The sequence below is a fragment of the Chiloscyllium punctatum genome, chromosome 39 (assembly GCF_047496795.1).
Source record: "Chiloscyllium punctatum isolate Juve2018m chromosome 39, sChiPun1.3, whole genome shotgun sequence".
NCBI classification, from domain to species: Eukaryota; Metazoa; Chordata; class Chondrichthyes; order Orectolobiformes; family Hemiscylliidae; genus Chiloscyllium; species Chiloscyllium punctatum.
Window position 1 is genome coordinate 48,040,230 of NC_092777.1, and position 71,828 is coordinate 48,112,057.

General features: G+C 41.0%; 3 protein-coding genes across 8 annotated transcripts in view; 1 reads left to right on the top strand and 2 right to left on the bottom strand.

Annotated features, from left to right (window-relative positions):
* Nucleotides 1-10,168, top strand: part of LOC140464036 (uncharacterized) — an 11,634-nt gene extending 1,466 nt beyond the window's left edge. Inside the window, exons 1-4 of one of the 3 annotated variants that reach the window (XR_011954844.1) lie at nt 1-1,167; nt 4,075-4,235; nt 4,808-4,978; nt 8,663-10,168. The exon at nt 1-1,167 is cut by the window's left edge and continues 725 nt beyond it. Coding sequence is in view for 2 of the 3 variants with exons in the window: in XM_072558663.1 (XP_072414764.1) it covers nt 4,075-4,235; nt 4,808-4,978; nt 8,663-9,328 (998 nt within the window). In the remaining variant the exon portion in view is untranslated. The remainder of the gene's footprint in view (nt 1,168-4,074; nt 4,236-4,807; nt 4,979-8,662) is intronic. The other 2 variants (XM_072558663.1, XM_072558664.1) reach the window with 2 other exon arrangements.
* A 4,350-nt stretch (nt 10,169-14,518) lies between these two features.
* Nucleotides 14,519-43,614, bottom strand: LOC140464035 (uncharacterized). Of its 2 annotated transcripts, XM_072558661.1 has the most exons (10): nt 43,527-43,614; nt 43,218-43,285; nt 40,773-40,846; nt 36,541-36,597; nt 35,012-35,131; nt 31,797-31,923; nt 31,343-31,367; nt 24,313-24,469; nt 21,018-21,188; nt 14,519-17,882 (listed from the first exon to the last, which is right to left on the bottom strand). In XM_072558661.1, exons 3-10 carry the CDS (start codon nt 40,776-40,778, stop codon nt 17,028-17,030), a joined length of 1,518 nt encoding a protein of 505 aa, XP_072414762.1. In that variant the 5' UTR covers nt 40,779-40,846; nt 43,218-43,285; nt 43,527-43,614; the 3' UTR covers nt 14,519-17,027. The 2 variants fall into 2 exon arrangements, with proteins under 2 accessions (XP_072414762.1, XP_072414763.1); XM_072558662.1 differs by lacking the exons at nt 36,541-36,597; nt 40,773-40,846; nt 43,218-43,285; nt 43,527-43,614 and adding an exon at nt 35,871-36,374.
* Nucleotides 43,615-48,707: 5,093 nt separating this feature from the next.
* On the bottom strand, nt 48,708-70,196 carry LOC140464037 (uncharacterized). Of its 3 annotated transcripts, none has more exons than XM_072558666.1 (9): nt 70,098-70,196; nt 69,265-69,423; nt 68,428-68,493; nt 67,229-67,348; nt 59,519-59,642; nt 58,085-58,109; nt 55,465-55,645; nt 54,853-55,020; nt 48,708-49,947 (listed from the first exon to the last, which is right to left on the bottom strand). In XM_072558666.1, the coding sequence occupies exons 2-9, from the start codon at nt 69,271-69,273 to the stop codon at nt 49,201-49,203; spliced, it is 1,440 nt and encodes a 479-aa protein (XP_072414767.1). In that variant the 5' UTR covers nt 69,274-69,423; nt 70,098-70,196; the 3' UTR covers nt 48,708-49,200. The 3 variants fall into 3 exon arrangements, with proteins under 3 accessions (XP_072414767.1, XP_072414766.1, XP_072414768.1); XM_072558665.1 differs by lacking the exon at nt 70,098-70,196 and adding an exon at nt 69,747-69,831; XM_072558667.1 differs by lacking the exon at nt 70,098-70,196 and adding an exon at nt 69,747-69,829 and having other exon boundaries at nt 55,489-55,645.
* Nucleotides 70,197-71,828: the final 1,632 nt, after the last annotated feature.

Consider the following 71,828-nt stretch of genomic DNA (forward strand, 5'->3'; position numbering starts at 1 on the left):
CCTATTGATCTCAGCATTGACTATACCCGGTGTGCCAGTTCCAGATTGTCTCAAATCAAGTGACAAGATCATAAAATCAAAAGATAAATCATGAATTGATTTTATTTCAAAATGTAAACCAAATTTAGGTTGACAGTTGGTTGATAAAGCTCAATAAAGGCTTATTGAGGGAGATCTAAGATGGCGGTCTGAAAAGTCTGCTGTGTTGGACTCTGTGCCACACCCCAGGCAAGGTGGATTTCTGCGCCCCCCACCCCCTCCCTAATTAGCCACCTCTAAGAAAAGTCATTTACACAAAGCAGGTAGAAGACCAAGAATCTTTTAAAATTCGACCTGAAAGCTCTGGAGTCAAAATGAAGACAAATTAGGGAAATGGAGCGAAGGAATCATAGCAGGCAGGGCACTCCCCTGTGTCGGGCACACCCACAGCTGCTGCGTCAACTCCTGTGGTGGCGCCTTTGAGTTCGGTGGAGCAGCAGCACCTACTCAGAGTTTGCAGAACTCCGTGAAAAAAATTGATACAGAGCTGGAGCCAATTTCTGCCATTCTGAAAAAGCCTGAGCAGCAGATTCAGTTATTGGAGCCACGCTTGGAAGTAGTTGAGCAAAGGACTACAACATTGGAGACTGCGATGGAGAACTTCTGCTTTATCCACCGAGTCAAAAGTATAGACAAATCCCCCAGTACTGCCGGGTACCTTAGAGAATATTGAATATTTAAGTCGATTAATTTTTTCTTATCATCAAAAGACTTCGTCTTCTTGATTATAGCCCCAGAAAAGTCTTGAAGAAACTTTATTATCCAGCCTTTATATACCAGAGCCTGCGGCTCTCCTCCCAATCTTCTGGATGTTTCTATTATTAACTGCTTTTCTTTATAGTACTGGAGTTACACTAGGACTGGGTGGGGGTGTTGGTCTCACCTGGACATGCGCATTGTGATCCGATGGGCCCATGCCACATTCATCTAGCCTGACGCTAGCAACTCCGGGAGCCACTTTTCCATGAACTTGACCAGATTCTCACCACTTTCACACTCTGGAAGACTCACTTTACGTAAATATTTTCTCCAACCTCAATTTTCGAGGTCGTCATCCTGTTCGAGCAGGGCTTGGACCTGGCCTTCCAAGGTTTGGATCTACCCCTCGGATGTCCTGTATACTCTAAGGTACACGGCAGCACTGCGTTTTAATTATGGGGGAATCTGTCTCTAACTTTGACTCGGCGGAAAAAGCAAACAAATTTGTGAATTCTCTGAAATAATTGACTTGGACCCAGGGGCAAGAGGAAAAGATGTTTGAAGACAATGGCATAGTTTTTTTTTCCTCTTTATTTGTTCTTTTCCCCCTCGTGGTTTCTGGTCTTATAGGCTTGGTATTGCTTTGGTGTAAATTTTTTTTGTTTAATATTATATCCATTTGGTAATTATCTGTTACCTCACTGTTCTTTTTTTCTAGTGAGGAGTGGTTACTTTGGTGTGTTGAGGTATGGAGGGGGAGAGGAGGGCGTCCATTGTTAACTTGCAGGAGTGTAAATAAAATGTTTTTCCCCATTGCCTGTGTTTGGGGCGTGACCTTAACTGAAAGTTGTCAGTCTGGTTGTAAAGTTGGGAAGTGAATACCCCCTATGGGCGAGGAGGAAGATCTCTCGTGATTTTTGGTTTGTATTTATTTGTTTAAGTTAGGAGTAGTGGATAGTTTTTTTTTGAGTTTTAGTAGTTTTTAGGGCTAGCTTTTAGATTTCATTTAAGTCTGTGTTTTTTCCACTCACCACACATTGATTGGGCTACTTCCTCTCGGGGGACTGCGGGCTGCAGTGGGTGGTCATGGCTAGTGATCTGTCCAGATGGTGCACCTGGAATATAAAGGGGAAGCATTCCCCCATTAAAAGGAAAAAAAGTGCTCTCAAACCTTAAGAAGGAAAGAGTTGACTCTGCTGCAAGAGACACATTTAACTGATAGGGAACATCTGATGTTAGAGCAGGATAGGGTATTTATCTCCTCCTTTAACTCCAAAAGCAGAGGAGTGGCCATACTGGTATGAAGGAATCTCCCATTTCAGGTGACAGATCAAATCAAGGGTGAGCATGGATGATTCATTATTCTTTAGGCTCTGGTACACTGAGAAGAGCATCCTGAATGTTTACCGTCCCCCAGTGCATGCTCTCAAATTTTTAGTTGATGCTGTTTCTAAATTAATGGCTGTTGAGGCATGCTGTATGATTATAGGAGGAGACTTTAATCGTTTCATGGACCCTGGGATAGACAGGATGCCAAGGGGTCTGTCAGGTACACTTCTGCAATCAAGACAACTAGTGGACTTGTGTAAGGATTTGTGGTTAGTGGAGGTGTCTCCACCCTAATGGGAGGGATTTTACCTTCTACTCCAACCCGCACAAGAGACTCCATGGGATCTGGAATCAGGAGCTAGGGGAAGAAATTTCGTCGGAAACATAGGAGGATAAATGGGAGAATGTAAAGAAAATCTCAATATGCAATAAAGCACAAGCAATGCAGTTGAAAATCATTCACAGGGCCCATATGACACCAGAGAGGTTAGCAAGGTTTAAGAAAGGAAGGTCTCCAAGATGTCCCAAATGTAAAATCAGCACAGGCCCCCTTACACATTGCTATAGGGCCTGCTACAAGATTTGTCGATACTGGGGTGCCATAGTGAATGAGCTGGATAAGATCCTGGGTATTGAAGTTAAGGCGGATCCTGTATTTCTTCTTTTGGGACTGCCGAATCTGCCCTGTCTGGGTAAGCATGGGAAGAGGTTAATTTACACACTCTGCAAGGAAGAACATTCTAATGAACTAGATATCAGAAAAACCTCCAGGTCTTGCAGAATGGTGCAGACTTGTGATGGAATATGTCCCTCAAGATTATCTGACAAGTATGGTGCACCATGGAACAGAGTCATTTTATAAGATGTGGCAGTCCTTTCTAAATTACATAAACACTGACCTATCGGCAATCCTGATTAGGGCCTTTATATCGTCATGAGCGCTGTATATGGTGGTCTGGGTGGGCCGGGGAAGGGGGAGGCCTAGTAAATAATAACTGTTGTTCTGCAGATGGGAGCTTCAGTGGAGGTACAGCAAGTAATGTAATGTAATTTAACTTAATTTGGTAATTTAATTTGATTTTATTTTAACTTGAGCTAAGTAAATGTAAGACAATTGTATTTCTCAGAGCAGTAGGTAGTTTATTGTTAACATTACTGTAATAAAATAATGTGGTATTATTTCTATTCTTTCTGTTTTTGTATTATTATAATTTCTTTTTGTAAAAGAGTAAAATATGTTTCAATAAATGTATATTTTTTTAAAAGGCTCATTAAATCTCTAACAGGTCTGAAAATGCTGTACAAAAAAATTTAAATTTTTACGTGTTAGACCTACACCAAAATCTCAGCTTTAAAGGGATTATTGATTAAGGCAGGTTTTATGGGTGATATTACATTTTCACAGGTCTATAGTGAAAAACCGAGATGTGATATATTTTAGAGCAGGGAGCAAAACCACTCATTATAGGCTAAAGGTAGGACAGCTTTCTGAGCTATTACCAAGCAGAGGAATGGAAACAAAATACCTCTTCTGCTACTAACCCTTGTGACACTATCATCTACAGAACATAAACAAACACCATTTGTATTACCTCCCTTTCATTGCATCCAATCTAACTTGTTTCAATTTCTTCCTCACTCTTCATAACACAGGAGGAGAAGGCTTCACTCCTCAGGGACGATGCTGTACCTATGTATGTCGTGACCGTGTTTCCAGGTCAGGTTTGAGGTGGTAATTAGGGTAAATTGACTGGAGTACTAGGTTTTATCTCCCTAGTTTCATTTTACATGTAGTCAGGCAGGTGTGAGAGAATCGTACTGTGGACTGGTAGTGTCTAAAGAGAATAGATTTTTCACCGCAATTCGCTGTAATTCTGTTGGCTTCAGTTTCCCAACAATAACCACATGCTGACAGTAAAATGAAGGAAAAAGGTAGGCAATAATGTTCAACAAAATGAGTTTGTCCTGATTAATCTTTTAAATGATCTGTTTAATTTACTTCTGGAGCTCGGAAAAAAGTGGTGGACTTGGTACGCCATGAAGTAGCGGAGGTACAAAACTTTGTAAAAAGTGGAAATCAGTTTTTGAAGATTACCCGATCATTCATTGCAAACTCTGTGCGAGAGGGAAAGCTGACTCAAATAAAAGGAAGAACCTACTTTAAAGAGGTATTGTTTTCACTTGTTCATGAAAGATACATAAAATGTAGATTGTGAACTTGCCTCTTCTCAAACATTTTGTATTGGTGGACAGGTTGGCTTTCTGCAACCAGCTGCCTGATAGCGTGGCAGTATTTGAGCCAGCAGATAGGGCTAGGGACCCATTACACCAGAGCCCCTCTCACTTTCACACCATAATGTTTCTCAAACTATCAATTATGGCACACCTCCCTTTTCTTAAAACATGAACATGACAAAAGCTGAATCCCCAGACTCTTTAGCCACAGTGAGCATCTCTTCACCCTCCAGTCAGCAGTACCCTGTTCTTCATATTCCACCCAAGTTGCACCTGTCCCCTAATACCCTCGATTTCACTTACATCTGATTAAAGACAGTATTCAAATATTCTAACTTGTCTACTTTGTTCAGATATTGCGATATCAGCTGCAGATTTCTCATACTTTCTGCTTTTACTGCACTTCAATTCAATTTGATTTTAATATCTTTGTGTCATAAGCACTGTATATCATTCTTGACGCCTAAATGTTGTATACTAAAATGTCTATTTTTATATTTTGCAGGCAATGCATGCAATATTATTTTGTGGGCGCATTAATATTCCCCTAATTAATCCAGAAGAAATGATGGAACATCATGAATTTCAGTTATTGTCTGAAACGTATCCAGATGCCTTTCAGAAATACAGCTCCCATCTCCCAAAACGTCCTCCTTATGCAGTGCTACTTGGTGCAGTAAGTTCAAGTACTTCATTCAAGAAAGCAGTTAGAGAATAGAAACTAGCTATAGTCAATTAAGTTGGAGGTACTTATTTAACCCTTGCCTACCTCACACCCTGAATATTCTTATAAAGAACAAGAAACTTTACAGCCCATGAACAGGCCCTTCCGCCCTCCAAGCTGAAGCCAATCCAAATCCAATGTCTAAACCTATTGCCCAATTCCTGAGCATCTGTATCCCTCTGCTCCTCACCTACTCATGCATCTGTCCAGATGCACCTTAAATGAATCTACCGTACCTGCCTCTACTACTTCTGCTGGCAATGCGTTCTAGGCACCTACCACCCTCTGTGTAAAGTACTTGCCATGTATGTTCCCTCTTAAACTTTTCACCTCTCACCTTGAATGAATGACCTCTCATTATTTAATCCCTCACCCTGGGAAAAAGCTTATCTCTATCTACCCTGTCTATACCCTTCATGATTTTGTACACCTCAATCACGTCCCCCCTCAATCTCCTTTTTTCTAATGAAAACAATCCTAACCTACTCAACCTTTCTTCATAATTAGCACCTCTATTAAGTTGGTAAGGAATGATCTACCTCGCATAAAACCATGTTGCCCATTCTTTTCCAAATATAAATAGATTTTATCCTGAAGTACCTTCTCCAGCAACTTTCCCACCACTGACGTCAGGCTCACTGGTCTGTAGTTACCTGGAATATCCCTACAACCCTTCTTGTACAGGGGGACAACATGAGCAACCCTCCGGTCATCGGGCACCTCACCTGTGTTTAAGGATGCTACAAAGATATCTGTCAGGGCCCCAGGTATTTCCTCTCTTGCCTCCCTCAGCAACCCGGGATAGATCCCATTCGGTCCTGGGGATTTGTCCATCTTAATATTCTTTAGATTACCTAACACATCTTCCCTCCTTATGTCAACGTGATCCAGAGTAAACAAATTTATATCTCTAATCTCAACATTCATCACCTCCAGTTCCTCAGTGAACACTGATATAAAGTAATCACTGAGAATCTCACCTATTTTCTCAGGTTCGACACACAGCCTTCCTTCCTTATCCTTTAGTGGACCAACCCTTTCTCTGGTTACCCTCTTGCTTCTTATATAAGAACAAAAGGCCTTGGATGTTCCGTAATTTTGCTTGCCAAAGCTATTTCATGACCCCTTTTTAGCCTGCTTAATTCCTCATTTAAGAATGGTCCTACTCTCCCAATATTCCTCGAAGATCCATTCTGTTCTTAGCTGCCTGGACCTTATGCATGCTTCCCTTTTCCTCTGGGCTAGACACACAATTTCTCCTGTTATCCACGGTTCACGAATTTTGCCTTTCCTATCCCTTGTATGCAACCTTACAGCAGGCCAGACCTGCCTCATTTGGTGGGTTTACAGCTGGAAGTGCACCAGAATTTTATTTCAGCAGCCAATGATATAGTACAGAGAACAAGTCCTAGTTTTACTTGGTTAGGGGGTCAGTTAGCTCAGTTGTCTGGGTGGCTGGTTGGCCGGTTTATGATGCAGAGTGATGCCAACAAAGCATGGGTTCAATTCCTGCACTATCTGAGTTGCCACGAAGGATTCTCCTTTCCGGCCACTCCCCTCACCTGAGGTTTGAGAGCCCTGAGGTTAAACCACCACCAGTCATCTCTCCCTAATGAGAAAGCAGCCCTATGGTCTGGGAGGTCTATGGGAACTGGGGCTACAATCTGATGCTAGATCATCAGTACTTCTTGTCCTGAGCTATTTAAATGGCCAAGATGGTGTTGGGAGGGATAGGTTGTGCTATGGGACAGGCTGTGCACCCATCAGCTTGGGCAAAATCCAGTAGCCAGTTGTTAAATTTAAATGACTACTACAATCTGAGGAATGCAGCCTTATTATAACATCATCAGCTTGAAGCTACCTCACCCCTAAAGTGTGTTACTCAGTCACTGACCAACCCTTTGCAGACAAACCAGAAAGAGGAAAAGAACACAGACAATGCTGGAGAAACTCAGCAGGTCTGACTGCATCTGCAGAGAGAGAAACTGAGTTAATGTTTCAAGGCCGGTAGAGATCTGACTGTTTGTCATAACTCAGAAACCAGAAATACTGTTGGGCTGCAGTAACTTAACCATTGCCCCCCTCCTACATGACAATCTCCTGCCAATTGTGGCTGGGAGGAGTCGTTAAAATTCCAACATTTCTGTACCTTGCTTATGTGAAGGTCTATGGCATACATTACTAATATTAGGAAACTTGGGTGGAATTGTTGCCAGTTTTGAAATACAAAGGTGAGAATGGAACAAACAGATTCTTGCAGTTGAGAAGAATATGCTGCATTTGCATACACTAATACAATTTTTAACAAAAGAACATCAAAGCTCTTTACGCACAAAACGAGAAACAAAACAAACTATTTAACACAATATAAGAATGATTTGAATTACTGCCGAATCTCAACCTCCGTTCTGTGCAGGTTAGTATTTTCCCAGGCAGCAGAGAGAAAATAGATGGTGCTATTTCCTGCATAAATGCCAGAGTCTGGTAGCTGCCTCTATCTTCTGTGGGAATCTAGGCCAGCAATTCACAATATCTCAGTACCTGCTCATGGGCAACAACCAACTGCACACTTCATCTGCAGCGATTGGGAGCAGCAAAGCACCAGCCCCACCACATCATTATGCATAGATCAGATTCATTTAGAATACAGTTCAGAACTTCAGTACTGCCCTTTGGAGCTCATCAATACCTTAATTGCAATAGTGCTGTGTGCAGGGCCAGGCATCCATCTCATGTATTAGGAAGAGGGTGAATCTCAGACCACTTAGCTTCCTAATAGACATTACAAGTTAATCGTAGTCATCTCTGCAGAGCAGAATTAACCATAGGGGACCAATTAGAATGTCACTTTAGCCTACACTTTAGAAGTTTTCAGAACAGGTCCGGGCCAAAGAAAATAATCCCTGAGTTATTAGAAGTTAATGATAATTGCAGAAACAGAAGAGACTAATGTGTCAGAGAGGATCCTACAAGGCAGATGATTATACAAGCTTAAGGAATATGTCAGAAATAAGTGAACTGTTACTTATTGGTTCCTTTTCAGCAATCGTTTGTATTTACTTGATGCTCATTCTTTAGCTGATATCTCTTCACAAAACTGTTTAACGGTTTCGTGAAGAGGTATCTGCTCAAGAATTAGCATCAAGTAAATGCAAAAGATTGCTGAAAAGAAACCAATTACAGCCTTGCAAACAGAACAAGGAACTTTTAAAAGTAGAAACAGAGTGACCCTAACTGAGTTTTGTGTGTCCGCGAGGCTGTTGTTGATGTTTATATCTGTAATAAGACCATTTCAAATCATTCTTATATTGTGTTAAATAGTTTGTTTTGTGCATAAAGAGCTTTGATGTTCTTTTGTTAAAAATTGTATTAGCAGCTTTGCGTGAATATGACTGACCACCACAATAACCAATCAAGAAAACATAAAATTCATGGTCCATCAAACCAGATTTCACACTGGTAAAGACTTGTCCAGTATTATCATAACATATTCCTGCTCTGTACAACCTATTGTGTTTGTCTACAGGTGACTGTATTTCAGAAGTAATCTGTTGATCTTGAAGGGCTTTAGATTGTCCTAATGACATGAATGATACTATACACTTCTTTAATGATTGGTATACATTTGTTTTTCAGGTTGTTGAAATCATAGGAACTGACATTAATGAAGTTTTGAAATGTCTAACAGATCTAAATCGTGACATGCTTGTGGAATTTACTGGCAACAATTGCAACAAATTGGGAAACATCTTTATACCAGAAGTTATCAGCTGCTGCTATCTTTGGGATGTTACTACCAGAGAAAAAACAGACAATTATTTTGGTGCTGTAGTGTCAGTTAGAGGAAGGCAACAGAAAGAAATTATGTTTGATATATTGTGCTGTCAAACATGGCACCTGTACATCAGCTCAGCAGTATGTATCTCCAAAAAGTTTAATAAAATATCATTAAGGTTTTCACCTGAACTTCAAATTGAAGTTGTAGATACAATACATAGCAGTCAGTATGATCTCCCATCTGGGGTTCAGGTATGCAACTCATTTGAAAGTTCACCTTATAAGTTATGCTTTGATATATATATCAATAATCCATACTTTGAATTTGACATCAGTGCTAAGTGTGAATCTCTCAGCCAGCTTCTATATGCGAACCGGCAAATTGCTGAGAAATTAGAATTCTTAGACACAAGCATTTTAATGAATTCCACAAAGCTGACTAATTACAAACGACTTAAAAACAATCTCAAATTATTAGAATTTAATGTTGGACAGCATTTGCAATTTTATGATCCAAATGAATAGCGATTGCTAGAGAGATTCCAATACTGAAAGCAAATTATACCAATTAGTTTGTCATTAATAGGTTTATGAGTAATAAAGCTGATCTATATCTGTGGAGTTTTACACTTTCATCTGTAAGATACAGTGTATTGGATAGAAAATTAATGAGGGACTTTAAAGAGGAGTCTGAGTCCCCTGTTTGGCAGCACAAATTGTTTGCTTCTCTATTGCCAAATGTATCAAAGGATGTCTGCCCAGATATGCACTGCACATCCAGCAGGCAGGCAATTTAGTAATTAGTCATAGAGATGTACAGCATGGAAACAGACCCTTCAGTCCAGCCCGTCCACACCGACCGGATATCCCAACCCAATCTAGTCCCACCTGCCAGCACCTGGCCCATATCCCTCCAAACCCTTCCTATTCATATACCCATCCAAATGCCTCTTAAATGTTGCAATTGTACCAGCCTCCACCACTTCCTCTGGCAGCCCATTCCATACACGTACCACACTCTGTGTGAAAACGTTGCCTTGTAGGTCTACTTTATATCTTTCCCTGCTTACCCTAAACCTATGCCCTCTAGTTCTGGACTCCCTGACCCCAAGAAACGGACTTTGCCTATTTACCCTATCCATGCCCCTCATAATTTTGTTGAGCACAGATTTAATTTTGTTTTTAAAACTGTCAATACACTTCTAGCCTGAGATTGTGATGTGGCATACAAAACATCTATTTTTATCTTTTAAGTGAAATGTATAAATTTTGAATGTTGGCTCCTTTAAAAATGCATGGAACAATAACTGGTATAAAACAATTTGTTCAGATTTCAGGATGTAACACAGCTTTAAGATCTATTTTATGTTTTTCTTTCACACTGATTTGTGAAACTTTGTGAAATTAAATCATTTCAGCTTTATATTCTGATGTTTCTCTGGCATTATTCAATTCATTTCCACTCAGCAAAGAGTTTAACCCACACTATTTGCATTTTACAACTATCGAAACATTTCCAGTTTGCAGAAGTATTTGTTGGATGAGAAGTTTCAAGATAATTTTTTCCCCTCAGTATTGAGTGTTTGGTTACAACAAGAATCTGGTTTCTCAAATGATCAGAACCATAAAATGTTTGAAGATATTGATTACACTGGCTGGTGGAAACAATGGATATTTGTAAATAAAAATGTTCAAGACCCATCAGAAACCATCTTCCAAAATTTAATGTTCTTTTAGCTATAGATGTGGAGGTGCTGGTGTTGGAGTGGGGTGGAAAAAGTCAAAAATCATACAACACCATGTTATGGTCCAATAGGTCATTCCTGATGAAGGGCTTTTGCCCGAAACATTGATTCTCCTGCTCCTGGGATGCTGCCTGACCTGCTGTGCTTCCACACTCTCGACCCTGATCTCCAGCCTCTGCAGTCCTCACTTTCACCTTATTTGAAAAATAAACCTGTTGGACTAAATGTGGTGTCGTGTGATTTTTTGACTTTTGTTGTACAATCATAGAGATATACAGCATGGAAACAGACCTTTTGGTCCAACTTGTCCTTGCCGACTAGATTTCCTAAATAATTCTTGACTCGTTTGCCAGCATTTGGCCCATATCCCTCTGAACCATTCCTATTCGTGTACCCATCCAGATGCCTTTTAAATGCTGTAATGGTACCAGCCTCCACCACTTCCTCTGGCAGCTCATTCAATACACACACTACCCTCTGCTTGAAAAAGTTGCCCCTTCGGTCCCTTTTAAATCTTTTCCCCCCCCTCACCTTAAACCTATGTCTCTATCTTTGTACTCCTATTCTGGGAAAATGACCTTGACTAGTTACCCTATGCCTGCCCCTCATGATTTTATAAACTTATATAGTCGCCCCTCAGCCTCCAATGCTCCAGGGAAAACAGCCCCAGCCTATTCCATCTCTTCCTATAGCTCAAATCCTGTAAACATAGCAACATCTTTGTAAACCTTTTCTGAACCTTTTCAAGTTTCACAACATCCTACCTCTCACAGCGAGACTGCAATTGAATGCAGTATTCCAAAAGTGGCCAAATCAATGTCTTGTGGAGCAGCAATATGATCTCCAAAGTCCTGTACTCAAGGCACTTACCACTAAAGGCAAGCCTACCAAACACCTTTATCACTATCCTGTCTACCTGCAACTCTGCTTTCAGGGAACTATGATCCTGCACACCAAGGTCTCTTCATTTGAATGTCACCAGGACATTCCCATTAAGTGTATTAAGTCCTGCCCTGATTTGTCTTATCAAAATGCAGCACCTCACATTTATCTAAATTAAACTCCATTGGCGACTCCCCACCCATTGGCTCAACTGAACAAGGTAGTTTTCTACTCTGAGGTAACCTTCTTCGCTATCAATTGCACCAACAATCTGATGTTATCTGCAAACGTATTAACTGTACCTCCTATGTTCACATCCAACTAATTTATATAAATGACAAAAAGCAGTGGACCCAGCACACCACTGGTCACAGGCCTCCAGTCTGAAAAGCAACCCTCCACCACCATCACCCTCTGTCTTCTACCTTTGAGCCAGTTCTGCATCCAAATGGCTAGTTCTCCCTGGATTCCATGTGTAAAATGATGTTTTAAATTTCAAAAATGAACTTTATTCATAAAATTATTTGGGTCTCTTTACAATTGATCATGCCATCCTTTGCACACATTACATTACTTTACATACAGACATCAAAATTTATTTTTCCTATATACAAGTCTGTACATTTACTATCCAGCTCATCTGCTGAGGCGTCAGCGGAGTACAAATGACTGGATGGGCCCCCTGTTCTTCTTAAGCAGGCAGATGTTACACGGTGGTCTTTCCCCACCGCGCCTTGGCGGCAGCTGCCCCAAACTTCAGTGCGTCCCTCAACACGTAGTCCTGGACCTTGGAATGTGCCAGTCTGCAACACTCAATTGGGGTCAACTCCTTCAGCTAGAAAATCAACAGGTTTCGGGCCACCCAGAGAGCGTCTTTCACCGAGTTGATGATCCTCCAGTTGATGTTCGTCTTAGTGTGCGTCCCGGGGAACAGACCGTAGAGCATGGAGTCTTGTGGAACGGCGCTGCTCAGGACGAACCTCGACAACCACCATTGCATTCCTCTCCAGACTTCTTCTGCATAGGCACATTCCAGAAGGAGGTGTGTGACAGTCTCGTCCCCCCGCAGCCGCTTCGAGGGCAGCATGCGGTGCGGTTGAGAGTCTGGGCGTGCATAAAAGATCTCACAGGCAGAGCCCTTCTCACCACCAGCCAAGCCATGTCCTGGTGCTTGTTGGAAAGTTCTGGCGATGAGGCATTCTGCCAAATGACTTTGACAGTCTGCTCAGGGAACCGCTCAATAGGATCCACCCTCCCCTTTTCCCCAAGGGTCTCAAGGACACTACGTGCTGACCACTTCCTGATGGACTTGTGGTCAAAGGTGTTTTTCTTCATAAACTTCTCCACGAAGGACAGGTGATACGGAACGGTCCAACTACTCGGAGCGTTCCACGGCAGCGAGGCCAGGCCCATCCTTCGCAACACCGGGGACAGGTAGAACCTCAGTACATAGTGACACTTGGTGTTTGCGTACCGGGGATCCACGCACAGCTTGATGCAGCCACACACAAAGGTGGCCATCAGGCTGAGGGTGGTATTGGGTGTATTTTTTCCCCTGTTGCCCAGATCATCGAATCCCTTCAGACCTGGTACATCTTTGACCTCCACATAAATTGGAAGATGGCCTGGGTGACTGCAGCGGCACAGGTTCTGGGAATAGGCCAGACCTGTGCCACGTATAACAGCAATGACAGTGCCTCACACCTGATGACCAGGTTTTTTCCCGTGATGAAGAGCGACTGTAGTTTCCATCTGCCCAGTTTCTGCCTCACTTTGCTGATACACTCCTCCCAAGACTTGGCACATGCCCCAGCCCCCCCGAACCAAATACACAGCACCTTCAGGTGGTCAGTCCTGACGGTGAAGGGGATAGAGGATTGGTTGGCCCAGTTCCCGAAGAGCATGGCTTCGCTCTTGCCTCGGTTTACCTTGCCCCTGAGGCCCGTTCGAGCTGGTCACATATGCACATGAATCTGTGCCCGGACAGTGGATCCGAGCAAAAAAATTGGCGATGTCATCCATGAACAAGGAGGCCTTGACCTGCAGGCCCCCACTGCCAGGAGTAGTCACCCCTCTCAGACTCGCATCCTTCCTGATGGACTCGCAAATGGCTCTATGTAGCACACAAACAAGGCAGGAGAGGGAAGCCCTGCCTGACTCCAGATCTGGCTGGGAAGCAATGATTCCCACCCATTGATTGAGACTGCACTGACAATGTTGGTGTAGAGCAGTCTGATCCAATTGCAGATTCCCTCCCCAAAGCCCATTTTGGAGAGAACATCTCTCATATACCTGTGTGATATCCTGTCAAAGGCTTTCTCCTGGTCTAGGCTGATCAGGCAGGTGTCCAACCCTCTGTCCTGCATGTAGGTGATCGTATCCCTGAGCAGTGCGAGACTCTCAGCGATCTTCCTGCCCGGTACAGCACAGGTTTGGTCAGGGTGAATCACCGACCCCAGAGCAGACCTGACCCGGTTGGCGATAACCTTTGACAGAATTTTGTAATCCGCATTCAACAGTGAGATTGGTCTCCAATTTCTGAGTTCCTCCCTCTCCCCCTTCCGCTTGTAGATGAGGGTGATGATGCCTTTCCTCATGGAGTTAAAAATCACACAACACCAGGTTATAGTCCAACAGATTTAATTGGAAGCACACTAGCTTTTGGAGAGACACTCCTTCATCAGGTGATAGTCATGGGGGGAATCACTCATGGTACCTGCCCGAAGCATACTGACATATACCTCCAGCAGGTCCTGGCCAATCAAGTCCCACAGAGCAGAATAGAGCTCGACCGGTAAGCCATCGCTTCCAGGAGTTTTATTCTTTTCGAAGGACTTGAGGGCCTTAGTCAGCTCGTCCAGAGATAGCGGCTGGTCCAGCCTCTCCCGTGTTCTGTCGTCTAAGACCTCCATGATAGAGGACGGGGAACCTTTTCAAATGCCTCATTGAAATCCATATAGATCACATCCACCACTCTGGCTTCATCAATCCTCTTGGTTACTTCTTCAAAAATACTCAGTCAAGTTAGTGAGACACGAGTTCATCAAACTCAATGTAAATAAATTGCATGCAAAGGGAATTCCATTTCAAGTGTTTTTATTTCAAATGTGTGTACATTTAGTGTGAACATAATACCATTTTTGCATACAAATGACTATGTCATTTCCTAATGGCACTTAGTGAGGTTCACATTATATATAACTCAAAGTCATATCTCCAGGTTAATTAATGAGAGGAATTAAAGTGAAAATTATTGACAGATACATCAAAGATTGCTCACATTTAAAACTATTGGATGGTGGGGGGTTTAGTTAGCTAAGTTGGCTGGGGCATGGTTTAGAATAATACCAGCAATGTGGGTTTGATTTCTATTCTGGTACGATCCTGGGACCTACTTCCCCTTCCCTTGAGAGTGGATGAGAATCACAAGTTAAAAATATCCCAATGTTCAATAGCCTCTGCATTAAAAAATGCTTCTCCTAACCTTATTCCTAAATGGCTTGCCTCTGATTCTGTATGCCCTGGTTCCAGAACCTTCCTGCTCGCACCTCCCAACCAGCCAAGATAAACAAGCTTCCTGTATATCAGCTCTGATCTACAGCATCTGCAGTCCTCACTTTCTCCTCGAAGCTTCCTGTATACACCTTGTTCAGCCTTCTAATTATCTTTGCAATCTCCTCTAATTCTTCTAAACTCTAGAGAACACAGGTCTAGTGTCCTGAATCTCTCCTCAAATGTTAGTCCTGTCATCACAGGAATTCGTCTGGTGCACCTCCACTGAACTCTGAAATGAAGCAACTATAGTCACCTTAGGCAAGGGAAAGAAAACTGCTCACAATACTCCAGTTGCAGGCTGACACATATTAAATGGAGACATGTTATAGTGATTTTAAAGCGATTAGTGGCAATATTTTTAATGTATTATCTGCTGTAGTTCCTGGCAATTTCTGGCATTTCATCAGTCTATTTTCTTTATTTACTTCAGAGTTTCACTATTTTTTTGTCATGAGAAGGAGTTTGAACTCCCTGATGGCTGAATGGACAATTTCAAGAGTGGATCATCGAGCAGTTGGCGAAGAGATGGGTGATTGGCCATTTTAATGGTGGGAGGTCATGATTAGGCCACTTGTGAAATATTGCGTGCAATTCTGGTCTCCTTCCTATTGGAAGAATGTTGTGAAACTTGGAAAGGTTCAAAAAAGATTTACAAGGATGTTGCCAGGGTTGGAGGGTTTGACAATATGGAGAGGCTAAATAGACTGGGGCTGTTTTCCCTGGAGCATCAGAGGCTGAGGGGTCACCTTGTAGATACTTATACAACCACGAGGAGCATGGATAAGATAAATACACAAGGTCTTTTCCCTGGGATGCAAGAGTCCAGAATTTGAGATCATAGTCTTAAGGTGAGAGGGGGAAATTTAAAGGGACATAAGGGGCAACTTTTTCACACAGAAAGTGGTGTGTGTATGGAATGAGCTGCCAGAGGACGTGGTGGAGGTTGGTACAGTTACAATATTTTAAAGGCATCTGGATGGGTATATGAATAGGAAGGGTTTAGAGGAATATAGGCCAATTAGATTAGTTTAGAATATCTGTTTGGCATGGATGAGTTGGACTGAAGGATCTGTCTCTGTGCTGTACAACTCTATGACTCTAAGTCTTGTGAAAATGGCGCCAGCAAAATGCCCACCTCAAATGGGTGTCCAATGGCAAGCTGCTGAGTTCAGGCGAGCACAATATCAGGCAACACAAAGGCATTTTGCCAAAAAACCCCCAACAAAGCTGGTAATCAGATGGAATGAGGGTGAGTTCTGCAAAAAAGGGGTATTCTGTGGTGGTAACAGCCTAGCAATTTTTCTTGGATTCAGAGCAACACCTAATTTCTCTTCATGAACATACAAAAGTTATTTCATTGCTTACATTTAAGAGCTATCACTTCTGGTCTGACAGTACCTGATACATTCTACATCATTGAAAGGTGCTTCATCAGACCAAACTGATTCTTAGGCAAAGAATTATGAGGCGTGACTGAAGTTTGATTAGAGCTGGATTTTGAGATTGGTCTTAAAAGAGGAGTTAAAGGTGGAAAGGCAGTTTCACAAGAGAATCCAGAATCGAGCACTTAGATCTCAAAAGGCACCGCTGCAAATGGCGTAGTGAATGGACAAATGTATTGATATGAAACTAATTTTCTAAGTGGATTACAGGATTGGCATAGACGACAGAGATAACGAAGAGTGAGCTGTTAAGTGATTTGCACACGAGGATGAAAACTTTCAAGGCAGTGTTGCACTGCAACCACATCTCCACAAACATACTGTGAATTCTACAATATTGTGATCACTCTTTCTGGTCCTTATTCTTTTTGCTGCTATTTGGATATATTTGGATGCTGGCATTTCATGATGCAATGCAAATGATGCATTATTCAACACGTTCTACCATTTGCATCCTAGCAATGATGAGTGCAAGGAATACCTCAGCACTCAGTTTTGTTGCCCACTATATTTAAAAATTAAAAGGTCAATTTCTCTTCTACAATCTATGATACAGAAATTCATTGAACTACAGAAACATGCCTTCTTGAAAATATGCTATCAAGGTTGAAATACTTCTAGTGCAGTACTGTCAGTGCCAGATGGATCATAAAATGATAAATGCTCACCCACATCAAACCCTAGGGATCTGAGATTTTCTACAAGTCTTCGGTGTTTTCTAAAAATCAGATCATTTGGCAGATGAACTTGTTCAACTGGAGAGTACAGGATTGTTCTCTGGACAAAATACCCAAGCCTCATGACAATTTGCGGGTTTGCATACAGAAGTTGACTTAAGGATTCACACTCAGCACAGTTCCCATATTCCCAATATGGATGATTATGGTATTCTGGCCTTGGATGGTAAACTATATTCGGGAACATTTTGAGGCATCTCTCACAAGGTGCTCTGAGTTTTAAGTGTGCATGTCGCTTAAGAATTGAGTTATTTTCCAGAGCATCAGTATTCTGGACATCTTCTGATCCAACCCCAGTGTGCCCGTGTTGATTGTTTGATGTAGTGCCTGTTTCAGGAAGGCTTTCTTCACTGAAGGTTACATTGTAAGCTATGGAGTACATGGTTTCAGGGAACAAAAGACATTGGTTTTTATACCAGTTACCAATACATACTGCCAGGCTAACAACCTGGTGCCATGTTTCACAGCACAATATATCGATCATAATTTCTTTCTGTTGTCTTCCTCTACATGACACTGAAGCACCAAAATAATTGTCTGTTTTCTCATTTGTGATGTGATGATTCACAAAATAGCAGCAGCTGATGACAGTTGATACAAAGATATTTCCACATTTGTTACTTCTGGCATCAGAAAGTTCCAGAACCATTTCTTCAGTCAGATGCAACAGGCACTTGAAAACTTCGTTATGATTTCTTGTTCCCAAGATTTCAATAACCTGCAAAAACAAATCAATGCTAATTGGAAAGAAACAGCTTCTATTTAAGTAGAAACAAAAACAGAAGTTGCTGGAAAAGCTTAGCAGGTCTGGCAGCATCTGTGGAGAGAAATCAGAGTTAATGTTTCAGATCCAGTGACCCTTCCTCAGAACTGGTACTATTTCGGTAGAACTTTTCAACCCAAGGCTTGGTCATGGTCAATGGATATTTTTGAAGTAATCTGCAGGAAAACATTGAAGATACTTTCAACATGGAGGAGATAGTGAGGACATCAGATATTGGAGATCAGAGTCGAGAGCGTGGTGCTGGAAAAGCACAGCAGGTCAGGCAGTATCCGAGGAGCAGGAGAATCGGCATTTCGGGCATAAGCCCTTCATCAGGAATCCTAATGAAGGTCTTATGCCCGAAATGTCGATTCTCCTGCTCCTCGGATAATACTTTTAATACACTAAATCTCAATCAAGAGTAAACAGTACATCTGTTTCATTTAGGTTAATCATGATATCTGGAGAATAGCATCTTATGTTCAATAAATAGCAGCATGAAATCTTTTACATCTACTTGAACTTCACACAGATGGTTTATTGTCTAATCTGAAACACTACACTTCTGTCAATATAGGAATTGAAGTGCAAGCCTGGATTATTTGTTCAAATGCTGGGGTACAAGTTGAATCCATAAACTGCTTCTAAGGTGGCAGTGCTACGATTGAACAAACACAAACTAACAAGGAGCTTCCATGCATGATAATAGCCTGGCTTTTTGTTCAGATCTTGACTGGTACGTTCAGTGTGACAAAGTTCATAGTACATTATTATTATGTGCAAACTTGGGTTCTAAAATGGACAGAACCACATATAGTTTTAAGTTTGCTTTGCTATACCATGAGGTAAGGTTTTACTTTCAGTATTGCTTTCTGTGAATTATGCTGGAGTGTCTGAAGTTTTGTTTAAATGAGTATTGGGGGGGAAAAGGTTCTATTGGTGATAATTCAGTGCCTTAGGAACAAGTGTAGAAGAAAGGGGGGATAAAATTGAGCTTAAACCATTTCTTTTAGAAATCAGAACTATCTAAAAAGTCAGTGAGTAAAGCAGGTTACTTATGAAAAATAACAGCTTGTCAGAGCCGCAGTACAGGTTAGCCATCTCAGAGCAGTCAGAGTTGGGAGTGTGGGGCTGGAGAAGCACAGCAGGTCAGGCAGCATCCAAGGAGCAGGAGAACTGACGTTTTGGGCATAAGCCCTTCATTAGCCCAAAACGTTGATTCTCGTGCTCCTCGGATGCTGCCTGACCTGCTGTGTTTTTCCAGCACCACATTTTTCAACTCTGATCTCCAGCATCTGCAGTCCTCACTTTCTTCAGATCAGTGAAAGGAAAGAAGTCCTGAGTAGTTTAATATCAGCTAAAGCAAGCTACAGAATATAAGTCTGTAGAAGTTAAAAGACTCCATGTTAAAAAACAAGTCAGCTGAGTTAGTATTTCACTTCAGAATCTCAGAACGAGATGTGTCATCAATCCTTTAACACTGCTCAGAAATTCCTGGGTAAAGAAACAGCAAAAGATGAAAGTGAGGGTACGGGTCTGAACTGGAGTTCCATTTTTAGGTACACAACTCAAGATCCGTCTTGGAGCAAGATCCGTCACTTCCAAGTTTTACTGGGTAACAGACAAGAACATTCAGAGCTACAATGACTCTCACAGAGTTCTCCTTTGTAACTAACAAGATTATCATTTTGGAAGTGATTTTGGAACTCCTTTGACAAGACATTCTCCCATCTCCCTCTGGACCATTCCTGATATTCCATCAGTGACAAAAGTATCTCACTGCAAGCAAATTTAACAATTTTCCTCGTTAAAAATCACACATTCAAGGTTATAGTCCATCAGGTTAATGTGGAAGCACTAGCTTTCAGAGCGCCACTCCTCCATCAGGTGATTGTGAAGCAGGACCATAAGACACAGAATTTATCGCAAAAGATTACAGTCTCACGCAACTGAAATGATACATTGAACAAACCTAGATTAGTTCTTTCATCTTTTAGAATGGGTTTGCTGGTTTCTGTACTTTAATATGTTAATCCCAGAACTTTTTCTAAATCAAGAATGTTCCTACCATTTTAGATGACTGTCATCCCTGGATATCCAAAACATGTGCCCCACCAATTTGCCCTTCTAAATCTCCAACTGATAGCAGATTCTGAGGGAGTTGTCATATATATTGGTAGGAACCTTGGAGGAATTGAAGTGATATTTCTTTGTCTCTGGTTATGGGTCATTTTCACATTAATCAGAAAGTATTAGTACTGAGTGAGGTCCTCTGCGTACTTGTTACATAGTCAGCATATTCAGTGGGAAGGAAGTATGAATTCTATTGTCGTACACCCTGTGGGTAGCTGGGAAGTAGGAACTGATGTTCATCACTGATGTCATCTCCAACATTTATATGCTCAGTTCAGAAGTTTGACTGAATACTTACTGAGGAAAAGGTGGCTAAAACGGAAAGATTTGCTCAGAATTGTTATCTACTACAAAATGTGTCTGCCTCCAGATAATTTGGAAAACCCTGGAGAGGTAGTTATTCTGACTCTTCGAGGGCTGGGAGGAGGGGCAGTTACAGGTTGTGATGCTCATGGTAGTCAGACATCTTCTAGATGACAATCATCATCCCAACTATTGACCTTTTCCTCAAGACACTACATCTTGCTTGGCTGGATTAGAGACTATGCACCTCAGCTGAGGAGTCTTTAATGTTGGGAGCTCTATTCCCTGTGGAAGCATTAAGCACAGATAATGCATTGTGTCTCATAAAAAACTTGCTTGTCTTTGCTCACCCAGATTCAACTATGGTTCAATATCAAGGTCATTAAAATATTAATTTTTAATAGAGTTAACCCAAGTAAAACTGTTTCGTTTTGCTCTAGACTATAATGTTGGATGCTGCAAGAAAATTCTTGTGCCCTTCCAGCAATAACCCCATTACTGAGAATCTGTTCTGTTGTTTGCTTGCATAGGAATATTAAAAGAAGTGAGAACTGAGCAGGGATTAGACTAATAGTTTGGACTTAATTAACTAAGAGGCCTACTTTTATGTCCTGTAAAACATTACACTTCTCAGGATGAAGTGATTGAACTTACTGCATCAAGTAGTACTGTGAAAGGAGGACGTCTTGGAAGGTGGGTGTTGTAATTCCGAAAGACATCTGGATACTTGTTAGATAACAGATCAAATTCTTCTTTTTCAAAAAATGAGTTGGGTTCAATGACAGGATCACTAATGTTCCCATAAAATAATATTGTGTGCAAAATCTGTAAAAGGAAGAAACATTTTCATCATCAAAATACACAAGTGTATTCAAAAATAGGTATTCAATGAGAAGTTCTTGAGTGAGAGATGTCTACATTTATCTTTAAAAATGTGAATAATATGAAGGGGGCATCTTGTCATTGGAAAGAAAGCAGAAATTAGACGATAGACCAAGAGGAAATGGTAGAATGCTAGAGATCTCATCCTTAATAAGATACCCTGCCCTCCACTCATGAGTATGAATTGAAACACATCCTTGAGTTACCATACAAGGAGGATGAGCTGCAATTCCATGAGTTTTTATAATCTGTTCCTGGCATGTTGACATCACTGGCAAAACCAGCATTTATCTTCAATCCCTAAATGCTTTTGAGAAGGTGGTGGAGGGCTGCCTTCTTGGATCACTGAAATCTTTGTGATGCAAGTACCAGGATAATGCTGTTAGGGAGACAGTTTCAGATTTTGTCCCAGAGACACTGAAGGAACGGCGATATATTTCCAAGTTGGGATGTTACAAAACATGAAGAGGAACTTGCAAGTAGAGATGCTAGCAAGCGTGTGTTGTCCATGTTCGTCAAGATAATAGGGATTGGGAGTTGCTGTTCTAGGAGCCTTGGTAAGATGCTGAGGTGCATCTTGTAGACGGTACACAGTGCTGCCAATGTATGTCAGAATGTATGTTTAAGGTGATGACTTGAGTCAATTCAGTGAATTGTTTTTCTCCAGATAGTGTCAAATGCTTTTGGGCATTTTAGGGTTGTATTCATCCAGGCAAGTGTGGAATATCCCATCACCTTCCTGATTTGTGCCTTGTATATAGTGGACATGTGTTGGTGAATCAGGGATCACCACAACCATTATGCTTCATATTCACAATGTTTTGAGAGTCATCAATGATCCAGATATTTCAACATTGATGAGGACACTGTGGATCACCTTGTGCCCTCGGAACCTTCCCAACATTTAAATGCGCAGGTCAGAAGTGTGACTGAACACTCACCGCACTCCTGTCTGAGTTCAGCTGGAGCGACACAAAACAAATCACTATACGGTGAAGGGCAGTTTGCCTAATCATTGCTCATGCTATTGGCCTCAAGTACCACCTCAGCAATAACAGTGGATTGCAGCAACTCAGCAAATATATTTCAACAGCACCTCTCTCCCTTTAGAAACTTATCACCAAGAAAGACAAAAGCAATAATGTTCTTCACTGCCAATGGATGAATATGCTGGAAATCCTCCACAACTATAGGAGCATCGCAAGGACTTCAGTGGATCAAGGAGAAAATGAATATTGAACTTTTCAAGAAAGCTAAGGATGGGAAATAAGTCTGACCTCATTTAAGAATTTTGAGAAAAAAAAACACATTGAACATTACTTTGCTCATCATTAGTGAGTAATACCAGTATTTTTCTTTTTCCTGCACTCATCCCCACTCTGATATCATGCCCAAGTTGCCATTATTCATGATGGAAAAGTGTAGTAATTAGATCCCACCATTTGGAGTTGGTTAACAGCGATTCGTTCGTAGATTATAAGCCCTGAAGATTTTTAAGGCATCATTACAATGGAAGCTGTTCCGGATACACAACTGAAAATACGTTACTAAACAGTGTTTGTGAAGTCAACAGGAGGGTTAAGAGAGTTAAGTGGCAAAGCTGGGTAAATGATTCGCCATGTCATCAGGCAGAATCGAGAAGGTGCATTGGCAGGAGATGGCCAGTGAAATTTGTGCCAATTCTAACTTTCACTCAGATCAACTCACTGCCTGAAAGAGATTTCTCCAGGTTAGGTAATAGTTATGAGTCATGCCTTCTAATAATGTACTAAGTATTTTAGCCAAGACTGTGAATTGTCACACAATATTAAAATACTTCAATAGCATATTGTGTCTAATGGGTCATATGATCTTTCACATCCACAGTCTTAACCTGAATCTACTTTTTCTCACTCAGTCTTAAGATGTAAATACTCTGCTTTCCTCACACAAACATCCAACTGATTGGTATGTATGTGTGGACCTCTAATGCTCCTAGTATGGGCTGCCTGCTGACATGGGTTTTCAAGCACCGAATGTGGAAGAAACAGATAATTCTTACCTTCTGCAGCAAGAAGGTAACCTGTTACAGCAAAGAGAAATTGGCAACTTATGGTAGACTCAGAAATGACTGATGCTGTTGCCCTTCTTGTAACTGTGTTCTTCTACATTAACATCCCCTCCCTCATCTCGAAGAATCTGAGCAGAAGCACTTTTGTAAATGCTTCATTGCATCTTCACTTTCAGACAGATTAGGCAGAGTTTCTTTAGATTCAAACCTTTAGTTGTGTTTCCAAAATAATGTTCTATGTTGTTGCTCCTTAAATATAGTGTTGGTCATTAAATCTATCTCACATTCCTCTGATCCCTACGAAAGGAAAGAATCATAGAATTCCTACAGTATGGAAACAGGCCATTCGGCCGAAAAGGTCCACACCGACCCTCTGAAGAGTATCCCATCCAAACCCATTCCCCTACCCTATTACTCTATATTTCCCTTGACTAATGCACCTAACTTACACATCCCTGAACACTATGGACAATTTTAGCATGGCCAATTCACTTAACCTGCACATCTTTGGACTGTGGGAGGAAACTGGTGAACCCAGACAAAACCCTGAGGCAGACACAGGAAGAATGTCCAAACCCCACACAGGCAGTTGTCTGAGGCTGGAACCAAACCCAGGTCCGTGGCGCTGTGAGGCACCAGTGCTAGCCACTGAGCCGCCCTTTTAGGGGAGCTTTCAGATAATAAGGGATGAAGCCATTGAAGGAGTTGAAGATGGAGAAGTGGCAAGCAGCAGGTTTGCGCTGATGTTATTATTCTTCTTAGCCAGATGGGAGTGTAATACAGTAGATGTGAAAGACAGTGTGGTGCATATCATGGTTCATATGGAGTGGGGAATCTAGCACAATGGATCCCTGCCCTAGCTGCGCATTCACTGAGTGCCAAAAAAAACCTCAATTAAAGTCTTTCTAAATTAATAAAAGCCAATAATCAATTTAGCAGGATGTTTATTAGTCAGAAGGAAAGTAGGATCATCCAATTTCTGAGCTGATGAGTTTTATGAACAAGCTAAAGCAGTACCTCTTTGTAGTAGGATCTTCCTCTATCTTGGGTAAGCTTTCCCTCCCGCACTGAATTTGCAATGAATGAACGAACCTTGTTCAATAGCTGATTTCCACTTTTGACCATGTTTTGCACCTGAGGGTTTTCAAGGTATACAAAGTGCACCATTTTCTTTCTAGCACAGATAAAAAGTTAAAACAAGTCACTTATTGCACAAAAATGGCTACTTTCTAAAAATATATTGTGACGCTCTTCCCATTTGTTTTACTTCTGACTGTATTTTGCCCATTTTGGGTTGACTAAAAATGATAAAATAAAGTCAACATCATCGCAAAACCATCCTGAAAATGTTTGTGTGAATCCATCCCCCTATTGTGACCCATTCAGAGTTTGTCCCACGACATGAAGATGGAGGACAGGAAAAATTTCTGGCTGTAAGAGCTGCTCCTTTTTTTGAAGTATTTAAGGTGTTGGAGGTGATTTCCTCGAATTCCAGGAGCAGCAATTACTGTTTTATACGCTGTTGCCTTGTTTTGGGAAAAAAAAGTCAAAACAACAGCAATTTAAAAGGGAGAAGAGCAGACAAAGGAAGCACATAGTGAGGACAGTGCAGGAGAGAGAGAGAAAACCTGCACAGTTACTGCCTTTGCTGTTTGAATTCGTGTATCGCTGGACATCGGAGTGCATCTGGGAAAATTAACAAACAGTGAAATTCACAACTAATCTTGGAGGAACTGTTGAGTGAAGTTCACAGCACAGAATCAGATAAGTTAATTGTTGTTTAAAGTCTGTCCAAGAGAAAGGCTGTAGAAGTGAGTATAGTGGATTCTTTCTTGATTATATGTTTTTTGGAGATAAGTCTCTTGATTAAACTTAAAATATAAGCCATAGCTATTAATTCAACCTGCGGCAGTGTTTGTAGAGGAATATGACGGTGTTATTTTCTGGGTCTGTAGATTGTGAAGAAGCAAAAATGGCCTTGCAGTGATATGTACTTCTTGTCAGATGTGGGAGTTTAAAGAGAGTTTAAGGGTTACTGCAGATTATATCTGCCATAAATGCTGTTGGATGCGAATCTTATCAGATCGAGTGGATCGGTTGGAGAGACAGATAGAAGCGATGAGGAATTTGCAACAGCAACAGTATGTGATGGATGGCAGTTATAGGAAGGGGGAAAAGTCTCAGATACAGTCACATAGATGGGTTAACTCCAGGAAAGGTGAGATAGGTTGGCACCTAGGGCAGAAGTGTTTTGTGGATATACCCATTTCAAACAGGTATGCTGTTTTGGAAAATGTAGGGGGTGATGGATTCTCTGGGGAACGTAGCATGTACAGCCAAGTTTCTGGTATTGAGACTGGCTCTAATGCAACGAGGGGTACGTCGGCTTCCAAGAGATCAATTGTGTTAGGGGATGCTGTAGTCAGATGTACAGACAGACGTTTCTGTGGCCAGCAGAGAAAAAGCAGAATGGTGTGTTGTTTCCCTGGTGCCAGGATCAAGGATGTCTCAGAGAGGGTGCAGAATGTTCTCACAGGGGAGAGTGGCCAGCAGGAGGTCATTGTCCACATTGGAACCAATGACATTGGAAGGGAAAAGGTTGAGACTCTGAAGGGAGATTACAGAGAGTTAGGTAGAAATTTAAAAAGGAGGTCCTGAAGGGTAGTAATATCTGGATTACTCCCAGTGCTAAGAGCTAGTGAGGGCAGGAATAGGAGGATAGAGCAGATGAATGCATGGCTCAGGAGCTGGTATATGGGAGAAGGATTCACATTTTTGGATCATTGGAATCTCCTTTGTGGTAGAAGTGACCTGTACAAGAAGGACGGATTGCACCTAAATTGGAAGGGGACTAATATACTGGCAGGGAAATTTGCTAGAACCGCTTGGGAGGATTTAAACTAGTAAGGTGGGTCAGGGGTGGGACCCAGGGAGATAGTGAAGAAAGAGATCGATCTGAGACGGGTACAGCTGAGAACAGAAGTGAGTGAAACAGTCAGGGCAGGCAGGGACAAGGTAGGACTAATAAATTAAACTGCATTTATTTCAATGCAAGGGGCCGAACAGGGAAGGCAGATGAACTCAGGGCATGGTTAGGAACATGGGACTAGGATATCATAGCAATTAGGGAAACATGGCTCAGGGATGGGCAGGACTGGCAGCTTAATGTTCCAGGATACAAATGCTATAGGAAGGATAGAAAGGGAGGCAAGGGAGGAGGGGGAGTGGCATTTTTGATAAGGGATAGCATTACAGCTGTGCTAAGGGAGGATATTCCCAGAAATACATCCAGGAAAGTTATTTGGGTGGAACTGAGAAATAAGAAAGGGATGATCACCTTATTGAGATTGTATTATAGACCCCCCCAATAGTCAGAGCGAAATTGAGAAACAAACTTGTAAGGAGATCTCAGCTATCTGTAAGAATAATAGGGTGGTTATGGTAGGGGATTTTTAACTTTCCAAACATCGAGTGGGACTGCCATAGTGTTAAAGGTTTAGATGGAGGGGAATTTCTTAAGTGTGCACAAGACAATTTTCTGATTCAGTATGTGGATGTACCTACTAGAGAAGGTGCAAAACTTGGCTTACTCTTGGGAAATAAGGCAGGGCATGTGACTGAGATGTCAGTGGGGGAGCGCTTTGGGGCCAGCGACCATAATTCTATTCGCTTTAAAATAGTGATGGAAAAGGATAGACCAGATCTAAAAGTTGAAGTTCTAAATTGGAGAAAGGCCAATTTTGACGGTATTAGGCAAGAAATTTCAAAAGCTGATTGGAGGCAGATGTTCGCAGGTAAAGGAACGGCTGGAAAATGGGAAGCCTTCAGAAATGAGATAACAAGAATCCAGAGAAAGTATATTCCTGTCAGGGTGAAAGGGAAGGCTGGTAGGTATAGGGAATGCTGGATGACTAAAGAAATTGAGGGTTTGGTTAAGAAAAAGAAGGAAGCATATGTCAGGTATAGACAGGATAGATCGAGTGAATCCTTAGAAGAGTACAAAGAAAGTAGGAGTATACTTAAGAGGGAAATCAGGAGGGCAAAACGGGGACATGAGATAGTTTTGGCAAATAGAATTAAGGAGAATCCAAAAGGGTTTTTACAAATATATTAAGGACAAAAGGGTAACTAGGGAGAGAATAGGGCCCCTCAAAGATCAGCAAGGTGGCCTTTGTGTGGAGCCACAGAAAATGGGGAAGATACAAAATGAATATTTTGCATCAGTATTTACTGTGGATCAGGATATGGAAGATTTCGACTGTAGGGAAATAGATGGTGACATCTTGGAAAAATTTTCAGATTACAGAGGAGGAAGTGCTGGATGTCTTGAAATGGTTAAAATTGGATAAAACCCCAGGACCTGATCAGGTGGAACTGAGAACGCTGTGGGAAGCTAGAGAAGTGATTGCTGGGCCTCTTGCTGAGATATTTGTATCATCGATAGTCACAGGTGAGATGCCTGAAGACTGGAGGTTGGCAAATGTGGTGCCACTGTTTAAGAAGGGCGGTATAGACAAGCCAGGGAACTATAGACCGGTGAGCCTGAGCTTGGTGGTGGGCAAGTTGTTGGAGGGAATCCTGAGGGACAGGATGTATATGTATTTGGAAAGGCAAGGACTGATTCGGGATAGTCAACATGGCCTTGTGCATGGGAAATCATGTCTCACAAACTTGATTGAGTTTTTTGAAACAGTAACAAAGAAGATTGATGAGGGCAGAGCGGTAGATGTGATCTATATGGACTTCAGTAAGGCTTTCGACAAGGTTCCCCATGGGAGACTGATTAGCAAGTTTGGATCTCATGGAATACAGGGCGGCACGGTGGCACAGTGGTTAGCACTGCTGCCTCACAGCGCCTGAGACCTGGGTTCAATTCCCGCCTCAGGCGACTGACTGTGTGGAGTTTGCACGTTCTCCCCGTGTCTGCGTGGGTTTCCTCCGGGTGCTCCGGTTTCCTCCCACAGTCCAAAGATGTGCAGGCCAGGTGAATTGGCCATGCTAAATTGCCCATAGTGTTAGGTAAGGGGTAAATGTAGATGTAGGGGTATGGGTGGGTTACGCTTCGGCGGGGCGGTGTGGACTTGTTGGGCCGAAGGGCCTGTTTCCACACTGTAAGTAATCTAATCTAAAAAAAAACTAGCCATTTGGATACAGAACTGGCTCAAAGGTAGAAGACAGAGGGTGGTAGTGGAGGGTTGTTTTTCAGACTGGAGGCCTGTGACCAGTGGAGTTCCATGAGGATCGGTGCTGGGCCCTCTACTTTTTGTCATTTACATAAATGATTTGGGTGCGAGCATAAGAGGTACAGTTAATAAGTTTGCAGATGACACCAAAATTGGAGGTGTAGTGGACAGCGAAGAGGGTTACCTCAGATTACAACAGGATCTTGACCAGATGGGCCAATGGGCTGAGAAGTGGCAGATGGAGTTTAATTCAGATAAATGCAAGGTGCTGCATTTTGGGAAAGCAAATCTTAGCGGGACTTATACACTTAATGGTAAGGTCCAAGGGAGTGTTGCTGAACAAAGAGACCTTGGAGTGCAGGTTCATAGCTCCTTGAAAGTGGAGTCGCAGCTAGACAGGATAGCGAAGAAGGTGTTTGGTATGCTTTCCTTTATTGGTCAGAATATTGAGTACAGGAGGCGGGAGGTCGTGTTGCGGCTGTACAGGACATTGGTTAGGCCACTGATGGAATATTGCATGCAATTCTCATCTCCTTCCTATTGGAAAGATGTTGGAAACTTGAAAGGGTTCAGAAAAGATTTACAAGGATGTTGCCAGGGTTGGAGGATCTGAGCTACAGGAAGAGGCTGAACAGGCTGGGGCTGTATTCCCTGGAGCGTCGGAGGCTAAGGGGTGACCTTATAGAGGTTTACAAAATTATGAGGGGCATGGATAGGATAAATAATCAAAGTCTTTTCCCTGGGGTCGGGGAGTCCAGAACTAGAGGGCATAGGTTTAGGGTAAGAGGGGAAAGATATAAAAGAGACCTAAGGGCCAACATTTTCACGCAGAAGGTGGTACATGTATGGAACGAGCTGCCAGAGGATATGGTGGAGGCTGGTACAATTGCAACATTTAAGAGGCATTTGGATGGGTATATGAATAGGAAGGGTTTGGAAGGATATGGGCTGGCCGCTGGCAGGCGGGACTAGTTTGGATTGGGATATCTGGTCGGCATGGACGGGTTGGACCGAAGGGTCTGTTTCCATGCTGTACATCTCTATGACTCTATGTAAATGAAGGAAGGTGGGCGAGATGTAGACTTTCATGCAATTTATCACGGCAAGTATTCAAAACATGACCTCAAACCCAGTTGCTATTAATAATTGAGCTGTACGTACAGTAACAGCAGTATTCCTAAGTACATCAATGCTCTTCTAAAGTTCATGTTTGGCTGGTAAGACCTACATTTATTTCCTGTTCCTTCATTACAACAGAAAACAGTTAAGAATGAGCCATTTTATTGTGTGTCTGAAGTCACATGACGCCGGGGAAAGGAAGCTGTTCTATAGGTTTTATGTTATGTTTTGAATTTATATATTTAATATAAATTTATATATTTAATATAAGTTGCCATGGTGGGAACTCATGTTTCCAGGACATTAGTTCAGGCCTCCGGATTGCTAATCCAGTGACAAAACCATAATGCTCTCACACCCCTCATTTACTTTGTACCTGTGGGACCTAAAGCTTTGTGAAAATTTGCCTACAGCTCTCTGTGCTTCCTAAAGGCTTCTCTTATTACTTTCTCCTGTGTGTCTGGAGAAAATTATACTTTCGAATTGGAGAAATGGCATTTTAGGATTGGAAAAAACACTCTTCCTGCACTAATCAGCTGATAAATAGTGAAAGATGTCACTGATATCCTTAAATTCTATCTTCTACCTCAAAGTATCATCTTTCTAGTGAAGACAGTGTCAGGACTAAGTATTGTTATGATCGCGGGTGATGTTACTTCTGGATAATCCAGATCAAGTTCTGAAATCATTGCTTGATAAATCCTATCTTGTTTTTTCTGATTTCAATGAGATGGTAATTCACTGAAACACAAATACACAATGCTGCAGATTCAGTTTTAACATTAAAATATATGCTACACAAAAGAAGATAAAACAGAATAAACCAAATTAATTACAGGTAACACATAATTAAAGCTTTTTAAACATATGGTAAAAAATCAATCCCATTAATCCCCAAAGCACTCCTTGACAGAACTCACTCCAGAGAGAATTCCCTTCTCTTTTACATCTTAAGGGATTCATTTAAGTGTAGCTTTGAAGAATTGAGAATAACTGCAGTCGACAACAATGATCATCACAATGCGAAAGAACTGTGAGACAGTCATCTCATTCCACCCTTGTGCTTCGGATTCTTTATCCACATAATTTGTTCCTCTTCGCCTATGTTTACCAGCCATGATATCTCTGCAGAATTCTGAACAGAAGTAGATAATTCAAACCCCAGTCCTGCTCCACAACTCAATATGATTATGGATACTCTCATCTCAGCCTCAACGCCACTTTCCTGCCCTCTTCCCATTAACCTTTCACCCATTATGAAATTTGTAAAAATGTCAATCTGCTCCTATATCCAGTGTCCTGACATTGCAGTTTCTTTTATTTTCGATGGTGATCGAAGTCAGGTGAATTAATCAACCCAGAAATAAAATTGTTCCATTATTCATTAATGTCGATTATTGGAATTGTGGGGGTCAAGTTACAGTACATTCTTCCCATTAGGGTTATGAGATCAATTGGATTTTTATAGAATATTTTGAGAAGCTGATAGTTCAGGGATGATATGATCAACTCTACTTTTTATCAGAAATCATACTCTTCCAAAGAAATACAGGTTTTGCACCAACATCAGTCACTTTAGTTCCTGACAGAAAACTACTTAGAACTTAGCCAGCATCAAGCATTCATATTTTAGGTGCTTACTGATGGGAAATAAAGACTTCATAGTCTCATTATATCAAAATTCTGTCAGTGTGGTCAACAAGTGAACACAACACACATAACACCAAATACTAAAGGTGTCCTACCTTCTGACTTGAGACAGAGTCGGAACTAGGGAAAAAAAAACAAATTGCAATTGCACATTAAGCAATTTCTGAGCACTGCACAGGATTTACAAATAAAAGACTGACTAAAAACTGACCAAAATAAAAATATCATTATCAGTGTTCATTATACATCAATTCATTTAAATTAATCTGCTTGATATCTCATTTAAAACAAATAGAGGAATGTTGTTCTCCTGCGCTTATTAATTATTTATATTCTATATGAAATTACCAAATACAATATATTTATTTTGTTTTTAAATGTCGCCTCATTGGTAGTTTAGTCTCTGATTTCAATTCATTATGTTCTTGCATTATATATGATTATGAAACAGGTAACCTAGTTCAGAGATAGAATTACTCTGTGTGAGATATGTTAGCACCATTCAGGGAATCTGGTCTAAAATTAAGGATTGTGCATCTACAAACATACCTGGGTTTGGTGGAATTATACCATGTTCAATGAACTGCCGGGCTTTCTCATGATACATGGGGCAAGTTAGTTGTAAACAGTGATTTGTATTTTTCTCTGCTGGGCACAGAAAGTATGCCACCATTACCTAGAAAAAAAATTAGCAGCTCTAACATTACAGAGTTTATAATCATTTACAAAACCAAACATCCATTTCAACTGCAAACATAAGAATTGATAAAAATGAGCACATTTCTTATTTCCTGCAACTGGCCTGTAGGAGTCAATCTGGTTTGGGTTTGTCATCGCAAACAATGTAAGCAGTAAAAGAGAATATATAAGCATAGATGGAAATGAAATCCTGCCCCATTTACCCTTTTCTATTCAGTTTATTTAAAAATAAATAATGCATTAATGCAATCCAAGTTTTTCTTCTTGTGTGTTCAAATGAATTATAATTAAGAACTACTTCCTCCAGTTGAAAGTGGTTAAATGAATTCTTCTATACACCAGAGCAATGGAAAAGGAAATGGACATTTATTCTGAGTAGACTTGTTACTTATGCAAAAGACACATTTATAAGTGTTTCTGGGCCACTCTTAAAATATATCTGGTGCACCTCATTAGATCTTTAATATATGTACAACTATTTCAATCAGAACATGGTAGACCAGGTATACAGTATCAGCTCTGAAGCAGCATTGATGCTCGGTTAAAAGAGGTTCATAGATCTGACAGTCACATATTCAATTTGAAAGAGATCACTTCATGAATAGAAAATATTACTGTTTTATGGGCGTGGTTAAGTGTCTCAAAATTTATTAAAACAAGTTTAGATTTTAGATTACTTACAGTGTGGAAACAGGCCCTCCGGCCCAACAAGTCCACACCGCCCCGCCGAAGCGCAACCCACCCATACCCTTACATTTACCCCTTACCTAACACTACGGGCAATTTAGCATGGCCAATTCACCTGACCTGCATATCTTTGGACTGTGGGAGGAAACCGGAGCACCCGGAGGAAACCCACGCAGACACGGGGAGAATGTGCAAACTCCACACAGTCAGTCGCCTGAGGCGGGAATTGAACCCGGGTCTCTGGCGCTGTGAGGCAGCAGTGCTAACCACTGTGCCACCGTGCCGCCCTCAAGTTTAATAGCAGATGATCTGAAAATGGATGATCGAAGTTGCACTGTAAACAAATTCCACATTCTAGAGATAAGATGACCGCCTTGATCACCCCTGATGAAGAACTACAAGTGACTCTTCACGATTTTCATGTTTTCTCATTAAAATAATCTCATCAACTGGCTGCAGTTTCTGGTGTTCAGGGGATAAGGGGTAGTAAAATCAATACATTTAACATGATGTGAAATCTGAAACAAAACATAAGACGCATTTCTTAATAGTTTTACAGAGATATTGACGATGAAAAAATTGCTATAAGCAGTGAAACAAATCAAAAATAACAAAAATTGTGGGACAAGTGGTTTTCCAGCTGAGGCCTTCAATGTTGGTTTATCATAAGACTCCATGTACTCATCGTATGGATTTTGAAGGAACAAGAACTGGCCCCTAATTTCAGTAATGGAACAACTGTGAACTGTTTTCAAGATTGGTGATAAATCATGCCATGGAAATTATTGGCACTTGGAAATCTCACTGATTCACTGTTGTCCATAGCAAGGAACGTACTGACAGTCATTGTCCAGATTAGACTCTCTACAGTGTGGAAACAGGCCCTTCGGCCCAACAAGTTCACACTGCCCCTCCAAAGAGAAAACCACCCAAACCCATTCCCCTACCCTATATTTACACCTGACTAACACTGTGGGCAATTTAGCATGGCCAATTCACCTGACCTGCACATCTTTAGATTGTGGGAGGAAAGCAGAGCACCTGGAGGAAATCCACGCAGACACTGGGAGAATGTGCAAACTCCACACAGACAGGCAGGAATCGAACCCAGGACCCTGGTGCTCTAAGGCAGCAGTGCTAACTACTGAGCCACCGTGCCACTTCTAGTGACTGTGAAAATCCTCCCAGAGATACAACATGCCTTTAGACCTGCCAGAGGAATCACCATCTACGGGGTGAAATGTCCTGACCCCCTCGAAGGGTGAGGGAACCTAATTCAGTGAGAGGCCAAATTTCTGTTCCCTGATGCTGGGTTAAAGCTTTCAGATGTGTCAATTTTCTAATCCTTCTGGTTGATAACTACCTCAGACTACAATGGGATCTTGATCAGATGGGCCAATGGGCTGAGGAGTGGCAGATGGAGTTTAATTTAGATAAATGTGAGGTGCTGCATTTTCGAAAGGCAAATCAGAGCAGGACTTATACACTTCATGGGAAGGTCCTGGAGAGTGTTGCTGAACAAAGTAACCTTGGAGTACAGGTTCATAGCTCCTTGAAAGTAGAGTTGCAGGTAGATAGGATAGTGAAGAAGGTGTTTGGTATGCTTTCCTTTATTGGTCAGACCATCGAATATATGAATTGGGAGATCATGTTGCAATTGTACAGGACATTGGTTCAGCCATTTTTGGAATATTGCGTGCAATTCTGGTCTCCATCCTAATGAAACTTGAAAGGGTTCAGAAAAGATTGACAAGGACGTTGCCAGGGTTGGAGGATTTGAGCTATAGGGAGGAGCTGGGGCTGTTTTCCCTGGAGCATCGGAGACTGCGGGGTGACTTTATAGAGGTTTATAAAATCATGAGCGGCATGGATAGGATAAATAGACAAGGTCTTTTCCCTGAGGTGGGGGAGTCCAGAATTAGAGGGCATAGGTTTAGGGTGAGAGGTGAAAAATTTAAAAGGGACCTAAGGGGCAACTATTTCATGCAGACGGTGGTGCGTGAATGGAATGAGCTGCCAGAGGAAGTGGTGGAGGCTGGTACAATTACAGCATTAAAGGCATCTGGATGGGTATATGAACAGGAAGGGTTTTGAGGGATATGGGCCAGGTGCTGGCAAATGGGACTAGATTAGGTTGCGATATCTGGTCGGCATGGACGAGTTAGACCCCGAAGGGTCTGTTTCTGTGCTGTTCATCTCTATGACTCTAATTTTCCTTTCAAATACCATTGTTCCTCTGAATTAGACCAGACAGTGACAAGGTTGAAGCAAGTGTATAGAGGTTTAGGATGCAAGAGAATTAACAATAACTTCCACTCCTGAAAGGTGGGGGAAATCCAACAAGAAGGAGAAAGATAAAATGTTTTTTGTTAAATGACCTCATGGTTTAAATGCTTCCTGGGACACACTCTGTTTCTGCATTTCCTGTGACGAAACCAGTTCAGACAAATCTCTGATGAATCCTTGCAGCTCTGTCGATGTTGAAAATTACATTGTACCTGTGGAATATGAGATATATAAACTGTATGTTGATATGAATTTCCAAGAAATATTCACAGCAGAAAATTTGGGTGGTTTCTCTTGTAGGCTTAAAGTTCATACACTCAATTGTGTTCTGTGTTGCACTCAGAAAATAAACATGTGGAGCGTTAGTTAAAGAAAACTATACCCTTATGAAATTTGTTTTCTATTCAGCTTGACAAGTGGATGCTGAGGTCTGGAAGCCAACAGGACTAGAAAGTCATCCCTCCTGCTAGACCTATAGTTTTTGATGCAGTGACTAAATCAGTCTCCTCCAAAGCCTCTTTGTCATCCAGTGACTGGTGTCTAGTATCGCCTGGTTCTATTTCTCCCTGTCCAGTACTGGTCAGGGAATCATCTATATTGGATTTCTGTTCCTTCTCATATCATCATCTCTAAAGTTCCTCAAATTCAATCCTTATCCTTCGAGTTCCCATGTCCAACGGGCCCCTCAGCGACATCATCTCAAAATACCAAAATTAGGCTGTCCAGTGCTGGGTGAACACAAATTTCCTACCGTGAAATATAAGGGAGAATGAAACCAGCTGTTTTTGGTCCACATTCCGCTGAGATCCCTAACCATGAACTCCCCCTCCGCAGCCACAATCTAATGTTGAAGCATGCCCATTCACAATCGTGGTTTCAATCTGACACAAAGATGATCTTCTCCCCCCTCCCCCACCACTTCAACCAACCCCCCTCCCCCCACCTCCGTACCTGCTCTAGCAGCATGACTGCTCACTGCCACACTTAGCATGTTGCCTATCTCCATTTGGTGCTGAAATCCACATCCGTGCTGTCGATATGTTTAGACTCAGCTTTTCTATTACTTGCTCAGTCAGTCTCCTACATTGCATAAAACATAAATTTGAGCTTACAAAAAACTATAACCCATATATAATGTCTCATTTACCCAAAGTCCTGTGTTCAGAGACAAACTTTGGGTCCTGTACCAGCAGTACTTCAATTTAAAATTCCCCTCCTCACTTTCACATTCCTCAATGGCTTCACCTCCCTGTCAACTCCTCCAATTCTAGCACCCTCCCAAATACCTCAAAGCTCATTCGATTCTGTCATCTCACACATGCCCAATTCTAATTTCTCCAACCTCAGCAGCCGTGCCTCCAGTTGTGTCACTGCTGAACTTTGCAATTTCCTCTGTGAACTATTCTCCTCTTTAAAACCTACCTCTCTGAATTAGTCATGGTCATCTGTCCCAATATTGCCTTATGTGTCTCATATAAATTTTGTTTGATATCACCCATATGCAGGGATTTGGGGTGTTTTACGATATTTAAGGTACTATTTACTTGCAACTTCTGTGTATAAACTACAAACTTTCATGTACCAAGATAAACCACATGGCAACAACTAAAATCAGACTTACTTTGGCACAGTGAGTATACTGAAAATAGAAACAGTCAATGTTTTCCGGCCTGTAGCCCTGCATTAAAAACAGAATTAGTGACAATCGGAATAAGCAAAGAATTGCCAGCTACATTCGAGAGTTTAAACCTGACTATTTACATTCCTAATTTTCTGTCAATTACAAGCTATATTTCTCGCTACTGCAAATAAATTCCATGTCACACAAACCTCCTTCTTGCAAAATATTTATCCCTTTCGAATGCTAAATCTCAGTCGGCTGGCACTGCACATTTTTGCAATAAATGTGCCAATTTGCTTTTCTTAAGAATTGATTTACTTTATTGGTTACATAATGTTAGAGGAAAACTTATATTTTCAGTACCTTCCAGAGCGACCAATTACAAATAATTTTTTCTATGCAATTCATGCTACAGTTCCTTATACTATAACATTTTTATTTCGCTCATATTAGATTTCATCTGCCACAGGCACAGTTCTCATCAGCATAGAATAAAAGAGATATTTATTGAGTGCACCTCAGACTGAGAAGGGCAACAAGTAGAATTCAAAATGCAAGAGAACTGCCTTACCAGGAGAAGTTTGAAAAGTTCAGCTTAGAGAACCTTGGTGAATGGGAACAATAACTAGGTAAATAATGTACATTAAATGAATAGATCAGTCTTGAAAATTGCATTACAATAACATTAATAAGACAAAATGTAATTTTTATAACATCACCAGTAAAGCCAACAATTGTTGATCATCTTTAATTGCCTTTGAGAAAATGCAATGTCTTTGTGAAATGCTGTTATCTAAATTGTTTAGGTACACCCATGGTGCTTTTAGGAAAGGAGTTCCAGGATTTTGACCCAACAACAATTAAGGAGCAATGATGGGTTTCAAGGGATACTGTGTGGCTGTGAGGAGTACCTGCAGGTCACAATGTTCCTATGCATCTGTTAGCTTTTTCTTAAATAAGGAGACCAAAACTACTCACAGGTGGTAGGGGTCAAATGTTTGAAAAGTGCTGCTGAACAAAGCTTAATGGGCTAGTGCAGTGCACCATGTAGATGATACACATTGCTATCACTGAATACTGATGGAAAGAGTGAATACTGAAAGTGGTGGCTGTGTGCCAATCAAGCAGGTAGCTTTATCCAGGATGGTGTCCAGATTCTTCTTGAATCCTGTTGGAGCTGCACTCTTCCAATATTCCGTCACACACATGACTTGTGCCTTCAACATGGTGGACATACGACAAGCAGTTAGAATAGTGTTGCTCAAAGGAAAATTCCAAGCTTCCGACATGCTCTTGTAACCACCCACAGTACTTGGATATTTGGTGAAGTTAGGTTTCTAATCCATGGTATTCAACAGGATGTTGATGGTTGGAAATTCAGTTATGACAAAGCCTTCAAACCCCAAGGGGAAATGGCTTGAGTGTCTTTTGCTGATTAACAACCAGAAGGCACTTTTTTTAGGGATATCTAATAAATGCTGGGCCAACCAGTTATGCCCAATCCTGTGAATGGATATAAAAATAAACATTATTCAGGCAAATAGCCCTTGCTGCATCCAGTACCTTCAATCATTTCTTGATGTCATATTGAGTGAATTAATTGACATCTCTGATGCGGAGGGTCTCTGTAGAAAGCTAAGATGGATCATCCATTCAGCACTCATGGCTGAAGCTGGTCACTAATATCTGAATCATGTCTTTGATAGTGACCTGCTGGTCTCCCCGGTCATTGATATTAGCTGAGGCTCCTCTCCCTTTCAGTCCCATTACTGCTCCTGGCTTGTTGTCCCACACCCGTCTATGAACTAGGTTGAATATCTAAGTTAATGAAAAATAAATTTAGCACAGATACCACAAGCGTCTTCTGGTATCAGGCTTAATTTAATGTGAGTGGCACAGTGGCACAGTGGTTAGCACTGCTGCCTCACAGTGCCAAAGGCCCAGGTTCAATTCCCGCCTCAGGCGACTGTGTGGAGTTTGTACATTCTCCCTGTGTCTGTGTGGGTTTCCTTCGGGTGCTCCGGTTTCTTCCCGCAGTCCAAAAATGTGCAGGTCAGGTGAATTGGCCATGCTAAATTGCCCGTAGTGTTAGGTGTAGGGGAATTGGTCTGGTGGGTTGCGCTTCGGCGGGTCAGTGTGGACTTGTTGGGCTGAAGAGCCTGTTTCTACACTGTAAATAATCTAATCATATAAAGATAGCATATTTGTTTTGGCATCAGAAGATTGTGGGCTTAGTTCTCGCTCCAGTGTTAATGGAGGCTGACATTTATTTTCTCACTGGAGGTACCATTCCAGATGAAATGTTAACAACAGTTCTGTCCTCGATGATAGGTGTAAAAGATTAGATGATATTTTTTGAAAAAAGAATATCTGCTGATGACCTGGTCTATATCTATCCATCAATTAATATAGATTCATGAGCCATTCATCTGATTGTGTAATCTTTGCTCTGTGTAAATTAGCTGCTAGTTTTCTGACAAAACAAATTAAATCATTTCAAAGACTGTTCATTGACTTTAAAGAATTTGGGATGTTCTTATGGATCTAAAGGTAAATCAATGCAAGTGTTTTCTTTCTGTAATAAAGACACAACAGTCCTGTCAGACCTCTGAATGGAGACAGACAACTGATGGTTTTTTTCATGTGAGTGTCGCTGCCTTTGAAGCAGGGGGACAGGTTGAGAAGGAGAATCCTTCATGGCAACATCAGCTGCGAAAGGAATCAAAATGAAGCAAGACCAGAAAGGTGGGTCAGCTAAGCATACTCGGAGTAGGGACAGAAAAGTATACAACTGAGCACATACACAAATTCATACAAAACATACGTAGTTCCAGCTAAGCGACAACAACAGTAAGTTCTAAACCACACTCAACCTGTGTTGCAATTGCTTAAGGCAGATGACATGTTCATGAACTGCTATGTTGCTAAAACTTGAGATTAAGATACAAGTGGTCTGCTATGTTGCTAAGGTTTGAAATTGATATGTAATTGGTCAATGAGAGGGATGCTGATTTATGTATAAAAGTGTCATTGCAATCACCCTTTTCAGACTGTTAGGTTAGATTAGACTCCCTACAGTGTGATTCTCCAGGCAAGGGCCCTCTGAGTCTCATTGCATGCATGCAATAAAAGGAAGCTGTGTTAAGTGTACTGATCTTTTTGACACAGCCTGTATGGGAATTGAACCAATACTGTTGGTAGTGCTGTGTGATCTGAATTGGCCAACTGAGCTAACCAAACATCTCTACAATAAAGGATGATAAGCCTCCAAAATCAATTCCTAAGCAAAATTGCAGAATTATTGATGCTGGGAATACTCAAAATACTTTTGGATCTACACAAATAGTGTTAATCAGGAAGACTATTGGAACATTGGCCCTTATTTCAAGGTGGGGTTGGAGTATAAGAAGAGGGAAGTTTTACTACAACGGTACAAGATGCAAGTGAGACCAAATCTGGAATACTGTGAGTAGTTTTGGTCTCCTTATTTAAGAAAAAAATATTACTTCACTGGAGGCAGTTCAGAGATGGTTCTCTGGAAGAATCCCAGTATGGATGGACTTTTTTTTATTAGCAAAGACTAAACAGGTTGGGACTCTATTCATTGAAATTTAGAAGGATGAAAGGTATTGTCTCTGAAACATTCAGGATTCTTAAGGGGTTTGATAGGGTAAATGCTGAGAAGACGTTTCCCATCGTGGGAGAGTCTGAGACCAGAATCTCGAAATTAAAGGGCACCAATTTAAGATTGAGATGAGGAGCAAATTATTTTCTCTCAGAGAGTTATGAGTCTTTGGAATTCCTTGCTACAGTGAGCTACAGAGTACTTAAGTATATTTAAAGCTGAGACAGATAAATCCGTGATCAGTAAGGGAATCAAGGGTTATGGAGAATGGGCAGGAAAATGGATGTGAGGGGTGTTGGATTAACCATGATCCTACTGAATGACAGAATGGCTTGAGGAGCCACACAGCTTATTTTTGTTCCAATTTTTTAAGAGCTTTTGCTTACAATTCAGAGAGGTGATCCATTCATAAAAATCTTTATCTTTTCAGTACAATGTTCAAGAGCCTAGCTCCGGAATCACTTGATCACCTTACAGCAATAGCAGGACAACCTCCCAAACTCTACCGTAAGTAAACATTCATAACTGGATTCTGGTTCTTACTGATGAGCATCACCCAAATATTAGGGGATCCTTTTGAATTGAGTAAAAGAGAGGAAGAACTTACCTGCATTATTAGTCAATGATTATGATGTAATCAGTGCAGTTTGATTGAATGATTTTTCTTCTGTTTCATAAAATCTAGAATAACACAACAGGACATATTTGCATTATGCTTCAGCCCTAGGTTCATCGGGCATTATGTATATAAAACCACACTTTAGTTGATAAGGAAAATGAGCTTTCTTACAGAAGTCAGCTCTTGACAATCAAATCCTGAAGAAAATGACGCAGGAAGTCATGGAACTCCATCAAAGATTGAATAAATTGATATAAACAGTGCAAAGCATGTCATCCACGTTGCACAGGCTCTTGTGATTTCAGCTGAAACATACAGCTCTTCAAGTAACATTGCTGAGAGATTTAAGCCTAGGGACGTCAAGGCAACACATCAATTTTTCAGTTTTAGTTATATCTTCCGCTATGAGAACAGTTCTCAGGTAGGAAACAGGGTATTGAAAATGTGCAGGTGCAAGGCCTTTCGATTAATTCTCTGTATAAAAATCAATTTTTATAGATAATTTGTGTTAACTTTTTTGATTAAAGATATTGAAAAGAAACACAAACTCATACAGTGCAGCAGGGCACAGAGATCATTATGGCTGCACTTGCTCTTTGAAACAGCTACCAAATTAGTCCCATTTCCCAACTCTTTCTCCATAGCCCTACAATTTATTCATCTTTCATGAATTTTTATCCAAGTCTCTCTTTAAGTTGCCCCAAACTCTTGCACCATTCCTCCAAACTATTTCCACGTCCTTTCAAGCAGGGAATTCCAGATTTTCATCTGATCCCAATAACCATGTATTACTGGGAATGTCTGTGAAATTTAATAGCATGTAAATTACTAACTAGAGCAGTACAATAGGAAGAGAAATTCAAGAACCCAGAAATTTACTGAAAGAGTGAAGATACACATTTCCACAATTTAAAGCATCGTAGTCTTACTTAAGTAAAGCAAAGATTTCCAAATAACAACTGCCTTAGGTAATTACTTAGAGCTTACATCAAAAAGCAAAATAAAACACAATCAGATCTTTTGAATTAAACCTCCAGCTGAATACTATCTTTTCCACTGAGATGTCTGCAGACAGTCTTTAGCTATTCATCAGATATTGACTTATTATAGATTAGAAATTTATATTTACCCAGAAATTTATATTTATCTTGGGATCAATTCTAAACTTTTCAATAACTGACTTGGAACAGAAAAAACATGTAAAAGGGTGTAAATTAAGATGCGATAGGGAAAAATTAGTCCTTTTACTACGTGCAAAAATAAACAACTCCCAAACACAAGGCTACGGACGAGATGGGTGAAATGTACGAAAAATGGAGAACAGACACAGTGCAATCCAAAGTTGAGATCCTGATGGTGTAAAGTGCTTTCAAGTTTACGTGATGTTTTACTGGAGCACAGTAGCAGGCCAGGGCTAGAAATGTTAGCACGAGAGTGACATGATTTATTGAAATGACAAGCAACTGTGGGGGGGGGTGGGCGGGGGGGGGGGGGGGGGGGGGGGTCAGGATCATTCCTACAGACAGAGCAGGGGTGATCCACAAAACTGTCAGTCAGTCTGCATTGCTCTCACCAATGTAAAGGAGACCACATTGTGAGCAGCGAATTCAGTAGACAGGTAAGAAAGAATATAAATTAAATGCTACTTTCCATAGAAGGTTTGGAGCCTTGGACAGTGAGGAGGTACAAGGTGAATTGGCATCTGTGAAGAGAAATCAAAGTTAATGTTTTGGGTCAAGTGACTTTTCCTCAGAACTGATGGTAGCGAGGGAAGTGTCAGTTTATATGAAGACGATAGGATATGGAGAGGGAGTATGGAGTAAATGATAGGTGGGAATAGAGCCCAAGGAGAGAGAAGAACAGTTAGACAAATAAAAGATAACAATGGATAACAATGTCCATAAGGACCATCACCAACTTTTACAGATGCACCACTGAAAGCAAACTGTCTGGGTGCATAATGGCCTGGTATAGCAACTGCTCTGCCTAGGACAGTAAGGAACTACAGAAAGTTGTGTGCACAGCGCAGACCATCACAGAATCCAACCTCCCATCCACAGACTCCATTCACACTTCTTGTTGCCACGGAAAGGCTGCCAAATTCATCAAAGAGCCCTCCCAGACGATAATGCTCTCCTACAAGCACTTCCATCAGGCCAAATATCAGAAGCTTAAACACATGCATCAGCAGGTTCAAGAGCTGCCTGCTGTTATTAGATTGCTGAATGGACCTTTCTAACTTCAAATAAGGTCGATCTAGCTAATGTTGAACTTGCTTTTGTGCATCTGCTGTGCCTCATTCTGTCTAAGCACCCTATGGTCTGTATGCAGTTATTTGCTGTGATCTGCCTTTACTGGTTGCAAAACAAAGGTTTTCACTGTACTTAGGTACATGTGACTAAAATAAATCAAATCAATTCTGAAGAATCATACCACACTCCAAATGTTAATCTTGTTTCTCTCCAAATGCTACCAGATCCATTGAGGGCCTCCAGCATTCTCTGTATATATTTTAAAACATAATTGCTTGTGTTAGCATTTAAAAACAAAACTTCCTTATCCATGTAACCATTTATGCCCAGTATCACTAATTATTTCCACTTAGAAATAATCAATGGCCTAACAGTCCAGTATTTCAGAATCGATTCTGAAGGATTCTATGCAGGGACTCGACTGAAAAGTTGACATAAGGTTAAACTGCGCTAAATGGGACCAGTCAGACTGGAGGTAGAGAATCCTTACCTGATTCTGTAACAGTGTCAGTATTGTCCTAATCTCAGCCCCAGTGCAGTGGAGGCAGCTAGCACTCTGATCAATCGCATAGCGATCCAACGCAAAATAAGAGAAATCGAAACTTAGTGAACTTCCTGCTTGTACTCGGAAGTCGTATTTGATGGACAAAGCGGATCTGTGAAGGCGCCGAATGGAATTGAAATGTTTGGAAACATTTTTTTCTCAATGATGGAGAATAGTTTTGATAAATTAAACTGGGCGGGTGCAAATAAGAGATGCACACAATCACAGTTCACGGAACACCGATGACAGGTTGTGACAAGTAAGTCACAGTGATGACTCACCGACATGAGAGAGTTTCAGACCCGGTGGCTTCAACCTTAGACCAGACAGAGGAACGATGGTTTTGAGGCAACCACTCACTATCCCATTGGGTTTATCAACAGCCTTTTCAGAAAACGTTGCTAACCACTAGAATTTCAGAGTCGTGCGGCAGGAACTAATGTCATTTTGTTTAGACAATGGACGTGAAGAAAACTATTGATGATGGTTTAGTTTTTAAAAAGTCCCACATGATGTGACCCTGAAATGTACTAACCACCAATAGTCCAAGTTCAGATTTTTTTTTTAACACAGGGTCTTCCCCACTTCCAGTGGCTAAAATTTGGCAAGTTCACTGATGGTGCCATTGCCATCACCTTGCACACCAGCAGTCAGAGGTACATCATGGGATATTAATTAAATATTGGAGCTATGTGGTTGATTCCGGTTCTCAGACAGACGTTAATCGAGGGCCTGTCTCACAAAGAGAGTTGAACCTGTGCTGTAGGGTAGGCGTCAACTCCAGGTCATCACCACCTTCTTGCAGATGACTAAAAAATACTGGCTCCACAGGTAAACCCATGTTCCTAAACCAATACAAAGGGCAAAGTCCAGCCAAGTTCATAACACAAATGTAGTGCAGACCATTTGGCCCTTCGTGTCCATACTAGCTCGCTGGAACAGCCTCTCGTCTGGTCCCATGTTTTCCCCAAACCTTGTCTCTTAAGATACTCATCAACACCCTTTTGAAAATCCCGATTGAATCTAACTCCACAATACTGTCAGGCAGATTCCATATCTGAATAACTTGCTGCATAAACATTTCTTATTACCATCAATTCCTTTGTCAATCTATGCTGTCGGGTTCCCAAACCCATCTTCAGTGGGAATAATTCCTCTCTATCTATTGTATTGAACCTCTTGCCTGACAAATCTCCTTGCCAGCTTCTCCAGTTTATCAATGTGACCAAAGTCCCTGACTCCTGGAACCATTCAGGTGAGCCTTTCCTGCATGCTCTCAGTCTAACGTCAACGACGAGGAAACTATTGGAACTATGGGACAACAAATCTGCATTTTGAGAGGCAGGGATTAATTAACAACAGGCAGCCTGGTTTTGTTAAGGGAGGTTGTGTCTGACTTGATTAATTTTTTACAAGAGGTGACCAGGTTTGGAGATGAGAGCAAAGTCTTTGATGTAATTGACTTGACTTCATTAAAGCTTTTGGTAAGGTCCCACATGGGATACTGATGCAAAGATTAGAGCCCATGGGATCCAAGGAAATTTGGCAAATTGGATCCATAATTGGCTGAGTGACAGGAAGCAGAGAGTGATGGTTGTGTGGCGTTTTCTTGGCTGGAGGCTAGTGTCCAGCGTGGTCCCACAGGGCTATATAAATGATTTAGACTTGAATTTAAGAAGGTTGGTCAGCAATTTCACAGACGATATAAAAATTGGTGGAGTAGTAAATGTTGAGGAGGATAGTATAAGATTAAAGGATTTGGATGGGCTGATCAGTGGGAAATGAAATGCAATCTAGCTAAATATGAAATGATGCACTTGGGCAGGTCTAACAAGGGAATACATGTTGAGGGGTAGGACTCTAGGAAGCACTGAGGATCAGAGGGACTTTGGTGTGCATGTTCACCAGTCCCTTAAAGTATTAGGTGAGATGAATAAAATAGTTAAGAATACATGTTGTATACTTGCCTTTATTAGTCAAGGCATAGAGTTTGAGAGCAGATAGGTTATGCTGGAAGTGTATAAAATACTGATCATTAGAGTATCATGTGCAGTTCTGGAATCCACATATTAGGAAGAAAGTGATAGCCTTGGAGAGGGTGCAGAGGAGATGTACCAGATGTTACCTGGGCCAGAGAGTTTCAGTTATGAAGAGAGATTGGACACTGTGGTTGTTTTCCTTTGAGCAGAGGAGATTAAGATTACAGGGGGCATAGATAGGGTAGACAGGAGAAAACTGCTCCTCTTAATAGAGGGATTAATGACCAAGGGCATAGATTTGAAGGAAGGGGCAGATGATTTAGAGGAGACATGTAGAAAAAAATTCATCCAGAAAGTGATGAGAATCTGGATTACCAAGGCATGCAAGGCAATAGACCAATTGCTGCAAAATGGAATGAGATGGATGTTTTTGACCAGTACAGATGTGATTGACAAGGAGCCTTTTTTCTGTGCTGGAGCCCTCTGTGTCTATGACTATGACTGTATGATTCTCCAAAATCTTCACTTTGTTCCTAAAGAGTGGTTCTGGAACTAGACACAATGCTCTATTCAAGGCTGAACTGGTGTTTTAGAAAGGCTCATCATAACTTCCTTTTATATATTATCCATCTATTCAAAAAGTCTAGGACCTTTAATACTATAATAATACTTTCTCAACCTGTTCTGCTATCTTCAAAACAAATGTGAATAAACCCTTACACATCCTTTAGAATTGTATAAGGTATTTTCCTTTGCTTCTCTGTTTTTGTTCTATCAAATCAGAGTATGGTGTGGTGGATCTTGCATTCAAAACAACATCCTAAGAGTAAACTTGTCAATCCTTAAATCACATCAACTAGAGTTTGGTTCAAGAGTGTACAGCTAAAATGAGTTTCAGTACTTTATGATGGCCACTATTGTCACCTGACTTGAAAACAGACAAGGTCAACATGAATTTACAAAGAAATGTTTAAATAACTTTGCAAAATAGTGATTGTTGCATGCATGTGCCGACCACCTTAAAACTGTCTACCACTCCCTGAAAAGCCTTTCGAAGGGTAATTGCCTGGAAATTAAAATTGAGAACTTCATGTGTTTGGGGACGTGACCTTATCACGATAGATATTGCTGAAGCAAAGATCATTTCTTTAAAACTCTTCACACAAAAAGGACCGCAAACTAAACTCCCATGATAATGAGAAATTGAAACTCTTGTTAAAAACTGATTGTCTCCATTTTGGGCCACGAATGGTATTCATACATCAACTCATCCCTGCACCTTCCATGAGAAGCAATGATTTGGTTTATATTCATTTATGGGACATGGGTGTTGCTGACTGGACAAGCATCAAACCTTGCTTTGAGGCACAGGTGATTACACGCAGATGCCCAAATACCACCATCCTCAGCAGGTTCTCTTCGCCCAGTTCTTCAGTGGCCGTCACTCAAAGAGCAGCCATAGGACAAGTTATTAGAATAGACTCCAAGACATCCTAAAGGACAGAGGCTGTCACAACACAGACAGAGTAAAAAGCTGCTGACCATTTGGCATACCACCAGTTATGTCAAGGCTCAGTGACTTGACTGGGAGGCGGAGTAGCAACAGCAAAAGGAGAAGGAAGCTAGCACAGTGAAACAAGTTTATGCCTTTATTTCTAAAGAATGAGGGGGGACCTTATTGAAACCTATCAGAGTCTGAGGGGGCTTGACAACTTAGATATCCAAAATGTGTTTCCATTACTGGAGGATTCTCAAACAAGGGGACACTTATTTAAAATTGAGATGTCAAGGATTTTCTTTTGTCATAAAGTACTGAATGTCTGGAGTTCTCCAGAGAGTTGTAGAGGGAAATCACTGAAAGTATTTAAAGAGGAGGAATATAAATTTTTTAAGTATCAAAGCTTTTTCTAAACTCATGGGACATAGGTGTTGTTGACTGGCCAGCATTTATTGCCCATCACTTGCCATGAGAACGTTATAGTGAGCTACCTTCTGTTGAAGTCCATGTGCTGTCCGTAGATGCATAATGCTTTAGGAAGGGAATTCCAGGATTTTGACCCAGCATCAGTGAAGGAATGGCAATATATTTCAAAGTCAGGATGGCGAGTACCTTGGAGAGGAACTTGAAGGTAATGGTGTTGCCCCTGTGTCAACTGCCCCAGTCCTACTAGATCAAAGTGGTCATGGGTTTGGAAGGTGCTGTCAAAGGATCTTTGGTGAATCACTGAATATTGTAGATAATAAACACAGGTGCTACTGAGTATCAGTAGTGGAGGCTCTCTTTTATCCTGGGTGTCAAGCTTCTTGAGTGCTGTTGCACCTATCTAGGCAAGTAGGGAGTACTCCATCACATTGCTGACGCGTGCCTTGTAGATTATAGACAGGCTTTGGGGAGTCATGAGGTGAATTATTGCCACAGTATCCCTAGCCTCTACATTTATGTGGTGAGTCCAGATGAATTTCTGGTCAATGGTAATCCCTAGGATGTTAATAGTGGGGGATTCAATGATGGTAATATCATTAAATGTCAAGGGGGCGAAGGTTAGATTGTCTCTTATGTCACTGCCTGGCATCTCTGTGGTGTGAATGTTACTTTCCAACTGTCAGCCCAAGCCTGGATATTGTCCAGATCTTGCATTTGGACAAGACCTGCTTCAGTATTTGAGATGCAAATGGTGCTGAACACAATGCAATCATCAATGAACATCTCCACTTCTGACCTTATGATGGAGGTAAGGTCATTGCTGAAGCTTTAAAGACGATTGGACTGAGGACTTGAGACTGACAAACTCCTGCAGAGATATCCTGAAGCTGAGATAACTGACCTCCAAAAACCATAGCCACCTTCCTGTGTGCCAGGTATGTCTCCAACCAGCAGACAGTTTGTGTCCTGATATCCATTAATTCCAGTTTTACTACAGGCATACTTGATTGAATGTGGCTGTCACTCACAATGCAACTTCTAAAAAAATACCATTCCCTAAAAGTCACATAGTGCTGAAATTAAATAATTCAATGGGAAAAGGGCAAGGATAACCCAGATAATTAACAATAGGTTCTCTCTCATCATTAAAGCAAAAAATTAACAAAATTTTAGTAATTAATGTTGAAGATGTATTTTGCATTTATTTACAAAATTATACACATTTTTAAAATTAACAATTTATTGACCATGAACGCAACTTTCAAATAAATGTAACTAAATGCAATGCTGATAATTGTTGTAACACAGAAATCCATCCAGGTTTAACATACATTTGAACATGTGAATTAGGAGCAGTAGTCATTAGACGCCATTCAGTCCCTCTAGTCTGCTCCGCTGTTCAATAAGATGATGGCTGATCTGTTTGTATTTTGAATTTCAGATTCACATCCACCTCTGATAATCGTTGATTCCCTTACCTAATGACAATTTAGTTCCCCCCACCTTAAACATATCCAAAGACCCCACCTCCACAATTCCAAAGTCCAATATATATGTAAATGGTATTCTAAACTTCAAACATGAATCTCTATTTGGTTTCTGTATCTCAATATTATAGTATTGAACACTCAAGGCATCTGAACATTTTATTACTGTAACATTACAGTTTGTGAGACACACTCTACAGAAAAACATTTTCACAAAAAGACAAACTTCATTAAACTGCATTTTGTAGGTCATCAGGTGTGTAAAATAAAATATTATTTCCAAAATTAAAATTAAATAGTTTTAAGTTGTGTATAATTCTTCCTCTTCTTTTATGTTTAAGAAATTCCAAGGTGAGTCTTTCTGTTGGAGGAGCAGGTGTTCTTTTGCAAATATACCCATGGGCATTCAGAAGCCTGCTTAAAGATTCCACCTCAGCACAATTCCCATATGGCCAAAATACAGTGCTATTGTTTTGTTGTTGTTGATTATATTCTATGGCTGGGAACATGAACAGGCATTTTCTACAAGGTGGTATGGGAGTGACTCTTTGTCGTTTGCCATTTACTATAGGCATTCTCCTCTGGGCTCTAGAATTACTCATCATTTGGTAAGCATTAGAAACCACGACAGGGTGGAATTGAATAGCTTGTTGGTGATGTGCATTCGTTGTCTCTGAAGCCATACATACTGCGAGGCTAATATCTTCATTCCACGTGCGGTAACACAATATGTCTATCATGAGTTCTCTCTGATGCCTTCCAAAGCATGAAACTGAGACACCAAAATAATTGTCTGTTTTTTGTTTTGTAGCCAAGTTGTGGTGGAAACAGTAGCTGACAACCGATGATACGTAACTAAAGACATTCCCACATCTCCTGCCTTCTTGGGAATTTTGTTCCACAATCATTTTTTCATTTAGTTTTGACAGACAATTTAAAATTGATTCAGCACTGTTTGTTTGTTCCAAATCAACCACCTGAGAAAGAAAAGAAAATCTGAAATATCTTTTCCCAGTGCAGTGGTAAAACATTATCCACTATTTTCATTGAGGGCTTTGCAAGTTTATTTGAAATACATTGGAACCTCCAGTAATGCAGCAGAGAGCACTCAAAGACGAATACTGCAAATTAAGTTCCAGGCTAACATTTTCTGTGTTCAGCATAACCATTGGTGAGCGGTAAATGAAATAATGTTCGCTTTAATGATTTCTGTGCCCTTAAAAATGTGGGATGTTAGCACTACAGTTGTGCAGTTATCCAGTGCCTCACATTATTAAATAGATTGCAAAGTAAGTTTTCAGTACTCTGCACCACTGATCTGCCTGCATCTCATCAAAGAGCACTCCATCTCACTTCACATTAATGTTGATCATAGAATCCCTAGTGTGGAAGCAGGTCATTTGTCCCATCGAGTCCACACGACCCTCTGAAGATCCTTCCATCCAGACACAACCGCCTACACTATCCCTGTTACCCTGCAGGTCCCATGGCTAATCCATCTAGCTTGCATATCCCTGGACACAATGGGCAATTAAGCATGGCCAATCCACCTAACTTGCACATCTTTGGACCATGGGACCCAGAGGAAACTAACACAGACACTGGGAGAATGTGCACACTCCACACAGACAGTCGCCCAAGGTTGGAATCAAATGCAGGTCCCTGGCACTGTGAGGCAGTAGTGCTAACCACTGAGTCACTCAGCTGCCCTAATGTTGTATTTCCATTTTCTAGAGATCAACCTTAAAACCTCTCTAACAACATTTTTACTCTGGTGACATTTTGCATTATAGGAACTGGATTGAAAATATCAAATTTAAGCTGTGCAAACATTGATCTAATTAGTCAGGTTTGGAATTGAATTTACCTTTTAGAGTTAAAAGGCCAGTGGATGATGTTACAGTGCCATATAGAAGTATCAATAATCACTTAGATATCTTTTTTAACAACAGGTAATTTTGGAAATATATCATTTGTTTGTCACAAAACCAGTAACATGCATATCAATACAGGTTTTGCCATTAAAACATTCCTAATGCCCTTCACAAGTGAAAATCATGCTAAGCCGTGATGGGAGAGATAAGGAGGGATGTGACTGAAAGGTTGGTCAAAATCCTGGAGTTTAAAAAAGGTTTTTAAAACTGAAGGGAGAAATAAAGAAGGTTTAGTTGGTGCCTTCCAGGTAATAAAGGTGAGGCAGCTGATGACTTTGCCACCAGTGGTGGGGTGAATGGAAAGGAAATGCACAGAAGACCAATGGGGACCAGAGACTGTGGGAGGCAATAAGGGCACAATACACAGAAATGCAGGACGTCAAGTTCTCTTTGAACTTGAAGCCAAGGTTAAGAATTTTTAAAAGTAATGTGCTGGAGGAATTGGGAATCCAGAGTAAGGACATGAGTAATGCATGAATGGAACTTAAAGTAGGGAAGAAGATTCGCAATTAAGATTTGGACATGTTGGACTTTTTGACGAGTCAAGGATTGAAAGCAGATATGGAGGATGAAAGCAGAAAGGAGATGACAAAAATGTGGATAAGAGTTAGAAATTGGCGGTCTTGATGGTGTGAAGTTTAATGCTGTACTCTGGATAAAGAAAAATGCTAAATTTTTGCACACAATCTGTTTCAGAAAAAAATAATTAGTCAGAGGGATGGGACTGGAGTCAATGAAAAAGGAAACAGAACTTACGGTATCTGCAAAAATCAACCACTTTGGTCTTTCCAAGGATGAGTTAACGGAAGCTGTGACTAATTTATGTTTTGATGGAAATCCAAGGACACTGAGATGCTTTTGAGATTGAAAAAGGTCATGGAATGTCAAATTGAATGGCACCAGCATTCACGTGATAGATCAGAGTGGTGCTGGAAAAGCACAGCAGGTCAGGCAGCATCCGAGAAGCAGGAAAATCGATGTTTTGGGCAAAAGCCCTTTATCAGGAATAGAGGCAAGGTGCCTGCAGAGTGGGGAGATAAATGAGAGGGGGGTGGGGAAAAGGTAGCATAGAGTACAATAGGTGAATGGGGGTGGGGATGGACGTGATGGGTCAGAGAGGAGGATGGAAGAAGGTAGCAAAGAGTACAATGGGTGAATGGGGGTGGGGATGAAGGTGATAGGTCAGAGAGGAGGGTGGAGTGGATAGATGGAAAGAAAGATAGGCAGGTAGGACAGGTCATGAGGGCAGTGCTGAACTGGAAGGTTGGAGCTGGGGTGAGGTGGGGGAAGGGGAAATGAGGAAACTGGTGAAATCCACATTGATGCCCTGGGGTTGAAGTGTTCCGAGGCGGAAGATGAGGCGTTTTTCCTCCAGGCGTCAGGTGATGAGGGAGCGGCAGTGGAGGAGGCCCAGGACCTCCATGTCCTCAGCAGAGTGGGAGGGGGAGTTGAAATGTTGCGCCACTGGGCGATGAAGGTGATTGGTGCGGGTGTCCCGGAGATGTTCCCTAAAGTGCTCTGCTAGGAGGCATCCAGTCTCCCCAATGTAGAGGAGACCACATCGGGAGCAATGGATACAATAAATGATGTAGGTGGATGTGCAGGTATAACTTTGATGGATGTGGAAGGTTCCTTTGGGGCTTTGCATGGAGGTGAGGGAGGAGGTGTGGGCACAGGTTTTGCAATTCCTGCGGTGGAAGGGGAGGGTGCCAGGAAGGGAGAGTGGGTTGTTGGGGGGCGTGGACCTGACCAGGTAGGCACGGAGGGAACGATCTTTGCGGAAAGCGGAAATGGGTGGGGAGGTAATATATCCCTGGTGGTGGGGTCTTTTTGGAGGTGACGGAAATGTTGTCGGATGATATGGTTTATGCGAAGGTTGGTAGGGTGGAAAGTGAGCACCGGGGGGTTCTGTCCTTGTTACGGTTGGAGGGATGTGGATTGAGGGCGGAGTGGTGGCATGTGAACGAGATGCGTTGGAGGGCATCTTTAACCATGTGGGAAGGGAAATTGTGATCTCTAAAGAAGGGGCCATCTGGTGTGTTCTGTGGTGGAACTGGTCCTCCTGGGAGCAGAAATGGCAAAGGCAGAGGAATTGGGAATATGGGATGCATTTTTGAGAGGTAGGGTGGGAAGAGGTGTAATCTTGGTAGCTGTGGGAGTCGATGGGTTTGTAAAAAATGTCAGTGTCCAGTCGGTCATCATTAATGGAGATGGAGAGGTCCAGGAAAGGGAGGGAGGTGTCAGAGATGGTCCAGGTGAATTTAGGGTCGGGGTGGAATGTGTTAGTGAAGTTGATGAATTGCTCAACCTCCTCATGGGAGCACGAGGTTGCGCCAATGCAGTCATCAATGTAGCGAAGGAAGAGGTGGGGAGTGGTGCGGGTATAACTATGGAAGATGGACTGTTCTATGTAGCCAACAAAGAGGTGGGAATTGCTGGGGCCCATGGCTACCCCTTTGGTCTGGAGGAAGTGAGAGGATTCAAAGGAGAAATTGTTGAGAGTGAGGACTAGTTCAGCCAAACGAATGAGAGTGTCGGTGGAAGGTTACTATTGGGGATGTCGGGAGAGGAAGAAACGGAGGGCTTGGAGGTCTTGGTCATGGCGGATTGAGATGTAGAGGGATTGGATATCCATGGTGAAGATGAGGCGTTGGGGGCCGGGGAAACGGAAGTCTTGGAGGAGGTGGAGGGCGTGGGTGGTGTCTCGAACGTATGTGGGGAGTTCCTGGAATAGGGGAGATAGGACAGTGTCAAGGTAGGTGGAAATGAGTTTGGTAGAACAGGAGCAGGCTGAGACAATGGGTCAGCCGGGGTGGTCAGGCTTGTGCATCTTGGGAAGGAGGTAGAATCGGGCGGTGCAGGGTTCCCGGACTATGAGATTGGAAGCTGTGGGTGGGAGATCTCCTGAGGTGATGAGGTTCTGTATGGTCTGTGAGATGACTGTTTGGTGATGGGGGTGGGGGGGGGGGGGTCATGGTTGTGTCTATGTATAACACTATCTCTGGGTGTGTCGCAGTGATAAGGAAGAGTAGGGGCTAAAGGATGAATGCTTGTGACATTTTGATGGACTGGAAGAAAATGCATTCCTGGAAATATACCGGCTGAGCTTGGATACTGTAAGGTACTTTCATTTTTGGTGTTTTTTTATTTAAATAAATTATTTCATGTTGTTCATTCCCAGGACGCTTTAGGGTTTAATATGTCAAGGTACACTTTAACTGTTATTGTTGTTTAACTATTAACTAAAACAAAGGACATATGATGTGTGTGCTTGCACATCACATTGTACCAAAGACAGTTTTGAAGTAAGGTGTAGAAAAATGGAGGCAGGATGAAAACAAGTTTGCATCTGTCATTTTGAAATAAAAGCTTGTTACTAGATGTCCTTTTTATTATTTACCATGCTAGAGTTAATTAGTATTGACAATATTTGTGAAAGATACAGATTCTAAGCATAGAAAAGCCGACCATTGCCTGAAATTGTTGCTTAATTTATGTGTTAAAAAATTAGTATCACAGGATGTTATTTACACAACAAATTCTGAGCAATTACATTTCTCACTAACTATGAATAAAATGTACAAGCTCACCAGCCCAATTCAATTTATGCACTCTATTCAGTAAATCATTGTTCATTCCTCATATATCACATTAGGCTTAACGTTTGGGTTAAAAAATGCTCCATATGTATCCAGACATTTTCATCTGGTGCTCTGAGTTACTGGTGCTGAACTACTGATATGAACAAATATTTGTTGCAATGCAGAGGAAGAGTAGAGTGAAGAAAATGCTCACCCACCTAACATCCCAGCAAAGCTAACAAAAACATGTGAAGAACATTTGCAACATTTATTTAAAAATTTAAAAAACAATGAAACAACGGGACCAGTTACTTTGTAATTGCACTGGGACACATTAGTTTTACTGGTTGATGTCACTTCTACTCACTATTTCAAGCAGAATTGTGTAAGGTGGTCGCGTTGGAAGATGGGTTTTGTACTGTTCAAACACATCAGGAAATTTGTTAGACCAAGATTCCATTGATTCTTCAAATATGTCTCGTGGTTCAAAAGAAGGATCGCTAATATGACATAGAAACAGAACCGTATGCAGTATCTGTAAAAAAAATCAGAATCATTAATTTCAACAATGACAATCAATTCTCTAGGATGAGGCTGGATTACAAAACTGTACCTTACTCCCACAGTAAGGGAATGTTAATGGAAATTGTGTTAAAAAAAACTGCCCAACTCTAAGGTGAAAAATACAAATTTCACCCAAGTGCTTTATTAAATTTTATAAAATGTATAGATAGCTGCAATATATTAACACTTACATTATTATAATGGAAATTCTGTCTAACAATTATTACACCAAGATCAATGAAAATAACCGAATAAAATCTATTGCTTTGGTTTACATTTGCACAATTTTATGATAATTAAACTATTCATTTGGAAGAAGTACAGAAAGTAACTGTGAAAGTAATTTTTCAGTGCTGATTAATCTCATATATATCACTTAGTACTCATAACACAGGCTTATCCTAAACTTTATTACCATAAAAATAAATAAAACCAAAACCTCTTTAATGTATTTATTTCCTCTTTCCCTGGACAGTTTCTTGTTTCCTACAGCATGCTGGATGAATTTCACAGATATCATTATAAATTGCATTGCACTTTTCAGAGATGTCTGCGTCCTAAAGTAGTTTTTTTCCATAAATGTGTTACATTCAATTCTGGTGAAACAGAAAACAAGGAAATCTGCATCATTCAACAGGAAATAGTTCAATTTGTGGAAGAATTCTATAAAGGAATACACTGAAAACATGGCAATCATTTGTGGATTATCACTTTTTGTCACATGCTTCACCCTTCATGGTGAGCATCAGCATGAGTAAGCAATATGGAGCACAATGATTGTAGATAAATTTTAGAAGCTGGGGTTGCTTCCTTGTTCAGGAGAAGATTAAAGTGAAATTTAATAGTGGTGTTCGAAAGTTGAAGGGGTATAGTCAGAATAAATGGTGAGAAACTGCTCCTGTTGGTAGAAGAATAGAGAACCAGAAGGCATTGACTTAAGGAAATTGGCAAAAGAAGCAACTTTAGGAAAATCTTTTTATGCAATAGTATCTGAAATGCATTACCTATGAGAACCTGATGGAGACAAATTCAACAATGGCTTTCAAAAGTGAATTGAACAATCATCTGAAGAGAAAAGATTAATTGCAGGGCCATGGGAAAAATATCAGGAAATGGACCCAGTGAGATGCCCTTCCAGAGAGCTGGCACAGACAGCATGGACCAAATGGCCTCCTTTTGTGCTGGAACTTTTCTAGGATATTTGTCATGACAAATCAGGTTCAAAACAGAATAAAACTACCCTTGTTTTATATTTGGTATGTTGTTTAAATAAAACAGACAACTGAAAGAAATCTCAAGGCTATAATGTCATTTAGGGTAAAGAAGGCAATAATAAGCTACATAAGATTTTATTTCATCAGAATTCCATGGTTGCAAAAATTTTCCATTATTGTCTTCAGACTCTCGGATTAAAATGAGTGATTGCTGAGGAAGCCGAACCTATTAAAATAAATTATTACAGCTTCAAATCAGAAAGAGCAACCCAAGCACAACATAGAAGATTGTCAAAGATGTATTAAGATGATAAAAATCCCTGATTAGGGATAGTCAACATGGATTTGTGCATGGGAATTCATGTCTGACAAACTTTTAAGAATTTTTTGAAGAGGTAACCGAGAGGGTAGGTGAGGGTAGGGGCATGTTGTATATATGGACTTTAGTAATGCCTTTGACAAGGCTAGTCATGAAGGTTAGATTGTGTGGGATCCCGGGAAAGTTAGCTAATTTGATTCAAAATTGGCTTGATGGTAGGAAGCAGAGGGTAATGGTAGAAAGTTGTTTCTTGGACTGAAGGCCTGTGACTGTCTGCCACAAGGACCAGTGCTGGGACCTTTGTTATCTGATATTTACATAAATGATCTAGAAATGAATGTACAAGACATGATGAGTAAATTTGAGAGGATACAAAATTAGGAGGTATCATTGATAGTGAGGAAGGTTATCAAATATTACAGAGGGATCTTGATCAGATGGGAAAGGGGGCTGAGGATTGGCAAATGCAATCAATACAGACAAGTGCGAGGGTTCGAAACTGTATAAGTAGGACTTATACAGTAAATGGTAACGTCCTGAGGAGTGTTGTGGAATAGAGGGACCTAGGATTACAAGCACTAGTTCATTGAAAGCGGCATCACAGATAGACAGTGTGGTGAAGAAGGCATTTGGCATGCTGGCCTTCACTGGTCAGGCATTGAGTAAAGCAATTGGGATGTTATGTTATAGTTGTGTAAGTTGTTGGTAAGGTCACACTTGGAGTATTGTGTATAGTTTTGGCCACACTGTTATAGGAAAGACATGGTTAAAACTACAAAGATTTACAAGGATGTTGCCAGGACGAGTAGACCTGAGTTATAGGGAGAGGTTGACCAGGATAGGACTTTATATCTTGGAACATAGGAGACTGAGGTGTGACCTTATTGAAGTGAATAAAATCATGAGGGGCATAGTTAGGATGAATTCCCAGGGGTAGGGAATTGAAGACCAAAGGTCATATGTTTAAGGTGAGAGGGAAAGATTTAAGGAGGGCCCGAGGGGCAACTTCTTCACACAGCGTAGTACATATATGGAATGGGCTGTCAGAGAAAGTGGCTGAGGCAGGTACAATAGCAACATTGAAAAAACATTTGGAAAGGTACATGAGGGATATGGATCAAATGCAGGCACCATGGACCAGTGTGGGCTAAAGGGCCTGTTTCCATGCTGTATTACTCTATGACTCTAAGTGGAAAAGGCAATAACAGCAGCCTGTTTTAAAAGAGGACTGCCTTTATCACCAGTAAGGAAGAGGCAACCTACTTCAATGGCATGGTACTTTACTGATATAATGATATGCTTTGAACTAAAATTGCATAAACACATCAGGTTTAGTAAGCTCAACAGCTCAATTTTGCATTCCCACTTAAAATATTAATCATCACACTGTATCACTGTTTAAGTCTCAGGTTTAAAATTATTGCAGATTTATTTTTTTACATTAGAAATGGAAAATCCAAAACTCAAACAATCAAATATATATAAATAGCGAACCATCTTACCGTCTCTCTTCAGGTAACATTGGAACTAGGGAAATAAAACAGACTGTATTAGTTCTTAGTGTTCCATTAGTTTACGGTGAGTAACTTCTACCAACTTATAAGATGCATTTAAATTAGATATTGATCTAATAATTGTTACTGATTAAGTTTTAATCATTAATGCGCAGGCCATTCAGGACAAAAGAAATGAAAAAAAATCCTCCATGTTGGATTTGAAATTCATAAAAATTATTTCTTAATCCAAGATTAGCTCATGTTAAAATACCGCAGTCCTGCCTAACTTCAAGGGAAAAAGCTTCCTCTGACTTTCTGTCACTGATGCCCAATATTAAACTCTCACATATGTGGGGCAATCTATAACCGTTTGTCCGTGTCACTCTGTGGAGAGAAAGTGAGGACTGCAGATGCTGGAGATCAGAGCTGAAAATGTGTTGCTGGAAAAGCGCAGCAGGTCAGGCAGCATCCAAGGAACAGGAGAATCGACGTTTCAGGCATAAGCCCTTATTCACTCTGTGACCTGCTAAAGCAGGTAGTGATCAAGAGAGCTATTGGAGTGGATAATGGTAGTGTTTCAACTCAGCATGGAATCGGCTAAATGGGTAGGTAATTCCTGGTCATTCATGTGATGAAAAATCATCAGAATCTCTACAATCATTATTCACAGTTCCAGAGTGTAAACATTCACATAAATGTGCAATGTATTTGCATTTTTTAAAGCATGGTATGGGACATTCTGTGATTGTGCTCATGTGTATCAGCAAGATATTAGGTTTCATTCAGAAATACTTAGAAAATATAAGTTTAGTTGTTTCTAAAGTTCTTGTGCAAAAGTATAGTATTTGTATTTTATGGTAACAACGCGCAATTATGTGGAGCCTTTAACACAGAAAACATTCCAAACTGTCTTACAGAATAGTGCGAAATATCAAATTGGAAGGAGAAATTAAGTGGTACAAGAAAAAGACCTGGTCAAAACATGGGTTTTAAGTAGTGTCTTAGCGGAGAAGAGATATAGGGGAAACATTGCCAGAAATGGACCTAGTTGGCTTACAGAACACAAACCAATACCACTGTAAAGACAGGAAACAATGAACATGAGATCAGAATCAAAGGATCAGAGAATATAAAGGTGTTGGAGAAGGTTACATAGATAGACCGGAGTGAGACTAAGGAGGGAATTAACTCAATGATAAAAATGTTATGTTAATTTTAATTATTGTAACTCAGCAAGGATAGAGATGATGGTGAGAAGGCCTTGCTGAAGAACAGAATACAAGAAATAGAGCTTTCAATGAACTTTTTCTGTTCTGGTTTCAAAGTACTGTGTATCTGGCAAAACACTGGAGAATGGCTGGATAGCTTATCTCCTGCCAAAGTGGTCCCAGTTTACCAAATTAACAAACTATACATGAAAGTATATGAAGACAACCATACCTTCATTTGCAGAACGGTAACATCCATTGATGTAGCTGACTTGCTCATGGTACATGTGGCAGTTTTCCCGCTTACAGTTACCATTTGAATTCTCTTGATCACATAAGAAATGCCTCCTCAGGGTCTGTAAACGCACAATAATTTATTATTTCACACTAGTCTTCTCCAAGAAACAAATGAAATTTCTAATAATGACTAATTTCATGATCAATAGAAACTTTGTGCTGCACAGTTCTATGTTCTATCTCTAATTACCTCTGGGAAGATTACCTCTAAAATCTATGGAGACAAAGGAAGCACATGGTGAGGACAGTGCAGGAGAGAGAGAGAAAGAGAGAGAGAGAGAGAGAGAACCTGCACAGTTATCGCCTTTGCTGTTTGAATTCATGTATCGCTGGACATCAGAGTGCATCTGGGAAAATTAACAAACAGTGAAATTCACAACTAATCTTGGAGGAACTGTTGGATGAAGTTCACAGCACAGAATCAGATAAGTTAATTGTTGTTTAAAGTCTATCCAAGAGAAAGGCTGCAGGAGTATAGTGGATTCTTTCTTGATTATATGTTTTTTGGAGATTAGTCTCTTGATTAAACTTAAAACATAAGCCATAGCTATTAATTTAACCTGGGGCAGTGTTTGTAGAGGAATAAGACGGTACTATTTTCTGGGTCTGTAGATTGTGAAGGAGCAAAAAATGGCCTTTGCAGTGATATGTACTTCTTGTCAGATGTGGGAGTTTAAAGAGAGTTTAAGGGTTACTGCGGATTATATCTGCCATAAATGCTGTGGGATGCGAATCTTATCAGATCGAGTGGATCGGTTGGAGACACAGATAGAAGCGATGACGAATTTGCAACAACAACAGTATGTGATGGATGGCAGTTATAAGAAGGGGGAAAAGTCTCAGATACAGTCACATAGATGGGTTAACTCCACGAAGATTGGCACCTAGGGCAGGAGTCTTTTATGGATATACCCATTTCAAACAGGTATGCTGTTTTGGGAAATGTAGGGGGTGATGGATTATCAGGGGAACGTAGCACAAACATCCAAGTTTCTGGTATCGAGACTGGCTCTAATGCAATGAGGGGTACGTCGGCTTCCAAGTGATCAATTGTGTTAGGGGATGCTGTAGTCAGAGGAACAAACAGACGTTTCTGTGGCCAGAAGAGAAAAAGCAGAATGGTGTGTTGTTTCCCTGGTGCCAGGATCAAGGATGTCTCAGAGGGTGCAGAGTGTTCTCATGGGGAAGAGGGGCCAGCAGGAGGTCATTGTCCACATTGGAACCAACGACATTGGAAGGGAAAAGGTTGAGACTCTGAAGGGAGATTACAGAGTTAGGCAGAAATTTAAAAAGGAGGTCCTGAAGAATAGTAATGTCTGGATTACTCCCAGTGCTACGAGCTAGTGAGGGCAGGGTTAGGAGGATAGAGCAGATGAATACATGGCTGAGGAGCTGGTGTATGGGAGAAGAATTCACATTTTTGGATCATTGGAATCTCTTTCAGGGTAGAAAAGTGACCTGTACAAGAAGGAGGGATTGCACCTAAATTGGAAGGCAACTAATATACTGGCAGGGAAATTTGCTAGAACTGCTTGGTAAGATTTAAACTAATAAGGTTGGGGGGGGGGGGGGGGCTGGTGGTGGTGGAACCCAGGGAGATAGTGAGGAAAGAGATCGAAATGAGATGAGTACAGCTGAGAACAGAAGTGAGTCAAACAGTCAGGGCAGGCGGGGACAAGGTAGGACTGATAAATTAAACTGCATTTATTTCAATGCAAGGGGCCTAACAGGGAAGGGCATGGTTAGGAACATGGGACTGGGATATCATAGCAATTGGAGAAACATGGCTCAGGGATGGGCAGAACTGGCAGCTTAATGTTCCAGGATACAAATGCTACAGGAAGGATAGAAAGGGAGGCAAGAGAGGAGGGGGATTGGCATTTTTGATAAGGGATAGCATTACAGCTGTGCTAAGGGAGGATATTCCCAGAAATACATCCAGGAAAGTTATTTGGGTGGAACGGAGAAATAAGAAAGGGATGATCACCTTATTGAGATTGTATTATAGACCCCCCCCCCCCCCCCCCCAATAGTCAGAGGGAAATTGAGAAACAAACTTGTAAGGAGATCTCAGCTATCTGTACGAATAATAGGGTGGTTATGGTAGGGGATTTTTAACTTTCCAAACATCGAGTGGAACTGCCATAGTGTTAAAGGTTTAGATGGAGGAGAATTTCTTAAGTGTGCACAAGACAATTTTCTGATTCAGTATGTGGATGTACCTACTAGAGAAGGTGCAAAACTTGGCTTACTCTTGGGAAATAAGGTAGGGCAGGTGACTGAGGTGTCAGTGGGGGAGCGCTTTGGGGCCAGCGACCATAATTCTATTCGTTTTAAAATAGTGATGGAAAAGGATAGACCAGATCTAAAAGTTGAAGTTCTAAATTGGAGAAAGGCCAATTTTGATGGTATTAGGCAAGAAATTTCAAAAGCTGATTGGAGGCAGATGTTCGCAGGTAGAGGAACGGCTGGAAAATGGGAAGCCTTCAGAAATGAGATAACAAGAATCCAGAGAAAGTATATTCCTGTCAGGGTGAAAGGGAAGGCTGGTAGGTATAGGGAATGCTGGATGACTAAAGAAGTTGAGGGTTTGGTTAAGAAAAAGAAGGAAGCATATGTCAGGTATAGACAGGATAGATCGAGTGAATCCTTAGAAGAGTACAAAGAAAGTAGAAGTATACTTAAGAGGTAAATCAGGAGGGCAAAACGGGGACATGAGATAGTTTTGGCAAATAGAATTAAGGAGAATCCAAAGGTTTTTACAAATATATTAAGGACAAAAGGGTAACTAGGGAGAGAATAGGGCCCCTCAAAGATCAGCAAGGTGGCCTTTGTGTGGAGCCACAGAAAATGGGGAAGATACGAAATGAATATTTTGCATCAGTATTTACTGTGGAAAAGGATACGGAATATATAGACTGTAGGGAAATAGATGGTCCAGATTACAGAGGAGGAAGTGCTGGATGTCTTGAAATGGTTAAAATTGGATAAAACCCCAGGACCTGATCAGGTGTACCTGAGAATTCTGTGGGAAGCTAGAGAAGTGATTGCTGGGCCTCTTGCTGAGATATTTGTGAGGCTGACCTCGGTGGTGGGCAAATTGTTGGAGGGAATCCTGAGGGACAGGATGTACATGTATTTTATTGTATTTAGCAAGGTTAGATCTCATGGAAAACAGGGAGAACTAGCTATTTGGATACAGAACTGTCTCAAAGGTAGAAGACAGAGGGTGGTGGTGGAGGGTTATTTTTCAGACTGGAGGCCTGTGACCAGTGGAGTGCCACAAGGATCGGTGCTGGGCCCTCTACTTTTTATTATTTACATAAATGATTTGGATGCGAGCATAAGAGGTATAGTTAGTAATTTTGCAGATGACACCAAAATTGGAGGTGTAGTGGACAGCGAAGAGGGTTACCTCAGATTACAACAGGATCTGGACCAGATGGGCCAATGGGCTGAGAAGTGGCAGATGCAGTTTAATTCAGATAAATGTGAGGTGCTGCATTTTGGGAAAGCAAATCTTAGCAGGACTTATACACTTAATGGTAAGGTCCTAGGGAATGTTGCTAAACAAAGAGACCTTGGAGTGCAGGTTCATAGCACCTTCAAAGTGGAGTTGAATGCAGATAGGATAGTGAAGAAGGTGTTTGGTATGCTTTCCTTTATTGGTCACGGTACTGAGTACAGGAGTTGGGAGGTCATGTTGCAGCTGTACAGGATATTGCTTCGGTCATTGTTGGAATATTGCATGTAATTCTGGTCTCCTTCCTATCAGAAGGATGTTGTGACAGTTGAAAGGGTTCAGAAAAGATTTACAAGGATGTTGCCGGGGTTGGAGGATTTGAGCTTTAGGGAGAGGTTGAATCGGCTAGGGCTGTTTTCTCTGGAGCGTCGGAGGCTGAGGTATACAAAATTATGAGGGGCATGGATAGGATAAATAGACAAAGTCTTTTCCCTGGGTTGGGGGTGTCCGGAACTAGATGGCAGAGGTTTAGGGTGGAAGGCGAAAGATATAAAAGAGACCTAAGGGGCAACTTTTTCATGCAGAGGGTGGTGCATGTATGGAATGAGGTGGCAGGGGAGGTGGTGGAGGCTAGTACAACTGCAACATTTAAGAGGCATTTGGATGGGTATATGAATAGGAAGGGTTTGGAGGGATATGGCACGGGTGCTGGCAGGTGGGACTAGATTGGGTTGGGATGTCTGGTCGGCGTGGACGGATTGGACCGAAAGGTCTGTTTCCATGCTGTACATCTCTATGACTCAATGACTCTATGTGGTATAGGCACACCCATCATGCTGTGAGGGATGGAGCTAATGGCTTTTGAGCCACCAACAGTAAATGAATGGTAACAATTAGTCATACTCTGTTCTCTAAAGTATTATACTTCATCTCTTTCGATTTTGCAATGTCATCACATTATTTGCACACAGATCCTACCAAAATCCTAGAGAATATTCTCAAGCGATCTTGGTAAGAAAAAGGAGAAAATAAAGTTTTGGTTACATCATCAGAGATAAGATGGTTTCACTTTACTATGATATTAATATATGCTGTTATAGAATGGAGGGATACAGATTCATGATGAGAATTCCTGCAGTGCTACAGTTTGGATTTCAGCCATCACTAGTAGGTGCATAAGACAATTGAGAAATCAGTCAAGGGGTGTTCATAAACAACTGACTGGTAAAGGAATAATGTTATGATATGATATAGTTACAGGCCCCTAACATTTAAAAAGAAATGCAAACTTTTCTTTTCAATCAATAGAATTATGCATGATATTTCATGTTTTTAGACAAAACTAACTTCTGTATAAATTACAGAACTAATTAAACAAAGCAAATATGGCTGACCTAACAATGTGGTTTATAATTATTTACAGAACGTACGCATTCAGGTTTACTTCTTACTTCCTGAAGAATTCTCTTATAAGAAATTGCAAGTTACTTTTTCTGCAGGGACCAGGTTGATGTGGCACAGTCCTCTGGAAAATTTCCCTCAGCTTCAGCTGCTATTACAGGTAAAATTTTCATTTCCTCTCTCTTAACTGTGGAGACCCTGTTCCTTATTCTCATTACATTTCTAATACTTCCAAACTAATCTGCAGGATACTTTCTTCACCAATAAGACATTGTGAGCCTGAATGTAGATTCTCCCACTAGCTTCAAAAATAGGAAATATTTCAAGTTTTGTTTCGGCATAAGTTCCAAATGTGATTAAGTGTCAGCCGTGTTCCAGACAGCCGATGACAAAGTCCGTGACTTACTCTAATTACAATGCAGTTCCAGTTAACTGGTATTTATTTCATATAAATGTATCAGTGAACTGAAAACCACACAAGGTCCAAACTGCAATAAAAGTGCTTTCCCAGCAAACACACAGATAAATTGAAACCAGAAAGCCTTCCTAAGCAAACACAGAATGTTGGGGAAACTCAGGTGGCCTGACAGTTTCTGTGGAGAGAGAGAAAAACTGAGTTAATGTTTCAAGACCAGTATGACTTTTCGAAACCGAAGGTGTTTGGAAATGTTTCTTTTTATACTTTTGACAAAGGCAGAGACCCAACGCAATAGGCAAAGAGGTTGCTAATGCTGGAGAAAGAGAAGAAGAAATGCAAAATGGATGTAAATTAGGGTGTAAGAAGGAGAGAATGGATCTTCTATACTCAGAACAATGTAAACAAAATGCAAACAAGCAAGCCTCTTGGGGATGGATGGGGGAAGAGAATGTAAGAAAAATGGAAAGCAGACATAATGCTGTCAGTTTTTGAAGTTATGAAATATTGAGAGCTTGAGGCTGTAAAGTGACTAAACCGAAGATGAGCTGTTGTTCCTTGAGCTTGCATTGTACTTCACTGGAATACTGCAACAGGCCCAGGACAGAAATATTACCATGAGAGCAATATGGTTTATTGAAAGTATGAGCAACTGGGAGGTGAGGGTCATTCCTACAGCCAGAGTGGAGGTGTTCTCATTTACAATTGACATAAATGGGACTTTATAACCTTTCAGGATTCACTTGAATGCATATTAAGTAATTTTGCTCCAAATCCCAAACCAATCTTTGTATCACACTTCTTTGCAAGCAGTGTAGCCCCTGCGCGCTACCCCTCCCCCCCCCCCCCCCCCCCCCCCCCCCCCCCCCCCCCCCACCCCCAACCATCACCATCTTCAGTTTCCAGCTAAGTAAGCCCACCTGCTGTTTTATGATCACAGATCTGATGAAGGGGACACTTTGGCTTGAAACATTAATTCTGCTTTCTTGCCCCAGATGCTGCCAGATGTGCTGAGTTTCTCCAGTAATTTCTGTTTATGTTTCACATCACCAGCATCCACAGTTCTTTGTTTTATTATTATGCTGCTTTAAGATGCTCCTGTTACAGGGATTAAGCTCTTAAGGCAACAAAGCCTCAATCATTTAAATGTAATGGAATTCAAGCTGCGTTCGTTGAATTTATCTAATTTTCTACAGTTAGACTTTAATTCGTAAAACTAAAAATTATGCATTAAAAGCCCATTCATTATAGCAATAGAACTGAGTAGCTTACTGAGCTATGACAGAGAATAAAATAGTCATAGGGTCATAGAGATGTACAGCACAGAAACAGACCCTCAGTCCAACCCGTCCACGCCGACCATATATTCCAACCCAATTTAGTCCCACTTGCCAGTACCCCGGTCCATGTCCTCTCCAAACCCTTCCTATTCATATACCCACCCAGATGCCTTTTAAATGTTGCAAGTGTACCAGCCTCCACCACTTCCTCTGGCAACTCATTCCATACCAGCATCGCCCTCTGCTGAAAAGGTTGTCTCTTAGGTCCCTTTTATATCTTTCCCCTCTCACTTTAAATCTATGCCCTCTAGTTCTGGATTCCCCCACCCCATGCCCATCATGATTTTATAAACCTCTATAAGGTCACCCCTCAGTTGCCGATGCTGCAGAGAAAACAACCCCAGCCTATTCAACTTCTCCTTATAGATAAAATCCTCCAACCATGGAAACATCCTTGTAAATCTTTCCTGAACCCTTTCAAGTTTCACAATATGCTTCCAATAGGAGTCACGATTTGGAGATGCTGGTGTTGGACTGGGGTGTACAAAGTTAAAAATCTCACAACACCAGGTTATAGCCCATCAGATTTAGTTGGAAGCACTAGCTTTCGGAGTATCTGCTCCTTCATCAGGTTGTTTGTATGAAGGAGCCAGCACTCTGAAAGCCAGTGCTTCCAAATAAACCTCTTGAACTATAACCTGGTGTTGTGTGATTTTTAACTTTCAATAGGGAAAGAGACCAGAAAGAATCCCTACAGTGTGGAAATAGGCTATTTGGCCCAACAAGTCCACACCGACCTGCTGAAGAGTATCCCCACTCAGACCCATTCCCGACCCTATTACTTAACATTTTCCCTGACCAATGCACCTAAACTACATATCCCTGAGGGAGTGAAGGGTCAGCCATATCACTGTGGGAGTTGCAGATAGACGAGATCAAATGGAAGACTTCCTCTTCCAAAGAATCTTAGTGCATTAGATGATATTTTTAAACAGCAATTGATTACACTTTCATCATCATAATCTTCAAAACATAGGTTCAAATGGTCAATAAATTGTTTAAAATAGTAACAAGACCATGCCATACCTCTTGATTCAAATGTTTTTGGGGGCAGTCGCTATTTGTGCACTTCTTTTGTTTATGCCACACAAGGCAGACATCTGCTGATAACTTACAGCTATCTCTATGTAGAAACCGGCACTGTTGCTGTCAAAACAATTTATGATGCTTATGAATTAACCATTAAAACAGTACCAATATGGAAATCTACCATATATGTGCTTAACAGGAAATTATATGGAACAAATTTTATAAACTTTAATCACATTTATTTTTTTCAGTTTCCAAAATCAGCAGGCAATCTTTTTGCCTTGTACACATTAATTGCCTTGTATGCACTGAATAAATATTATTATGGAATAATAAAGTACAGAAACGAAGAAATATATAGAATAACAAACAACTTTTAAGTTACTAAGCAGATAGATTATTTAAATTCATGCAAGTACATGGTTAATTAATTCCAATCACTGAACTTTCAAATTCTAGAAAATATTTAAACAGATGGATAATTAGGAGTTGAAATGCATTGGTCAAAATGTGTGCCAAATAAATATTCAATACTCACCTTCAATTGGATGAATATTTGAAGGAGGAAAAAAGGGTTCATGTAAATTGAAAGGAATTTAACACTCTAGTAACAGAAATTATGGAATCACAGAATAGTACATTAGAGAAGGAGGCTATATACCTCTGAGTCTGTCGTGGTTCTTTTAAAGGGCTCCAGTAAGCTGGATGGCTGGTTTGCAATGCAGAGAGAAGTCAATGGTGCTGGTTCAATTCCCATACAGATTGAGCTTACCTTAAAGGTCTTGTCTTCTCAATATTGTCCCCTTACCTGAGGTGTAGGGACCTTCAGGTTAAACTCACCCCCCAACATCCCTTTATAAAGAGAGTGCGGGACTCTAAGAACTTTAAACAAAGGGCAGCTTCAGATCCACATTATGTGGTTAACTACTTAAAACCCTTTCATAAAGTACGGTAAGGTTCTGCAATTGGAAAACACTAATTTAAAGATCATTTCTACCATAATGTAACATCATCACAAAGTAATGCAGTGATCCACCACTGTCTTTTTGAAGGATGAAATGTGATCTAGTAGCATTTCCATTATAATGAAAACAAAATGTTAATAATCAAGTATTTGCTTATGGTCCATGCAAATTTCAATATATAGAATAAATAATATGGTTATTTATGTTGACAAAGAACTGAATTATACTTACTTCTTCGCACTGACTTTGGTATTGAAAGAAAAAACAGTCAATGTCTTCTGGTTGGTAATCATTTCTCTGGAGTAAAAATGTAACATAATCAATGTGAGAAATACCAAAAATATCTTAGTCCACAGGCTTTACACTTCTTGAAAGCTCTCTCAGATTTCACTGCTAGCTGGCTCATCAATTTTGTGTCATTCTCCCAGGTTTATTGCTATATTTAAAAGGCATTACCAGATCTCACTAACATTGGAATCATTGTTAATTTACACAGGAAAAATAATGTTGGAATTGCAGGAAAATCCAACATTCCTTCATTTTCATCACCAATTGCAAAGCAGTAAAACAAAGGAAGCGGGGAATTTTGGCAGAGTTGAATATATCCCTGATTTCACCACATACTGCACTCGGTGTTGGGTGCCATGCCTGTCAGTTCACCCAGTTAGCTGGATGGTTGGTTTGGATTGCAGGAAGATGAAGTTTCGCACAAAGGTCACCACCTTCTCTACCTGGCATGAGGTGTGGTGACCTTCAGGTTAAACTCAGTCATTGCTCTCTAATGAGAGAGCAGCTGTTTGGTCCCCTGAGACTATGGCAACTTTATTTACCATATCTGCGGGATACAGAACCATGGGGGGGCATACTGCACGATTCACCAGAATATTGCCAGGCTGTTAGACGATGAGGAACAAGGCAGCTCTTTCCTCAAACATAAATCTCTCGTGGGAAATCACTTCACTGAATATCCACCCTGTTCTTAGAAACTTGCAGGGTTTGGGTTTTTGCTGTTTCATTCATTAATGAATAGCAATTATTGTTTATGATGGTGCCAAAGTGAAACCTTACCTCTGCCATTCTGTTTCAAATAGATTGTCTTCTAGGGGTTCTCTTGAGGTCAATGCCCCCAGTCCTGAAGAAGGGTTATACCCCTAACCTTCTCCACCTCCTGATGCTGCCTGGCTTGTTGTGTTCTTCCAGCCACCTGCTTGTCAATCTTCGCTTCAACTGTCAAAGAAGAAAAATATTTAACTCCACATTCATTCGGCTGACGCTAACAAGAGGTAACGACTTCACATATTCATATTTTAAAAATCTTCAAAGGCTACAACGTTTCATAAAGTTGCCATTATAATTTCAACAAGACATCCCCCGATAAGTAACTGTCGCTTCGCCGAGACTGGGGATTTTGTTGTGACTCTAAAACAGAGACTTGAACACAGAATGAGCAATACAAAAAATAATTTGAAAACGACCCTAAAATTCCAAATCATTTCAATCACAAAGAGCCAAGTTTTAAAATTAAGTTAATAACCAGAATCGTCGTTAACCTGCACAGTGATAGTCCTGCTGAAGAATAATATGTACAAAAACGAAACCTTTTCTCTTTTATTGCAACATAAACAGAGCCGTCAGAACAAGGAAAACGAAACTCTAAAACGTCCCGCCTCTGGCGACGCCCGTCAAAAACCACAAAAAGGGTGGGGAGAGACAAATAGAAACTGGCTCTGATGGCAGAATTACCGCGTTTTGAAATTAATGTGTTACGCTTCACTCCGAGTAAATCATTTCACTTGCGCAAAATACAACGTCTTAGAAATAAATTGATGCTAACGCGTTCGACAAAGTCACAATTGGCAGCAGATTGACACGGCAGGGGAACAGATGAACTGTGCAAATACCAATATAGTATCTGTTCACTGGGATTTTGTGTTGCCATTGTCATTTCTGCAGCCTGGAGGAAGCCGTGGAGGGGATGCGTCGGCAAGTCTCCTGAGAACAAACAGGGACGGAATGGAATATTTCAACTGTCTGAATTCCAACGAGGATAACATGAAAATCTTGTTCATTCAGAAGAACTTCCTTAAATCCAGCATGGAGTTGGGGGTGGGGGGGGGGGGAGGGGGATTCAAGGCTTAGTTTTAGGGAGTGAAACTGACCTGGTTAAAAGGGATTTCAGTTGAGGGGCACTTTGGTGGAAGTGATCATAATTCAGTTAGAATTAGGGTACTTAGGGCAAAGATGAAAAACGGGAGTAGAAGTTGTTAATCAGGAAAGAGCTAGTTTTACTAAAATGTAGGCGAACCAGAAACTACGCTCGGTAAATCAGTGCCAGATCGGTGGGTGGTGATCAAGGAGAACATCAGGAGAGGTCAGAGCAATTCTGAGCGTTTAAAGAACATGGAAGGACTCATAGCCAGAACTCCCCGAATGTCACTGAGATTAACAGAGAGAATTAAGCAGAAAACAGAACAACCCGAAAGTTACTAACAAATGCTGGGGACCCAATGTTACAGGAAACCTCTGTATTAAAAGTGGAAAGAGTAGAGTGACGTTTACCAGGCTGTTGCCTGGATTGGAGTGTTTTAAGCTGTAAGGAGAGATTCGACAAACTTAGATTGTATTTGCTAGGATGTCGGAGGTTGAGGGACAACCTGATAGAAATATGTAGAGTGGATAGGGTGGATAATCAGAATATTTTTCCCAGGATGGAAATGTCAAATATTAGGGGCCATAGGTTTAAGAAGGGAAAAGTTTAAAGGAGATGTGAGAGGCAAGTTTACTTTTACTGGGAAGGAATACAGGCAAATACAATATCAATGTTTTAGAGGCATTGAGACAGATACATGAATAGCAGGGAATAGAGGGATAGGAACCATGTGCAGGTAGATGGGATTAGTTTAAAATGGCATAGTAGTCAGCACAGACATGATAGGCCCTATACCCTGTTCTGAGGAAGGGTCACCCAACCCAAAACATTAACTCTGATTTCTCGCCACAGATGCTGCCAGACTTTCTGAGCTTTTCCAGCAATCTCTGTCTTTGAGCCTATTCTTGTGTTGTTCTAGGGAGAGCATGAAAAATATTGGCAAGTGGGATTCAGTATAAATGGATTAAGATCAAGAGAGTAACTCAGTGAAATGTGAAACCTTTAGGGCAGTTTGGTAATTTGCATGTGAAAATTATTTCAGAATTCAGACATTGCAGCAGGGAGGTGGGGTGTGAGGTTAGGTTGCACATGATAGACTGGTTAGTAAGGTCATGGGATCTGGGGACGTTGGCCAACTGGATACAAAATTGGCTTGAAGATAGGAGACAGAGAGAGTGGGTGGTGGAAGGTTGCTTTTCGGACTGAAGGCTTGTGAGCAAAAGTGTGCCGCAAGGACAGGTGCTGGTTCCACCTTCCTCATTTACATACATGTTTTGGATGTGAACAGAGAAGGTTGTGGTTCGTAAGTTTGCAGAGGACATCAAACTACATGGTGTAGTGGACAGTGAAGAAAGTCATCTCAGAGGACAACGGGACCTTGATCAGATGGGTCAATGGGAAGAGGAGTGGCAGATGGAGTTTAATTTAGACAAACGTGAGGTGTTGTATAACCAGGACAGGACTTATACAGATAATGGTAGGG

What these genes read in the sequence shown, in the direction of transcription:
- LOC140464035 (XM_072558661.1), bottom strand. An exon ending in TATAATTCCACCAAACCCAG is followed by an intron (nt 31,368 to 31,796) that starts GTATGTTTGTAG and finishes TTTTTTCCCTAG; the next exon opens with TTCCGACTCTGTCTCAAGTC. An exon ending in ACTCTGTCTCAAGTCAGAAG is followed by an intron (nt 24,470 to 31,342) that starts GTAGGACACCTT and finishes TATCTGTGCTAG; the next exon opens with AAAGAAAATGGTGCACTTTG.
- LOC140464037 (XM_072558666.1), bottom strand. An exon ending in AAAAACATTTGAATCAAGAG is followed by an intron (nt 59,643 to 67,228) that starts GTATGGCATGGT and finishes GTGCGTTTACAG; the next exon opens with ACCCTGAGGAGGCATTTCTT. An exon ending in TTACCGTTCTGCAAATGAAG is followed by an intron (nt 58,110 to 59,518) that starts GTATGGTTGTCT and finishes TTATTTCCCTAG; the next exon opens with TTCCAATGTTACCTGAAGAG.